Source organism: Adiantum capillus-veneris, chromosome 23, assembly GCF_014529385.1.
Source record: "Adiantum capillus-veneris isolate H3 chromosome 23, ASM1452938v2, whole genome shotgun sequence".
In the NCBI taxonomy this organism is placed as follows: Eukaryota; Viridiplantae; Streptophyta; class Polypodiopsida; order Polypodiales; family Pteridaceae; genus Adiantum; species Adiantum capillus-veneris.
In genome coordinates, this window is record NC_140953.1 from 2,623,800 (window position 1) to 2,695,888 (window position 72,089).

The window sequence follows — 72,089 nt, forward strand, 5'->3', positions numbered from 1 at the left end:
AAGCAACTTTAGCTTGTCAAAGTTCACACCACAGGAAATCCTGCCGATCTACTTAGAAAAGGACTTCCCTCAGAGAGCTTTGCGCATTTTCGCAAGCAGTTAGGTGTAGGGTAGTACATCACTTCTCTACATCTCTTGTATATTAGCTTGTATAGTAGCTTCTCTCACACTTAAAGTAACACATTGGACTTTAAGTGGGAGGTTGTTGGGGTATAAAGCCCAATGTGGTCGCCCAGGTAAGTGGGCGGGCCGCCAGGTATGTACACATATTCTTTTGTAAAAACCTAATAAGAACTCACTATGCTCTACACATTACAGTAGAGCGATTTCACCATATCGTCGTGCTCTTCTTCTCGCACTCTCTCTCTCGTCGCACTTCCGCTCGTACTCCTTCAGTGAATTGGGACAGGTTTAAGAGATTCTTTTTGAACCGGTTTAAGAAGGTGATTCCTCACCAAGATGCATGGAAACAGGTCACTAGTTTGTTTATGCAAGAGCACGAGTTTGTTGCAGATTTTTGGTCAAGACATAATGATGCTTGGAGAGTTTAAAACGATGATCTATTGCATGTGGAAGTCATGTCTAAAGAGGAATTCTATTCTGCATTTACAAATAGCCAAAGAATGCAGGTATTGACAAGTCTATTGCGGCTGGTCCTTAAGATGAACTTGCAAGAGAAAGAGCCCAATTCCATGCATGAAACATTGAAGTTAGTGCTAACAAAGGAGAGAAAGTTGTGCGTTGCTACAAAAATGAAGTTCCCTTTGTTAATACATGGTGGTGACGAAGGAAATTTGGAATGGCGGCTTCTACACCAAAACAAACTCCATTGCGCCACAAGGGAAATGAGATGAGGGCACCACCTAGTCTTGGAAGCGTGGACTAGGACCGCTACACAAAGAGAGAGAGAGAGAGAGAGAGAGAGAGAGAGAGAGAGAGAGAGAGAGAGAGAGAGAGAGAGAGATCACTATGAATGAAGCATTAACCGTAGTGTGTGTACAAGGAAGGGATGACTTCAAACACTCCCAACACAAATAGCATATAGATTACCAAACAATCACTCAAGGATTAGCCAAGATCACATCAAGCACTCTCACACACATATAAAACATTTCTCTTAATTAACATAAGTAAGAGGAGGAGAGGTTTACTAGCATGAAAACAATTTGCACTCTAGGATGTGCAAGAATAGAGTGAATGAATGAGCTTATGGCTCATGGTGAGTGATACAAAGGCTCAATGGGGCTGAGGGAGGCTTGAAATTACAAAGGGGAAGGCCTCTTTATATAGGAAAGGGAGTGATTAGGAGTGAGGTTAAGATCCAAGTGTAATTTGTACAAATGAAGCTTGATTAGGGACATTCAACCAATGAAGAAGCTCCTTCCAAGTGATTTGTTGACCAATTAGCTCCATCATCACTTGTGTTGTCTTCACTCCTTCCTCCATAGCTTGAGTCCAAGAGCTTCCTTATTTTAAAATGTAAAGAATCTACATAAAATCAATACATATCTAGTAATAATAGGAAGGGGTTGAATGAGAACTTATGAATTACAACAAGATTAAGCATGACTTGAGAGGTGATTAGAAGAGGAACTTTGATGGGTTTTTGAGCTTGAGAGAGAGGAGGAAGGAGAGGAGGGTGAGAAGACTAATGGCTGATTTTAGAGAAGGTCTCAATGTGGAAAAGGAAGGGTGTGTGTGTGTAAAGGTAGGGGGGGTGGTCTCCACCACAGTTGAAAAAACTGGCATCCACCATTTTGGCCATATCTCCTAGACCGTAGATGCAAAAATTATAAAAAAAATATGGCCAGAATCTCCAGCTCATCAGCTACAACTTTGATGAAGACAACTTTTCTTGGATCGGAGTGGAAGTATTTTTTAAAAATTCAGCAAAATCATGTGTATGGTTTCTTCCTTTACCAAGTCTTCCACTTGGGTCCCATTTGTTTGAATCATCATATGGCTCCAAAGCCATAATGATATGAGCCACTCATGACCCTTGAATCATGGGTGCATGGCTCCACAACCACATCATATCTTTTCTTTTCACATTTACATATTTTCCCTTCCCTTTACCACTAGGTTCTCCCTCTACCTTTCACCTCCGGTGAACTAGTCAAGAAAAAATCAAATTTTTTTTAATTTTTCCAAGAGGTTGGTCTCACTCTTTCTTTTATTGTAAACCTCTAGAAGCAAGGAAAACCAACAAAATATGATAAACAAAAATTTGTGATAGGCTCGGATCATAGCCCCCCCAAACCTGGCTAGGGGTATTTATGCCTCTAGCCTACTTTCTTTGATCTTGAGCTGACGTTATCCTGATGTGATAAGGCTTCTTTAGAATAGTGGTTGATGGCTTCTTCACGATCCAATTGCAGCCTCTCTAGATCCATGATCCTTTGATGTACTTTCTCCTTTTGAGAGCCTACCTGGCTACCCAATATTCGAAGACTTGTTAACTTCACTTCAATGGGCAAAAGCGCCTCCTTTCCATAAACCAAATGAAAGGGTGTGTACCCTAATGTGGTTTTGAAGGAGGTTCTATAGGCCCATAGAGCTCCATTCAGGTGTTTGTCCCAATCTTGGCGCCTGGCATGTACCTGTTTGGTGAGAATTTTGCAAATGATTCCATTTACTTTTTGCACCAAACCATTGCACTGAGGGTAGTAAGGAGTAGAGTGTTGATGCTGAATATTTAGCTTCTTCATGAGTTCTACCAAGTCTGCTCTAAACCCTGGTCCTCTATCAGATAGTATCTCAAGAGGGGTGCCAAACCGGCAACAGATGTGGTCAAAGATGAACTGACTCACATCCTTAGCAGTAATTCTATTGGTCGGCATAGCCTCAGCCCATCTAGTCATGTAGTCTACTCCCATGATGATGTACTCTTTACCTGACTGAGTGCGTGGTAGAGGCCCTATGGCATCAATTCCCCACTTCTCAAAGGGCCCATATACCTTTATTGGGTTCTGAGGTTCAGCTATGAGCCGTCGTGGTCCTGCTTTCTGACATTCATCACATGTTTGACACCAGTATTTGACATCACGATGAAGACTTGGCCAAGTAAACCCAGCTTGTAGAACCTTTCTACTAGTGACGTCGTGTGCAAAGTGTCCTCCGCACATATCATCGTGACAAGCTTTTAAAATCTCTTCAATTTCACTCTTCAAAGGAACTCTCCTAAGTACACCATCCTTACCAAGACAATACAAGTCATCATTTACTATGCGATACCTGGTAGCCTTCCTAGCTAACCATCGCCTTTCCCCTGCATTCAAGTGTTTAGGAGCCTCTCCTTGCTCCAGAATGTGCATAATATCTTCCAAGTCCTCCTTGCCTTGCTGAAGTGGAAGTTTGATGGCCACTGCTCCCACTATTGACTCATTTAACTTTGATGATGCTAGGTGGTCTGCATCCTTGTTCTGGTCTCTTGGCACATGATGTACTTGTGCCTCCCTAAATCTCCTCATAAGAGCTTTTGCTTCTCTCATTTTAGTAGAGAGAGGGGCATTTTTGCAAGCCCATGTACCTTGCATTTGCCTTACCAAAAGCATGGAGTCACCAAAAGCGTTTAATCTCTTAATTGAATTATCGAGGCACCAACAAAGGCCATGAATTAGAGCATGATATTCTGCTTCATTGTTGGAGTGGACATCTTCTAGAGTGATCCCTTCACCATGGATCCTCTCTCCCAATGGGGATAAGACCACGATGCCTGCAGCTGCCTTATCCTTGGTTCTCTTGTATGCTCCATCAAAGTAGAGGCTATAAGCATTGACCAAAACCTCTAAAGCTGGAGGTGGTGGAAGTTCCTTTCTCTTCAAATGGAAAACTTTTTCATAGCACTTGTTTGTTAAAATGTCGGCTAAGCATGCTCGAGTTGTTCTTTCAACCTGTATTGTATAATCAAACTCTTGAAGTCGCACCACCCACTTTGCTATTTTGTCAGAGATTTCCATATGTTGTAGTGCATAGGAAACATATCCTCCATAGTGATAATTACAAACCTCTTCGGCAGCAAGTATGGCCGAAATTTGGTTACCGCAAACATGAGAGCTAACACTAGCTGTTCCATCAGGGTGTAGGCCTTCTCTGTGTTTTCCATGAGGCGGCTAGCAAAATACACAGGCCTCATAAAGGAGGTTTTTGGATCTTTTTGTAGGAGGGCAGCACCAATGGCTTCTTCTCCCACACTAGGGTTTACAAAGAATGTTTCTTCCCAACAAGGTTGGAGGATTATAGGGAGTGACCCTAACATTTTTTTAATCTCTCTAAAATGCCCTTCACTTTCTTCACTCCAAACAAGCGTCTCTTGGCGAGTCAGCTGTTGTAGAGGAAATATCACTTGGGAGAGTAAGTGTATGAATCTACTCAAATATCTTAGCTTTTGCAAGAAGGAGATTAATTGTTTGATGGAAGCTGGGGAAGGTAGATTTAGCAATGTTTCTATCTTTTCAGGATCTACCTCGATTCCATCAATGGACACTATATGCCCTAATAGTGTAACCTTGCTTTCCCCGATGTGACATTTGTCCTTGTTTAGTTTTCCACCCAGCTTAGCTAAACGAGTAAATCTTCATCAATCTTGCCGAGATGCATACTTTTGGAGCTGTAAATACAAAAGTCATCTATGAAAACCCTTATGGACTTACCAAAGTAAGGTTGGAAGACCATGTTCATGAATCGTTGAAAGGTGGCTCGAGCGTTGGTGAGACCAAAAGGCATGACTCGAAATGCAAAACATCCCCATGGTGTGATGAAAGTAGTCTTTTTCTAGTCCTCCTCTGCAATGCGTATTTGAAAGTAGCCAGAGTAGCCATCACACACTGTGTATCTCTCATGGCCTGCTACTTCATTTAGAATCTCATCTTGAAATGGGAGAGGGAAGTGGTCCCTCTTTGTTGCAGCATTTAGTGGCTTGTAATCCACGCACACTCGCCATTTACCATTCTTCTTTGGCCTCACCACTACTGGGGAGACCCATTCTGAATCTTCTACTGGGTATATGAATCCTGCTTCTAAGAGTCTCTTCACCTCAGACAACAGTGCATTTTGTTGCACAACTCCTAATCTTCTTAGTTTTTGTACTACTGGCTTGCTCCCTTCTTTTAGATGGATATGATGCTTCACTGCAGTGACACCTGTAATGTGAGTGTAATCAGAAATAAACAATGATGCATGCTTCTTGAGAACATTTACATAACCCTCCTTTTCTTCTTCCTTTATATCCTTGGATAACATCTCCTCTAGGCTGGCATCCCACACATTCTCCATTTGGATCCTTGGGTTGTCTTCTGATGAGGTAGTTTCCTTTATGGTGACGCCCATGACTTCGAGAGTGCTATCACTCTCTTCACTTGAACTCTCTTCCTCGTCCATGGATGAGGAGCATCCACTTGAGCTCCACTCATCAGCTGACGTCTCTAGTTCAAGGTTCTCTTGTCGCCCATTCTTTAGGTTATAAACCACCTTCCGCCGACTATGGCCACCCATGCGAGGCCTCAACTCCAAGTCTCCTGTTGCCCAATCTTGCCTAGCTCCTATACCCATGAGCCAAGGTCGTCCTAAAATAAGGGGGTATCCTTCTCCCTTTACTGGCATCACATAAGCATCAACCTCTGTAGTGATTCCAAAAACAGAAACTCTCAAAGCTTTCACTACACCCACACAAGTGACAGAGACATTATTGGCCATTTTTGCCCTAAAGTTTGATGATTCCATTACCTCTAAACCCAATTGATGCATTAGCTTTTCTGTCATGACACAAACCTCTGCTCCACTGTCAATGTAAGTTTTTGGAATCCGTTGTCCCTTGATTTCAGCCTCCACCAAAGGCACTATATCCTTGAGACCATATGCTTTGATTACACTTACTAGCTTACTTCGCTTTGCCCTCGTGCTCACCATTTTTGACCATTGTCGTCGAAGCTTTGGAGAGATATGAAGTAGTTGTGGCCAAGTAATCTTTGGTCCTTGAGAACTCACATCAGCTGTCAAGTCATAAGGTTGTGTCCGAGATCCCATAGGGAAATCAGAGATGTCAATTTGAGACCTAATACGGGTCTTTCTCTTCTTGGCTTCATCTTTAGTTTCCCGAGATGTACTTGCTTCATTGCTTGCATCCTTGCTTGTTTCTTTACCTACTTCATCTTGGACACGCACACGTTTGATAGGCATTGTAGCCACTTCATCTATCTTCATCTTCCCTTTAGCTATTTCTTCCTGGTTGCTTCTGCCCTTGAGAACCTCCTTCATCCTTATGATGCTCACATTTGGTTGAGTAGCAGGGGCTTGAGCTTGAGCACGAGGTGGCTGCAAAATTTGAGGTTGCGGTTGCTCTTGTGCTTGAGCTCTAGCACGGGGTGGACCTACTTGTTGTCGAGGACCTCTGACAGGGTAGTCATATCTTCTGGGATGAGGCAATTATACATGCCGTGGCCAATTTCCCCACAATTGTAACACAACATTTCCCTTGCTTGACGTCGCATTGGTGGCCGATTCCCACCATTTCCCTCAATATACCTTCTTGCACCCTGCACAAGATTTACTCTCAACCCCTCTAGCTGGTTTGTGAGATTGTTTATTTGTTGGAGCATATCTTCTTGTTGACCTCTATTGAGGTCTGGTGCATTAGGCACATTTGGAGGTATGTGAGAAGCTTCCATAGTTGTGATATTTCCTCCCAAAGCTAGCTGACCAGCTTGGGCTTGATAGAGAATCTTTCTATTCTTTTCCCTAGCAATTCTTAAGGCATCTTCAAAAGCATTTGGAAATTTTCTCTTTACCTTCTCCCTTAGCAAGGGGTACAAACCTGAGATAAATCGATCCTTTTGGAGGCAATTGGGAGCTCGCTCACCAGGGTTTAGTGAGTCTGACCATTGGCCCCAAAGTTTCAAAAAACCTTCCTCATAGGTTGCATACCCATGAGGGTCAACTTGATGAAGGGACAGAAGCCGTTGCCATAGTTCTTCTGCCGAATTGGCTCGTTGAAATCTTCGTAGGAAAGCCACCTTCAATCCCTCCCAATCAATTCTTTGGGTTGGATCTAGAGCCTGGAACCATATCCTAGCTTCTTCTTTGAGCACCAAAGGAAAAGCTCTCAATTTCAATGCTTCGTCATCCCTCCCGGAGACAAGGAAAGCCATCTCCAAGTTATCCAAAAAATCCACAGCATTTTCCCCACTACGCCCAAAAATTTTGGGAAAGCCATCATAAAAGTGGGTTGCCTTCCTCTCAATACAGCACAAAGATGAAAACGTCTAGGCCCAAATCATATCTTATTAAGGGTAGAATAAATGGATTGATAGATGCATTAATCTCAGCTAGACGACGAGGGCTTAGTAAGTCCCTTATGATGTTTTGGAACCTAAGCTTTGTGCTAGCTATTATATGCACAGTTTGACTAGCAAGAGGTTGGAAAGATCCATATAAATCCCTATGATTCATGGAGTATGCTTAAAGCAAGATGAAGATGTGAACATCAAAAGATACATTATACTCCAAAATAGGAAATATTATAGGGTCAGGGGAGAACAATATCTCTCTCAACCTCTCATCTCCAAAATAGAAGACCAATCTTTGTTGGAAAAAAATCTTTCTATCAATGTGCACATTCACCCTAATATTCTGAACTGATTGAAAGTTGTAGAAAATGGGATTATTCATTGGTGCATTAATTACAAACTTCCATGAAGCACTTCATTGAAGTTGAGCTCTCTTGGATCCCACCATTTGAGAGATGCGAAGAATTTGCTCACCAGTGATTAGCCTAGCTTTGGTGTGACCATCTTCAGCTTTGTAGAGTTCATAGGGCTCGATGGCTACCCTCTCAACCACCTTGAGCCTTCTTGCTAGTAGTAGTTGGAGTGCATCACCATATGTAGCCTCTTGCCAATACCGCACCCCATTGATGTGTAGCTCCCCCTCCAAAAACTTGTTAATACCCGAGTTTGAGAGTGCTTTCACCACCTGAAGTCGAGGCTTCAAAGGAAGTGTCTTCACACTAGCCACAAAGCACTCAACACAATTTTTTGACCTAGGGACTTGATGACTACAAGATTTTCCTTGAAGCAAAGAAGGGTGTGTGTAGTTAACTCTCTTTACCCGCATACGTGCCATTTGTCGATAAAGACGCTTCTTTTCTCGAGCTTCTTGGGGAGACCATAGTGGAAGTCTTGGAGAATTTGATGGATCTTCCTTCATAGGATTGATAGAGCGCTGCTTGAGAACTCCTCAGTGGGGGCACCAATTTATGACGAAGGAAATTTGGAATGGCGGCCTCTACACCAAAACAAACTCCATTGCGCCACAAGGGAAATGAGATGAGGGCACCACCTAGTCTTGGAAGCGTGGACTAGGACCGCTACACAAGAGAGAGAGAGAGAGAGAGAGAGAGAGAGAGAGAGAGAGAGAGAGAGAGAGAGAGATCACTATGAATGAAGCATTAACCGTAGTGTGTGTACAAGGAAGGGATGACTTCAAACACTCCCAACACAAATAGCATATAGATTACCAAACAATCACTCAAGGATTAGCCAAGATCACATCAAGCACTCTCACACACATATAAAACATTTCTCTTAATTAACATAAGTAAGAGGAGGAGAGGTTACTAGCATGAAACAATTTGCACTCTAGGATGTGCAAGAATAGAGTGAATGAATGAGCTTATGGGCTCATGGTGAGTGATACAAAGGCTCAATGGGGCTGAGGGAGGCTTGAAATTACAAAGGGGAAGGCCTCTTTATATAGGAAAGGGAGTGATTAGGAGTGAGGTTAAGATCCAAGTGTAATTTGTACAAATGAAGCTTGATTAGGGACATTCAACCAATGAAGAAGCTCCTTCCAAGTGATTTGTTGACCAATTAGCTCCATCATCACTTGTGTTGTCTTCACTCCTTCCTCCATAGCTTGAGTCCAAGAGCTTCCTTATTTTAAAATGTAAAGAATCTACATAAAATCAATACATATCTAGTAATAATAGGAAGGGGTTGAATGAGAACTTATGAATTACAACAAGATTAAGCATGACTTGAGAGGTGATTAGAAGAGGAACTTTGATGGGTTTTTGAGCTTGAGAGAGAGGAGGAAGGAGAGGAGGGTGAGAAGACTAATGGCTGATTTTAGAGAAGGTCTCAATGTGGAAAAGGAAGGGTGTGTGTGTGTAAAGGTAGGGGGGTGGTCTCCACCACAGTTGAAAAAACTGGCATCCACCATTTTGGCCATATCTCCTAGACCGTAGATGCAAAAATTATAAAAAAAATATGGCCAGAATCTCCAGCTCATCAGCTACAACTTTGATGAAGACAACTTTTCTTGGATCGGAGTGGAAGTATTTTTTAAAAATTCAGCAAAATCATGTGTATGGTTTCTTCCTTTACCAAGTCTTCCACTTGGGTCCCATTTGTTTGAATCATCATATGGCTCCAAAGCCATAATGATATGAGCCACTCATGACCCTTGAATCATGGGTGCATGGCTCCACAACCACATCATATCTTTTCTTTTCACATTTACATATTTTCCCTTCCCTTTACCACTAGGTTCTCCCTCTACCTTTCACCTCCGGTGAACTAGTCAAGAAAAAATCAAATTTTTTTTAATTTTTCCAAGAGGTTGGTCTCACTCTTTCTTTTATTGTAAACCTCTAGAAGCAAGGAAAACCAACAAAATATGATAAACAAAAATTTGTGATAGGCTCGGATCATAGCCCCCCCAAACCTGGCTAGGGGTATTTATGCCTCTAGCCTACTTTCTTTGATCTTGAGCTGACGTTATCCTGATGTGATAAGGCTTCTTTAGAATAGTGGTTGATGGCTTCTTCACGATCCAATTGCAGCCTCTCTAGATCCATGATCCTTTGATGTACTTTCTCCTTTTGAGAGCCTACCTGGCTACCCAATATTCGAAGACTTGTTAACTTCACTTCAATGGGCAAAAGCGCCTCCTTTCCATAAACCAAATGAAAGGGTGTGTACCCTAATGTGGTTTTGAAGGAGGTTCTATAGGCCCATAGAGCTCCATTCAGGTGTTTGTCCCAATCTTGGCGCCTGGCATGTACCTGTTTAGTGAGAATTTTGCAAATGATTCCATTTACTTTTTGCACCAAACCATTGCACTGAGGGTAGTAAGGAGTAGAGTGTTGATGCTGAATATTTAGCTTCTTCATGAGTTCTACCAAGTCTGCTCTAAACCCTGGTCCTCTATCAGATAGTATCTCAAGAGGGGTGCCAAACCGGCAACAGATGTGGTCAAAGATGAACTGACTCACATCCTTAGCAGTAATTCTATTGGTCGGCATAGCCTCAGCCCATCTAGTCATGTAGTCTACTCCCATGATGATGTACTCTTTACCTGACTGAGTGCGTGGTAGAGGCCCTATGGCATCAATTCCCCACTTCTCAAAGGGCCCATATACCTTTATTGGGTTCTGAGGTTCAGCTATGAGACGTCGTGGTCCTGCTTTCTGACATTCATCACATGTTTGACACCAGTATTTGACATCACGATGAAGACTTGGCCAAGTAAACCCAGCTTGTAGAACCTTTCTACTAGTGACGTCGTGTGCAAAGTGTCCTCCGCACATATCATCGTGACAAGCTTTTAAAATCTCTTCAATTTCACTCTTCAAAGGAACTCTCCTAAGTACACCATCCTTACCAAGACAATACAAGTCATCATTTACTATGCGATACCTGGTAGCCTTCCTAGCTAACCATCGCCTTTCCCCTGCATTCAAGTGTTTAGGAGCCTCTCCTTGCTCCAGAATGTGCATAATATCTTCCAAGTCCTCCTTGCCTTGCTGAAGTGGAAGTTTGATGGCCACTGCTCCCACTATTGACTCATTTAACTTTGATGATGCTAGGTGGTCTGCATCCTTGTTCTGGTCTCTTGGCACATGATGTACTTGTGCCTCCCTAAATCTCCTCATAAGAGCTTTTGCTTCTCTCATTTTAGTAGAGAGAGGGGCATTTTTGCAAGCCCATGTACCTTGCATTTGCCTTACCAAAAGCATGGAGTCACCAAAAGCGTTTAATCTCTTAATTGAATTATCGAGGCACCAACAAAGGCCATGAATTAGAGCATGATATTCTGCTTCATTGTTGGAGTGGACATCTTCTAGAGTGATCCCTTCACCATGGATCCTCTCTCCCAATGGGGATAAGACCACGATGCCTGCAGCTGCCTTATCCTTGGTTCTCTTGTATGCTCCATCAAAGTAGAGGCTATAAGCATTGACCAAAACCTCTAAAGCTGGAGGTGGTGGAAGTTCCTTTCTCTTCAAATGGAAAACTTTTTCATAGCACTTGTTTGTTAAAATGTCGGCTAAGCATGCTCGAGTTGTTCTTTCAACCTGTATTGTATAATCAAACTCTTGAAGTCGCACCACCCACTTTGCTATTTTGTCAGAGATTTCCATATGTTGTAGTGCATAGGGAAACATATCCTCCATAGTGATAATTACAAACCTCTTCGGCAGCAAGTATGGCCGAAATTTGGTTACCGCAAACATGAGAGCTAACACTAGCTGTTCCATCAGGGTGTAGGCCTTCTCTGTGTTTTCCATGAGGCGGCTAGCAAAATACACAGGCCTCATAAAGGAGGTTTTTGGATCTTTTTGTAGGAGGGCAGCACCAATGGCTTCTTCTCCCACACTAGGGTTTACAAAGAATGTTTCTTCCCAACAAGGTTGGAGGATTATAGGGAGTGACCCTAACATTTTTTTAATCTCTCTAAAATGCCCTTCACTTTCTTCACTCCAAACAAGCGTCTCTTGGCGAGTCAGCTGTTGTAGAGGAAATATCACTTGGGAGAGTAAGTGTATGAATCTACTCAAATATCTTAGCTTTTGCAAGAAGGAGATTAATTGTTTGATGGAAGCTGGGGAAGGTAGATTTAGCAATGTTTCTATCTTTTCAGGATCTACCTCGATTCCATCAATGGACACTATATGCCCTAATAGTGTAACCTTGCTTTCCCCGATGTGACATTTGTCCTTGTTTAGTTTTCCACCCAGCTTAGCTAAACGAGTAAATCTTCATCAATCTTGCCGAGATGCATACTTTTGGAGCTGTAAATACAAAAGTCATCTATGAAAACCCTTATGGACTTACCAAAGTAAGGTTGGAAGACCATGTTCATGAATCGTTGAAAGGTGGCTCGAGCGTTGGTGAGACCAAAAGGCATGACTCGAAATGCAAAACATCCCCATGGTGTGATGAAAGTAGTCTTTTTCTAGTCCTCCTCTGCAATGCGTATTTGAAAGTAGCCAGAGTAGCCATCACACACTGTGTATCTCTCATGGCCTGCTACTTCATTTAGAATCTCATCTTGAAATGGGAGAGGGAAGTGGTCCCTCTTTGTTGCAGCATTTAGTGGCTTGTAATCCACGCACACTCGCCATTTACCATTCTTCTTTGGCCTCACCACTACTGGGGAGACCCATTCTGAATCTTCTACTGGGTATATGAATCCTGCTTCTAAGAGTCTCTTCACCTCAGACAACAGTGCATTTTGTTGCACAACTCCTAATCTTCTTAGTTTTTGTACTACTGGCTTGCTCCCTTCTTTTAGATGGATATGATGCTTCACTGCAGTGACACCTGTAATGTGAGTGTAATCAGAAATAAACAATGATGCATGCTTCTTGAGAACATTTACATAACCCTCCTTTTCTTCTTCCTTTATATCCTTGGATAACATCTCCTCTAGGCTGGCATCCCACACATTCTCCATTTGGATCCTTGGGTTGTCTTCTGATGAGGTAGTTTCCTTTATGGTGACGCCCATGACTTCGAGAGTGCTATCACTCTCTTCACTTGAACTCTCTTCCTCGTCCATGGATGAGGAGCATCCACTTGAGCTCCACTCATCAGCTGACGTCTCTAGTTCAAGGTTCTCTTGTCGCCCATTCTTTAGGTTATAAACCACCTTCCGCCGACTATGGCCACCCATGCGAGGCCTCAACTCCAAGTCTCCTGTTGCCCAATCTTGCCTAGCTCCTATACCCATGAGCCAAGGTCGTCCTAAAATAAGGGGGTATCCTTCTCCCTTTACTGGCATCACATAAGCATCAACCTCTGTAGTGATTCCAAAAACAGAAACTCTCAAAGCTTTCACTACACCCACACAAGTGACAGAGACATTATTGGCCATTTTTGCCCTAAAGTTTGATGATTCCATTACCTCTAAACCCAATTGATGCATTAGCTTTTCTGTCATGACACAAACCTCTGCTCCACTGTCAATGTAAGTTTTTGGAATCCGTTGTCCCTTGATTTCAGCCTCCACCAAAGGCACTATATCCTTGAGACCATATGCTTTGATTACACTTACTAGCTTACTTCGCTTTGCCCTCGTGCTCACCATTTTTGACCATTGTCGTCGAAGCTTTGGAGAGATATGAAGTAGTTGTGGCCAAGTAATCTTTGGTCCTTGAGAACTCACATCAGCTGTCAAGTCATAAGGTTGTGTCCGAGATCCCATAGGGAAATCAGAGATGTCAATTTGAGACCTAATACGGGTCTTTCTCTTCTTGGCTTCATCTTTAGTTTCCCGAGATGTACTTGCTTCATTGCTTGCATCCTTGCTTGTTTCTTTACCTACTTCATCTTGGACACGCACACGTTTGATAGGCATTGTAGCCACTTCATCTATCTTCATCTTCCCTTTAGCTATTTCTTCCTGGTTGCTTCTGCCCTTGAGAACCTCCTTCATCCTTATGATGCTCACATTTGGTTGAGTAGCAGGGGCTTGAGCTTGAGCACGAGGTGGCTGCAAAATTTGAGGTTGCGGTTGCTCTTGTGCTTGAGCTCTAGCACGGGGTGGACCTACTTGTTGTCGAGGACCTCTGACAGGGTAGTCATATCTTCTGGGATGAGGGCAATTATACATGCCGTGGCCAATTTCCCCACAATTGTAACACAACATTTCCCTTGCTTGACGTCGCATTGGTGGCCGATTCCCACCATTTCCCTCAATATACCTTCTTGCACCCTGCACAAGATTTACTCTCAACCCCTCTAGCGGGTTTGTGAGATTGTTTATTTGTTGGAGCATATCTTCTTGTTGACCTCTATTGAGGTCTGGTGCATTAGGCACATTTGGAGGTATGTGAGAAGCTTCCATAGTTGTGATATTTCCTCCCAAAGCTAGCTGACCAGCTTGGGCTTGATAGAGAATCTTTCTATTCTTTTCCCTAGCAATTCTTAAGGCATCTTCAAAAGCATTTGGAAATTTTCTCTTTACCTTCTCCCTTAGCAAGGGGTACAAACCTGAGATAAATCGATCCTTTTGGAGGCAATTGGGAGCTCGCTCACCAGGGTTTAGTGAGTCTGACCATTGGCCCCAAAGTTTCAAAAAACCTTCCTCATAGGTTGCATACCCATGAGGGTCAACTTGATGAAGGGACAGAAGCCGTTGCCATAGTTCTTCTGCCGAATTGGCTCGTTGAAATCTTCGTAGGAAAGCCACCTTCAATCCCTCCCAATCAATTCTTTGGGTTGGATCTAGAGCCTGGAACCATATCCTAGCTTCTTCTTTGAGCACCAAAGGAAAAGCTCTCAATTTCAATGCTTCGTCATCCCTCCCGGAGACAAGGAAAGCCATCTCCAAGTTATCCAAAAAATCCACAGCATTTTCCCCACTACGCCCAAAAAATTTTGGGAAAGCCATCATAAAAGTGGGTTGCCTTCCTCTCAATACAGCACAAAGATGAAAACGTCTAGGCCCAAATCATATCTTATTAAGGGTAGAATAAATGGATTGATAGATGCATTAATCTCAGCTAGACGACGAGGGCTTAGTAAGTCCCTTATGATGTTTTGGAACCTAAGCTTTGTGCTAGCTATTATATGCACAGTTTGACTAGCAAGAGGTTGGAAAGATCCATATAAATCCCTATGATTCATGGAGTATGCTTAAAGCAAGATGAAGATGTGAACATCAAAAGATACATTATACTCCAAAATAGGAAATATTATAGGGTCAGGGGAGAACAATATCTCTCTCAACCTCTCATCTCCAAAATAGAAGACCAATCTTTGTTGGAAAAAAATCTTTCTATCAATGTGCACATTCACCCTAATATTCTGAACTGATTGAAAGTTGTAGAAAATGGGATTATTCATTGGTGCATTAATTACAAACTTCCATGAAGCACTTCATTGAAGTTGAGCTCTCTTGGATCCCACCATTTGAGAGATGCGAAGAATTTGCTCACCAGTGATTAGCCTAGCTTTGGTGTGACCATCTTCAGCTTTGTAGAGTTCATAGGGCTCGATGGCTACCCTCTCAACCACCTTGAGCCTTCTTGCTAGTAGTAGTTGGAGTGCATCACCATATGTAGCCTCTTGCCAATACCGCACCCCATTGATGTGTAGCTCCCCCTCCAAAAACTTGTTAATACCCGAGTTTGAGAGTGCTTTCACCACCTGAAGTCGAGGCTTCAAAGGAAGTGTCTTCACACTAGCCACAAAGCACTCAACACAATTTTTTGACCTAGGGACTTGATGACTACAAGATTTTCCTTGAAGCAAAGAAGGGTGTGTGTAGTTAACTCTCTTTACCCGCATACGTGCCATTTGTCGATAAAGACGCTTCTTTTCTCGAGCTTCTTGGGGAGACCATAGTGGAAGTCTTGGAGAATTTGATGGATCTTCCTTCATAGGATTGATAGAGCGCTGCTTGAGAACTCCTCAGTGGGGGCACCAATTTATGACGAAGGAAATTTGGAATGGCGGCCTCTACACCAAAACAAACTCCATTGCGCCACAAGGGAAATGAGATGAGGGCACCACCTAGTCTTGGAAGCGTGGACTAGGACCGCTACACAAAGAGAGAGAGAGAGAGAGAGAGAGAGAGAGAGAGAGAGAGAGAGAGAGAGAGAGAGATCACTATGAATGAAGCATTAACCGTAGTGTGTGTACAAGGAAGGGATGACTTCAAACACTCCCAACACAAATAGCATATAGATTACCAAACAATCACTCAAGGATTAGCCAAGATCACATCAAGCACTCTCACACACATATAAAACATTTCTCTTAATTAACATAAGTAAGAGGAGGAGAGGTTACTAGCATGAAACAATTTGCACTCTAGGATGTGCAAGAATAGAGTGAATGAATGAGCTTATGGGCTCATGGTGAGTGATACAAAGGCTCAATGGGGCTGAGGGAGGCTTGAAATTACAAAGGGGAAGGCCTCTTTATATAGGAAAGGGAGTGATTAGGAGTGAGGTTAAGATCCAAGTGTAATTTGTACAAATGAAGCTTGATTAGGGACATTCAACCAATGAAGAAGCTCCTTCCAAGTGATTTGTTGACCAATTAGCTCCATCATCACTTGTGTTGTCTTCACTCCTTCCTCCATAGCTTGAGTCCAAGAGCTTCCTTATTTTAAAATGTAAAGAATCTACATAAAATCAATACATATCTAGTAATAATAGGAAGGGGTTGAATGAGAACTTATGAATTACAACAAGATTAAGCATGACTTGAGAGGTGATTAGAAGAGGAACTTTGATGGGTTTTTGAGCTTGAGAGAGAGGAGGAAGGAGAGGAGGGTGAGAAGACTAATGGCTGATTTTAGAGAAGGTCTCAATGTGGAAAAGGAAGGGTGTGTGTGTGTAAAGGTAGGGGGGGTGGTCTCCACCACAGTTGAAAAAACTGGCATCCACCATTTTGGCCATATCTCCTAGACCGTAGATGCAAAAATTATAAAAAAAATATGGCCAGAATCTCCAGCTCATCAGCTACAACTTTGATGAAGACAACTTTTCTTGGATCGGAGTGGAAGTATTTTTTAAAAATTCAGCAAAATCATGTGTATGGTTTCTTCCTTTACCAAGTCTTCCACTTGGGTCCCATTTGTTTGAATCATCATATGGCTCCAAAGCCATAATGATATGAGCCACTCATGACCCTTGAATCATGGGTGCATGGCTCCACAACCACATCATATCTTTTCTTTTCACATTTACATATTTTCCCTTCCCTTTACCACTAGGTTCTCCCTCTACCTTTCACCTCCGGTGAACTAGTCAAGAAAAAATCAAATTTTTTTTAATTTTTCCAAGAGGTTGGTCTCACTCTTTCTTTTATTGTAAACCTCTAGAAGCAAGGAAAACCAACAAAATATGATAAACAAAAATTTGTGATAGGCTCGGATCATAGCCCCCCCAAACCTGGCTAGGGGTATTTATGCCTCTAGCCTACTTTCTTTGATCTTGAGCTGACGTTATCCTGATGTGATAAGGCTTCTTTAGAATAGTGGTTGATGGCTTCTTCACGATCCAATTGCAGCCTCTCTAGATCCATGATCCTTTGATGTACTTTCTCCTTTTGAGAGCCTACCTGGCTACCCAATATTCGAAGACTTGTTAACTTCACTTCAATGGGCAAAAGCGCCTCCTTTCCATAAACCAAATGAAAGGGTGTGTACCCTAATGTGGTTTTGAAGGAGGTTCTATAGGCCCATAGAGCTCCATTCAGGTGTTTGTCCCAATCTTGGCGCCTGGCATGTACCTGTTTAGTGAGAATTTTGCAAATGATTCCATTTACTTTTTGCACCAAACCATTGCACTGAGGGTAGTAAGGAGTAGAGTGTTGATGCTGAATATTTAGCTTCTTCATGAGTTCTACCAAGTCTGCTCTAAACCCTGGTCCTCTATCAGATAGTATCTCAAGAGGGGTGCCAAACCGGCAACAGATGTGGTCAAAGATGAACTGACTCACATCCTTAGCAGTAATTCTATTGGTCGGCATAGCCTCAGCCCATCTAGTCATGTAGTCTACTCCCATGATGATGTACTCTTTACCTGACTGAGTGCGTGGTAGAGGCCCTATGGCATCAATTCCCCACTTCTCAAAGGGCCCATATACCTTTATTGGGTTCTGAGGTTCAGCTATGAGACGTCGTGGTCCTGCTTTCTGACATTCATCACATGTTTGACACCAGTATTTGACATCACGATGAAGACTTGGCCAAGTAAACCCAGCTTGTAGAACCTTTCTACTAGTGACGTCGTGTGCAAAGTGTCCTCCGCACATATCATCGTGACAAGCTTTTAAAATCTCTTCAATTTCACTCTTCAAAGGAACTCTCCTAAGTACACCATCCTTACCAAGACAATACAAGTCATCATTTACTATGCGATACCTGGTAGCCTTCCTAGCTAACCATCGCCTTTCCCCTGCATTCAAGTGTTTAGGAGCCTCTCCTTGCTCCAGAATGTGCATAATATCTTCCAAGTCCTCCTTGCCTTGCTGAAGTGGAAGTTTGATGGCCACTGCTCCCACTATTGACTCATTTAACTTTGATGATGCTAGGTGGTCTGCATCCTTGTTCTGGTCTCTTGGCACATGATGTACTTGTGCCTCCCTAAATCTCCTCATAAGAGCTTTTGCTTCTCTCATTTTAGTAGAGAGAGGGGCATTTTTGCAAGCCCATGTACCTTGCATTTGCCTTACCAAAAGCATGGAGTCACCAAAAGCGTTTAATCTCTTAATTGAATTATCGAGGCACCAACAAAGGCCATGAATTAGAGCATGATATTCTGCTTCATTGTTGGAGTGGACATCTTCTAGAGTGATCCCTTCACCATGGATCCTCTCTCCCAATGGGGATAAGACCACGATGCCTGCAGCTGCCTTATCCTTGGTTCTCTTGTATGCTCCATCAAAGTAGAGGCTATAAGCATTGACCAAAACCTCTAAAGCTGGAGGTGGTGGAAGTTCCTTTCTCTTCAAATGGAAAACTTTTTCATAGCACTTGTTTGTTAAAATGTCGGCTAAGCATGCTCGAGTTGTTCTTTCAACCTGTATTGTATAATCAAACTCTTGAAGTCGCACCACCCACTTTGCTATTTTGTCAGAGATTTCCATATGTTGTAGTGCATAGGGAAACATATCCTCCATAGTGATAATTACAAACCTCTTCGGCAGCAAGTATGGCCGAAATTTGGTTACCGCAAACATGAGAGCTAACACTAGCTGTTCCATCAGGGTGTAGGCCTTCTCTGTGTTTTCCATGAGGCGGCTAGCAAAATACACAGGCCTCATAAAGGAGGTTTTTGGATCTTTTTGTAGGAGGGCAGCACCAATGGCTTCTTCTCCCACACTAGGGTTTACAAAGAATGTTTCTTCCCAACAAGGTTGGAGGATTATAGGGAGTGACCCTAACATTTTTTTAATCTCTCTAAAATGCCCTTCACTTTCTTCACTCCAAACAAGCGTCTCTTGGCGAGTCAGCTGTTGTAGAGGAAATATCACTTGGGAGAGTAAGTGTATGAATCTACTCAAATATCTTAGCTTTTGCAAGAAGGAGATTAATTGTTTGATGGAAGCTGGGGAAGGTAGATTTAGCAATGTTTCTATCTTTTCAGGATCTACCTCGATTCCATCAATGGACACTATATGCCCTAATAGTGTAACCTTGCTTTCCCCGATGTGACATTTGTCCTTGTTTAGTTTTCCACCCAGCTTAGCTAAACGAGTAAATCTTCATCAATCTTGCCGAGATGCATACTTTTGGAGCTGTAAATACAAAAGTCATCTATGAAAACCCTTATGGACTTACCAAAGTAAGGTTGGAAGACCATGTTCATGAATCGTTGAAAGGTGGCTCGAGCGTTGGTGAGACCAAAAGGCATGACTCGAAATGCAAAACATCCCCATGGTGTGATGAAAGTAGTCTTTTTCTAGTCCTCCTCTGCAATGCGTATTTGAAAGTAGCCAGAGTAGCCATCACACACTGTGTATCTCTCATGGCCTGCTACTTCATTTAGAATCTCATCTTGAAATGGGAGAGGGAAGTGGTCCCTCTTTGTTGCAGCATTTAGTGGCTTGTAATCCACGCACACTCGCCATTTACCATTCTTCTTTGGCCTCACCACTACTGGGGAGACCCATTCTGAATCTTCTACTGGGTATATGAATCCTGCTTCTAAGAGTCTCTTCACCTCAGACAACAGTGCATTTTGTTGCACAACTCCTAATCTTCTTAGTTTTTGTACTACTGGCTTGCTCCCTTCTTTTAGATGGATATGATGCTTCACTGCAGTGACACCTGTAATGTGAGTGTAATCAGAAATAAACAATGATGCATGCTTCTTGAGAACATTTACATAACCCTCCTTTTCTTCTTCCTTTATATCCTTGGATAACATCTCCTCTAGGCTGGCATCCCACACATTCTCCATTTGGATCCTTGGGTTGTCTTCTGATGAGGTAGTTTCCTTTATGGTGACGCCCATGACTTCGAGAGTGCTATCACTCTCTTCACTTGAACTCTCTTCCTCGTCCATGGATGAGGAGCATCCACTTGAGCTCCACTCATCAGCTGACGTCTCTAGTTCAAGGTTCTCTTGTCGCCCATTCTTTAGGTTATAAACCACCTTCCGCCGACTATGGCCACCCATGCGAGGCCTCAACTCCAAGTCTCCTGTTGCCCAATCTTGCCTAGCTCCTATACCCATGAGCCAAGGTCGTCCTAAAATAAGGGGGTATCCTTCTCCCTTTACTGGCATCACATAAGCATCAACCTCTGTAGTGATTCCAAAAACAGAAACTCTCAAAGCTTTCACTACACCCACACAAGTGACAGAGACATTATTGGCCATTTTTGCCCTAAAGTTTGATGATTCCATTACCTCTAAACCCAATTGATGCATTAGCTTTTCTGTCATGACACAAACCTCTGCTCCACTGTCAATGTAAGTTTTTGGAATCCGTTGTCCCTTGATTTCAGCCTCCACCAAAGGCACTATATCCTTGAGACCATATGCTTTGATTACACTTACTAGCTTACTTCGCTTTGCCCTCGTGCTCACCATTTTTGACCATTGTCGTCGAAGCTTTGGAGAGATATGAAGTAGTTGTGGCCAAGTAATCTTTGGTCCTTGAGAACTCACATCAGCTGTCAAGTCATAAGGTTGTGTCCGAGATCCCATAGGGAAATCAGAGATGTCAATTTGAGACCTAATACGGGTCTTTCTCTTCTTGGCTTCATCTTTAGTTTCCCGAGATGTACTTGCTTCATTGCTTGCATCCTTGCTTGTTTCTTTACCTACTTCATCTTGGACACGCACACGTTTGATAGGCATTGTAGCCACTTCATCTATCTTCATCTTCCCTTTAGCTATTTCTTCCTGGTTGCTTCTGCCCTTGAGAACCTCCTTCATCCTTATGATGCTCACATTTGGTTGAGTAGCAGGGGCTTGAGCTTGAGCACGAGGTGGCTGCAAAATTTGAGGTTGCGGTTGCTCTTGTGCTTGAGCTCTAGCACGGGGTGGACCTACTTGTTGTCGAGGACCTCTGACAGGGTAGTCATATCTTCTGGGATGAGGGCAATTATACATGCCGTGGCCAATTTCCCCACAATTGTAACACAACATTTCCCTTGCTTGACGTCGCATTGGTGGCCGATTCCCACCATTTCCCTCAATATACCTTCTTGCACCCTGCACAAGATTTACTCTCAACCCCTCTAGCGGGTTTGTGAGATTGTTTATTTGTTGGAGCATATCTTCTTGTTGACCTCTATTGAGGTCTGGTGCATTAGGCACATTTGGAGGTATGTGAGAAGCTTCCATAGTTGTGATATTTCCTCCCAAAGCTAGCTGACCAGCTTGGGCTTGATAGAGAATCTTTCTATTCTTTTCCCTAGCAATTCTTAAGGCATCTTCAAAAGCATTTGGAAATTTTCTCTTTACCTTCTCCCTTAGCAAGGGGTACAAACCTGAGATAAATCGATCCTTTTGGAGGCAATTGGGAGCTCGCTCACCAGGGTTTAGTGAGTCTGACCATTGGCCCCAAAGTTTCAAAAAACCTTCCTCATAGGTTGCATACCCATGAGGGTCAACTTGATGAAGGGACAGAAGCCGTTGCCATAGTTCTTCTGCCGAATTGGCTCGTTGAAATCTTCGTAGGAAAGCCACCTTCAATCCCTCCCAATCAATTCTTTGGGTTGGATCTAGAGCCTGGAACCATATCCTAGCTTCTTCTTTGAGCACCAAAGGAAAAGCTCTCAATTTCAATGCTTCGTCATCCCTCCCGGAGACAAGGAAAGCCATCTCCAAGTTATCCAAAAAATCCACAGCATTTTCCCCACTACGCCCAAAAAATTTTGGGAAAGCCATCATAAAAGTGGGTTGCCTTCCTCTCAATACAGCACAAAGATGAAAACGTCTAGGCCCAAATCATATCTTATTAAGGGTAGAATAAATGGATTGATAGATGCATTAATCTCAGCTAGACGACGAGGGCTTAGTAAGTCCCTTATGATGTTTTGGAACCTAAGCTTTGTGCTAGCTATTATATGCACAGTTTGACTAGCAAGAGGTTGGAAAGATCCATATAAATCCCTATGATTCATGGAGTATGCTTAAAGCAAGATGAAGATGTGAACATCAAAAGATACATTATACTCCAAAATAGGAAATATTATAGGGTCAGGGGAGAACAATATCTCTCTCAACCTCTCATCTCCAAAATAGAAGACCAATCTTTGTTGGAAAAAAATCTTTCTATCAATGTGCACATTCACCCTAATATTCTGAACTGATTGAAAGTTGTAGAAAATGGGATTATTCATTGGTGCATTAATTACAAACTTCCATGAAGCACTTCATTGAAGTTGAGCTCTCTTGGATCCCACCATTTGAGAGATGCGAAGAATTTGCTCACCAGTGATTAGCCTAGCTTTGGTGTGACCATCTTCAGCTTTGTAGAGTTCATAGGGCTCGATGGCTACCCTCTCAACCACCTTGAGCCTTCTTGCTAGTAGTAGTTGGAGTGCATCACCATATGTAGCCTCTTGCCAATACCGCACCCCATTGATGTGTAGCTCCCCCTCCAAAAACTTGTTAATACCCGAGTTTGAGAGTGCTTTCACCACCTGAAGTCGAGGCTTCAAAGGAAGTGTCTTCACACTAGCCACAAAGCACTCAACACAATTTTTTGACCTAGGGACTTGATGACTACAAGATTTTCCTTGAAGCAAAGAAGGGTGTGTGTAGTTAACTCTCTTTACCCGCATACGTGCCATTTGTCGATAAAGACGCTTCTTTTCTCGAGCTTCTTGGGGAGACCATAGTGGAAGTCTTGGAGAATTTGATGGATCTTCCTTCATAGGATTGATAGAGCGCTGCTTGAGAACTCCTCAGTGGGGGCACCAATTTATGACGAAGGAAATTTGGAATGGCGGCCTCTACACCAAAACAAACTCCATTGCGCCACAAGGGAAATGAGATGAGGGCACCACCTAGTCTTGGAAGCGTGGACTAGGACCGCTACACAAAGAGAGAGAGAGAGAGAGAGAGAGAGAGAGAGAGAGAGAGAGAGAGAGAGAGAGATCACTATGAATGAAGCATTAACCGTAGTGTGTGTACAAGGAAGGGATGACTTCAAACACTCCCAACACAAATAGCATATAGATTACCAAACAATCACTCAAGGATTAGCCAAGATCACATCAAGCACTCTCACACACATATAAAACATTTCTCTTAATTAACATAAGTAAGAGGAGGAGAGGTTACTAGCATGAAACAATTTGCACTCTAGGATGTGCAAGAATAGAGTGAATGAATGAGCTTATGGGCTCATGGTGAGTGATACAAAGGCTCAATGGGGCTGAGGGAGGCTTGAAATTACAAAGGGGAAGGCCTCTTTATATAGGAAAGGGAGTGATTAGGAGTGAGGTTAAGATCCAAGTGTAATTTGTACAAATGAAGCTTGATTAGGGACATTCAACCAATGAAGAAGCTCCTTCCAAGTGATTTGTTGACCAATTAGCTCCATCATCACTTGTGTTGTCTTCACTCCTTCCTCCATAGCTTGAGTCCAAGAGCTTCCTTATTTTAAAATGTAAAGAATCTACATAAAATCAATACATATCTAGTAATAATAGGAAGGGGTTGAATGAGAACTTATGAATTACAACAAGATTAAGCATGACTTGAGAGGTGATTAGAAGAGGAACTTTGATGGGTTTTTGAGCTTGAGAGAGAGGAGGAAGGAGAGGAGGGTGAGAAGACTAATGGCTGATTTTAGAGAAGGTCTCAATGTGGAAAAGGAAGGGTGTGTGTGTGTAAAGGTAGGGGGGGTGGTCTCCACCACAGTTGAAAAAACTGGCATCCACCATTTTGGCCATATCTCCTAGACCGTAGATGCAAAAATTATAAAAAAAATATGGCCAGAATCTCCAGCTCATCAGCTACAACTTTGATGAAGACAACTTTTCTTGGATCAGAGTGGAAGTATTTTTTAAAAATTCAGCAAAATCATGTGTATGGTTTCTTCCTTTACCAAGTCTTCCACTTGGGTCCCATTTGTTTGAATCATCATATGGCTCCAAAGCCATAATGATATGAGCCACTCATGACCCTTGAATCATGGGTGCATGGCTCCACAACCACATCATATCTTTTCTTTTCACATTTACATATTTTCCCTTCCCTTTACCACTAGGTTCTCCCTCTACCTTTCACCTCCGGTGAACTAGTCAAGAAAAAATCAATTTTTTTTAAATTTTTCCAAGAGGTTGTTCTCACTCTTTTTTTTATTGTAAACCTCTAGAAGCAAGGAAAACCAACAAAATATGATAAACAAAAATTTGTGATAGGCTCGGATCAGTGGTATGGATAGTGTGGATGACCTTAATGTGCATAAAGTCATGATTGTAGATGCTCATGCTGGCAAGGATGCCCATACTCTCAAAGCCAATGCAAATGAAGTATGTGAAGCAAATTTGGAGACCATACACATGCCTGTGGTGCAAAATGGCAAGGACATAGTAGATGAATGTAAAATTTTGAGCATTAGCAACATAGAAAGTGGAGATGAGGAGAGTGAAATATATGAGGATGAGGTAGCCTATGATGGTGACACATCTGATGCTGAAAAGGTTTGGTGCGATGATGTATGCGATAATGACATAGAGTCACTAGATCCATTGAAGGGTATGGTAGCCTTGCACAAAGAGAAATATATCTTCTGGGCAGGGGGTTTGGAGTAAAACAGGGCATGGATTCTTGCTTTGATGATGAGATGATGGGCTACGATCATGGAGTTTCCACATTAAGTGAGGATGACATGGAAAAGAATGATGCTATGCTGTCTAATTTGACCTTGGGTACATGTGTTTTACCAGAGCTAGGGTTTGGGCAACCTTCTAGTGTTCATGATGAAGAGGTGTTGGGTCATGAAGGTGATAGGAATGAGTTTTATGTGTGCAAGGATTTGATGCTAGCTGGATGTCCGTGATGACACGTGCCATGTGGTTTTTCAGTACAAACATCTTGAGGATGGGGTAGACAAGGAGGTTAAAGTGACCTTTTGCTTGCGCGATTATTTGATGGATGCATTTCACATGCTTCATGTTTGAGCCATACCCTCTTATCTGTGAAGATCCTGATTGGCAGTTAGCAAGTCTTGGGGCTAGTTGGCATGATGAAGACTGGGTAATGATGTCTTGTGTGGCTTTGTATGCATGTATTTGGATTTTCAAGTGGCAAACACCGTATGTGGAGGAAGAAGATACTGGTGATAGTGTTTTAGAAGAGCGTTTTCAATTTTGGAATGGAGTTGCTAAGTTGTTAATGTTTGGAGTGATAATCTCTTGGGCATGGGGAATGAAGAGCAGTCAATGCATCAAGGAGATGATGTGAGATTTATGATTATCAATGGGATGAGCTTGAGTCATGAGATGCATTTTGAGGTATGTATGGTTTTGAGTGATTGTGAAATCTTATGGTGTGCGATGGCATGTAGCAACCTTCGAGGTGATTTTGGGATCCAAGTGGACGGTGTCATTTGGGTAAGAAGATAGATGCTTTCCTGTTTGGTGTGAGTGAAATGCTTGGATACATGAGTGGTGTTATGCAAGTGGATGAGTTTACATATGATCCAAGAGGAACTTTTGGGTCACTTCTGCAGGTTTATGACACTGTTTATGCAAGTGTTGAGCATAAATGCTCAACTTGGGGTTGGGCAATGATGATAAACCACTTTTGGTATGTACAAATTAGTGCATATATGCATGGTAATATGTACAAAAGGATGTAAATACATGCATTTGGGAGCTTTGCAAAGTGGTTTCAAGTTTTAAAAAAGATGCAACGTGTACACACTGTGAATAGTTAGGTTCACGTGTTAGAAGTCGGGCACATGTACATGCCTAGTGTGCGCGTCAGTCGCAAGTGTCAATGCAAGGAACTTGCCGATATAGTGTGTGCGAGCCACAAATGGCTCCAAGCACGCAACTAGCCTAAACTAGTAAGCTCAAAGATGAGGATGGTGTGTCACTCACCGCTCTATGCTTGTTGTCGTGGAGGATTCCTCGCCGCGAAGAAGGAGCCGCCGCTGCATCGCGCTCAATTTCTTCGCCGCCGCTGTGCCGTCGTCGCAATGCTCGATCGCACACACACTCTCTCTCTCACGTGCACACACACACACACACACACACACACACACACACACACACACACACACACACACACATAAGGAGATGATGAAGAAGAAGATGGAGATGTAGCAAGAGCACTCTTCAATTGCACAAATGAGAGAATGAGTGAATTTTAGGTTTAGTTGACTTTCATATAAGCTCTCCCCATTCACACTTGGGTACCCATGCTTAGCCAACTAATCCCTTGAATGTTTCAATTAGAGTGCGCCTCTCATCAACGATCACTCTTACCCTTTTCCTATTGGACCGACAAGCCTGGTACCTGACTCTACCAAATAAATAATATGGCATCCGTTGTAGGTGATAGGAATGTGCGTGAGGGTTAACATGCCCCCCTTCCTAATGTAGATTCCGTCCTCGAAATCTATTGGTTTGAAACTCGTTCATCGAGGTGGAAGAGCATTTGAGATGAATGTCCTTAGCCTTCTTTAGTCATTGCAAAATCAAACAACATTGGCACAATAATTGCATTCTCATATACAATTAAAAAGCATATGCAGTTGTAGACAGACAAATTGATTGGTAACAAAAATTTAAACCGTTTGTCAGCAATAAACATTAAATTGTAATATAATCAAACACATAAATAGTTGGGAAGGTAAAAAACTAAACAAGTTCGGGGTCGCTTATTTAACGATCGAAAGGCACTAAAGATCGACTATTAATTCCATGGGTAAGCTTCTCAATTTTCTCTGGTCAATTAAGTTGTTTAATCGCGAGAGCCAGGTATTTCATGTCCGAGGGCTGACTAGAGGCTATACCTAGAAGACCTTGTAGTTAAGCTACGATAAAAGGAATTTCTCATGAAATCATCGCCTGACTGATTTACTTTTCTTTGCCCCCCAAAGTCTTTTCACAGTGATTCAATTTTGATGTGCATGCTTATTTTGTATGCCTTGGGTTTTTTGCTTTTCAAGGAAAAGTACCCACACTGGGAACCTCTAGGTCTCTAGTACCATAGGCGATACATGTGAGTGAGTACCAAATCAAGCTGAGATTTCTCTTCCAGCTTAAGATTTTACATTGTGGCACTTTGAATTTTTTTTTGTTTTTGTTTGTTCGGTTTTGTTTGTTACCCTCCCCAGGCTCATCACACTTGTAAACTCCCTTTGTAATACTTAAGCTACAGGTCAATAGGGACTAAGCCCACTAGAAAGCCCTAGTACATTTCACACAATGCTACCTAAATTGGATTAAGAACCTAAGTAACCATTGATTATTAGGAAGGAATTCCCCATGGTATTAAGAGAAAATCTCTAATGCCTAGCTTGGTCAAACTAGCTTAGTCGGACTGCTTGATTTTTAAACCTAGACAAGTGCTTATGACAAAAAATTACATTGAATTTGATGTTTGATACTAAGAAAATGCGCTAAATATTATGCTACCAATCACAATTAACGCAGAAAAACATGGATGCAAAAAGATAAGGGGCAATGTTAATGGACAAGAAACACCTGTTTGTGTTGATGGTCGCGCTTGATTTGAAGTGTGAACAAGAGAAAGATTCCATGAAGGTCCAAATCCTAACAACAACAAACATTCCTGTACACACTAGGAAACACAAAGAATACCTCTAGGAGGCACATCAGTGGGAAAAGGTACCAACACTTATTGAACACAATTAAAAAACTTAAGGAAACCTAACCTAATTATTTACACTCCCCCTAGAGAGTCAAGGGAATAGGATATTGTAGAGATTGGGGAGAAACCCTAAGGCTAAATCCCTATCCTCCTCGTCCAGAAAAACAAAGTCATCATCCATGAGACCATATGTGCCATCCGTGTAGTCATATAAATCTTCTTCTTCATCAGAGGCACCCATGTTTACTAAGAAGGTCACTAGACGCCTATAGTCATCTTGGTCACAAGGGTAGGCTTGTGCAATGGGAGCTACACTCTCTACTAAGTATGGATCAGTCCTGGTCAAGAGACATATCAGCCATTTGAACTCCTCAAAATTCCTCTCACATGCTAGCATACCTACCAAATCCCATTCACATGCAAGCATCGGAAAGACCGTGCGAAACATTTGTGAAAAGTAACGAGGGTATCTCTCACCCAAGTCAAGAGTGGATGACTCTATCGTACTAGCCATATCTGTACACGGAAATAGATGATGGTTAGAGTGAAAATATTACAAGGGTCGTGTTCTTGTGCATAATGTGTTTTTATGATTTTGTGTTATGGCTCTTGCTCTTTTACTTTTTTATCTTGTTTTTGTGAGTATAAGGCTTTATATATACATTCCCTAAGATTGGAGATTGAGAGGTCAGGGAGGAAGGTTGAGAGGGAAGCAAGTGAATGATGGATGTCAGCAAACACTCCCCCCTTCCTTGGGTAGATCATTCCTTTTGGAATGGTGTCGTCACCTTTTGAAACCAATTATTCCAAGTTATTATGGCTGAAGGCTTTAACCAATAGTTTTCAACCGCCCTATGTGTTTCATCTAGTTGCAAGGGTGGTAAGGTACTCTCCCATGATTTTATTTGCAACATTGTTGTAGGTGGTGAACTTACAACGGGAGGTGCAAACTCTTTCTTGCTTGTTTGGATATGTACAATGGTTGGTGGAGGTTGTGTTGAAGCTTCTATTTTCGTATAGGAACTACACAAAGAGAAAGAAGCTTCATTTGATTTCCCTGTTCCTGAGCTAGGTGGAACAAATCGTTCTTTCTTCGGTACCCAAACTAGCTCTGGAGCGGGTGTGTAGCATTTCGTGATTTTTTCCTTTCCACGATCTTCAATTTCCTTTGGATCCACAGAATTGAGCTCACATGGGCCCGATGACAAGTAAGAGCACAATTGACGTTTTGGCACTCAGGTTTGATCGATTCCTTTATAGTAGCCTTGGGCTTTCAATAGTTTTTTAGGAATCCAACGCAATGTTTCTTCACATTTTTTGGGGCGAATGGGACGTCTCTTACTAGGCTCCTGTCTTTTAGCACTGGCTATGGTCGCTAAAGAAGCTCTATGGACCCACTTGTATGTTTTCTTTGTTATATTGGGATGGGTCTTGTGTGTCTCAAGCTTTATTTCAACTACATCAGTTGAAGCTCTAGAGAGTTGGGCTACAGGGACATATGGTTCAACCTCTTGGACATGCAATGTTTTGGGTTTTATTTCCTTAAGAGGCAATATCTCAGGGACTATGGCTTGAGTGGCAGGGCTAAGAGTTAGTTTTTGTGTTGTGACACCTCCTGTCCCCCAATCAATAGTGCATTTGGTGGCTATCATCCACGTGCATCCTATGTTTATATTACCCTCCATAGTTCAATAGGCATGACCAAAAATTCTTGAGCTACAACCCCATTATCAGAACTGACAGAAGTGTGTCAGATTCCAAAAACCGCAGTTTTTTTCTTGTTGACACCCTTGACTTGGATAATACTTTCACATAGAGGTGGCTTCCCTAACTGACACCACACCCCATATGATAGCAGATTATATTTAGCACCTGTTTCCAATAAGGCATTATATAGCACTTTTCCATATGTGCTGTTTAGCTCAATAGGGTATCGTAGATGTGTGTTAGAGTCCAACCAATCCTCGTCGATTTCAACATGGAATGCATGTGTAACTCCAAGGTTAGCCTCTCGTTGGCGTCTAATGCATTGTTGTCGCTCCTTAGCCTCAGATTGAGCTTGTATCTTCTTCAATTCTGTTTGTGCCTTGGTTGCCTTTTTTTTATGGATGGCACATGGCTCCTCTTGGCTTAAAGGATCATAATATCTTTTAAATTTTTTCCCATTGAGGAATCCAATGTTTTCAACTCCATCAAGAGTCTCCACATGAATGGTTCCTTGTGGGGTGATCTCACATACTCTATATGGTCCTTCTCCCGCATAGTTTAACTTTTTCTTTTCGTTACGCACTCCATACATAAGTACTTTATCACCGACGTTGATAACTTTGTTCTTTAGATGACGCTCAAACCATTTCTTTCTCCTATCTTTCTCCACAAGTGCATTTTGCACAGCTAATTGCCCCTCTTCATCTAGCGTTTCAAGGATATATAATTGCTCAACTAAGGGGTTACCATCCCAAGCTTCTTGAGAAGCTACTCGAAGACTAGGAACGACAAAATCCCATGGCATAACCACTTCTTGGCCATACACTATCTTAAACGGTGTGCAGTTAATGGAAACTTTGTATGCAATATGATAAGCCCATAGAGCTGATGTAAACTTTAAATCCCAATCTGTGCGATGAGCTTCCATAGTTTTGGTCAAGATAGAGATTAAGGTCTTGTTGGTGCTCTCAGCTTGGCCATTTGCTTGTGGATAATAAAGTGTGGACTTATGGTGAGCTATCATAAAGTTGGTAGTGAGTTCTTTTATTACTCCATTTATAAAATGAGTACCATTGTCACCCACAATCTCAAAGGGACAACCAAATATTGTAATAATGTTCTCAAAGAGAAACTTGGCAGTTGACCTCGCATCGGCCTCACGTGTCGCCCTGGCTTCCGCCCACTTTGTCACATAATCAGTGGCAATGATAATATATCAAGATTGAGTGCTACAACTTGCCAGACTAATTGGGCCTACAAAGTCCAAACCCCATTTTTCAAATGGTTGAGTCACTTTAACAGGATGTAAGGGCATCTTATCCTTTCATTGTGTGATCTTGTAACGTTGGCATTCATCACATCCTTTTACAAAAAGTGATGCATCCTTAAATAAGGTTGGCCACCAATAGCCTGATTGCAACACCTTTCTAGTTGTTAGTTCCCCTGAGAAATGTCCTCCGGATATACCCATGTGGGCTTGTTGTAGTATGTATAAATACTCATCCTCACGGGCACAACGTCTAAGAATATCATCCTTCCCTAGCCTGTAGAGAGTTCCTGAAATGAGAGAGTAAGGTTAACATTCTTTTAACAGTTTTCGAGCTATGTCTTTACGAAGCTCTTTGGGTGGAAAACCATTAACTAGAAAGTTCACAATCTTCTCACTCCATTCAGGTATGGTTTCGACTAGGAATAGAGAAGTATCGAGAAACTCATCATCGACTCCACTAGGGGCTTCACCATTGGGTATGCGAGACAAATGATCCGCCATGACATGTCTTCTAACAGGTCTCACCACAACGGTAAAATCAAACTCAAGGAGAATTAACAACCATCGTGTAATTCTTCCCGTGGAACAAGGTTTATTTACTAGATACAACAATGCTTGATGATCAACATAGAAAACAAACTTGTTGGCCAAAAGGTAGTAGCGAAATTTCTTCACTGCATAAATCATACCTAATCCTTCTCGCTCTGTAGTGGTTTCTCTCGGCATAAATCATACCTAAACCTTCTTGCTCTGTAGTGGTGTAGTTTCTCTCGGCATCATTCAATTGACGACTTGCAAAGCTAATGGGGTAGTCCAGTTTATGTTCTCCTGGTTGAGATAGAACACACCCAATAGAAAATTTTGATGCATCAATATGCATATGGAAAATTACATTCCAATCGGGCACTCGTAGAATAGGAGCGCTAGTCAAGGTCTTTTTCGATGATTCATAAGCATGGTCACACTCCGCAGTCCATTGGAACTCAAGAAGAAGATTGTACAAAGGACGAGCTATCTCGGCAAAGTTTAAAATAAACCGTTGGTAATAACCAACATGGCCCATGAACCTTTGAACTCCTTTATAGTTTGTAGGTGGTGGCAATTCAGCAATGGCTTTAATTTTGATCTCATTTGTGGAAATCCCATTTTTGGACACTATATGCCCTAGAATGACTCCATGTTTAACCCAAAATTGGCATTTTGAAAGGGTGTAAGGAGATGCGATACAATCTACACTTCTGAAACACTTTTCATAAGCATGATAGATGTTCTTTCCAAGAGGAATAAACACAAAGGTCATCTAAGAAAGCTTCACAAAACTCTCTCAAATATTCTCTAAAAGCAGTGTTTATTAATCTTTGAAAGGTAGCAGGGGCATTGGTTAAGCCAAAAGCCATTACACAAAATGCGAACACTCCAAATTCGGTTATAAAGGCTGTTTTAGCTTGGTCCTCCAGCACAATTGTGATTTGATTGTAGCCAGAGTACCAATCTAAAAAGCTATAAGCTTCCTTCCCTGCAACTCTTTCAAGCACATATTCTGAATATGTCAAGGTATAATGGTCCCTCCTAGTGGCGGCATTGACCTTCTTGAGATCCATGCACACTCTGAGTTTCCCATTCTTTTTTGGCACAATCACTATTGGAGACACCCATTCTGAGTGCTCAATAGGGTATATGAATCCGCATTTCACAAGATTTTCAATATCTTCTTGAACAATTTTTGCATATTTAGGATTCATTGGGTAGGGTCATTGCTGAACTAGTTTAGCCATGCTATTCATGGGGATTGTGTGTTGCACCACGGAAGGTGGAACACCTTTCATATCATGATATGTCCAAAGAAATATATCCCTGGATTCCTTGAGAAGTTCTTTAAGTACACACTCCTTAGTCTCTGTGAGATCTTGGGCAATCAAAACAGGTTTGGACTCTTTTCTTGGGTCTGCTTACTCTATTTCCTTAACTATCACTGGACCATCATAGACTCCATTGCTCCCATCGATAGGTTTTCTTTGAACCTTTGTATGCGCAACCTTACGTTCTTCTGTGGTATAGGATTTGAAATGTTTAGGTGCAGGGTGTAAGTTTGTGGAGTCCTGTTGTTAGGCACACATTGCCATAACAAATAACCAATGCAATAAACATACAATTCATATCAAACAGAAAGCAGGAAACTGCATACTTCAAACACCATACTGCAAAGAAGACAGGTATGTAACATCATAGATAGAGGGAAAATAGTGTGCCATTCATCATCATTATTCAGTAATACAACAGAAAACACAGAACCAATGCAGGAGAGAACCAACAACATCAACAGGCATAGACATAACTGCTTCTCGTCCTGAGAATTCACGAGACACACAACTAACTTCCCCAAAAATATAAAATACCCATGTTCACTTATCCCTAAGGTTCAAAGATAAAGGTTTTAATTACAGTTCAAAAATAATAGCCTGACTGCCCTGAAAGCCCTGATAAATCAGGCACTAACACCTGGCACACCTGGTGGGAAAGGTTTCTCAAACCTTGTGAGAACCCACAATATCCCTTGATCAAAAAATTCATCCACCAGCTGATCCTTGAATTCAGTTTGTTGTGAAACTGCTGCTGTAGTTGGAGTTTCCTTGTCAAATTCTTCAACCTCTGCATCCACCTGAACTATAACTGCCTCCTTAGTACTTTCAGTCTCCTGACAGAGTTTCTCATCCACAATCATTTGCACTGGATCATCTAAGTTGTGAATTCCTGCTGCAGCTTTTGTGTCCTCCTTTGCAGCATCTTTAGCCTGTCTTGCAACTGCACTTGTCCCTGCTGCTTCAGTCATATGCTCTTGAACTCCTGCTAGCACATCAGTTCTTGCAAACACTTCAGAAATTTTTTTAACAAACACCTGCTCAGATTGTTGGCCTCCTTGTTGCTGCAACTGCATCTTCAGGTCCTCAAACTGCTCTTTCAGACCAGTATACTGTTGCTTCAGTTCAACATTCTGCTTCTCCATAAACAAGTTTTCCTCCTTCATCTCCTCCTCTGCAAACATCTGATATGGTTTACTCACCACATCATACACCATTACTTTCATTTTCTCCCAAACTCTCTTCATGTACTCCATCACTTCAGTCTTCATTTTCTCCACATGTGTTGAATTGAGATACCTTCTACAAAGTAGAAAAATCTCCTCTTCTTCAAGTGATTTCAGGTCTTTAGGCCCATTTTCATATTCAAGTGAATATCCAAATTCAGTAGTAGGGTTAGGTTTAGGTTCAGGTTTCCCTTCAAGAAGAATGAAGAAAGATTCAAGGTAGGATGCAAACTTTGCAACCATTAGACACTGTCTCTTGAACACATCCAATATCTCTGCATGTAGATACAACACTCGAAGACCTGATTTAGACTCCACATGCCAAAACAATTGATTTCCTTGAAAATCTTGATTCAAGAAAAACCAAAATTGATCTGCTTCTTCATCAAACTGATTTGATTCAAGGCTTAAAAATAACAAAGTGAACTCTTCTTTACACATAGAAAACACCACCAAGATGGCTTGTTCACATTTCTCCTTGAAAATAGAAAGAAATCCACTATGTACCTGCAAAACTGTCCAATCAGTGATATCTCCCTGAAACTGAAAACTTTTGACTTCTGCTCCTTGAAAAACTTCCCTTATTTTATCAAGCATGAAGATATAAAACCAATGAGATATAAGAATATCAACATCATCTCCTTCATCAACAACATCACATAGAAATATAGAACAATCTCCAAGAAAATCCACTTCACCATCATCAAGAACTTCCAAAATACTTGCATAATCATCAGTCAAAATCATCTCCTCAGCATCAACAAAACCATTGACATCAGAAATTTGGTATAAATCATCAAGAACATCATCAATAAACTGAACTTCACTGGAAAAAGACGGACTTCCAATATCCATGACTGAATTTGTAAAAGCACCAACATAATAAAGATCATTGATAACAACATCATCATTCAAGAAACCTTCTGTAACATCAAGATTTGAAGAGAACTCCACATTCTTGATTTGAGTAAGTTGAAGCTTCAAGTCCTCAATTTGATTATCCTTGTTCAAAACAACTTGCTTAAGAGCGTCATGAACTTCATAACAGTAAGAAATATGCAAGTCAACTTCAGTTTGAACCTGAGAAATCTCCGCCATCAATGATGTCTTCTCTTCTTGAAGTTGATTGATTTTGGAAAGCGCTTCATTTGCCGCAACCATACTTGAATGCCTCTCATTTTCTAACTCGAATGAGAGATTATTGATCATCTTCACTTGAGAAAGAAAAAGACTTTGAAATTCAGCAAGTTCAGGTACATAACTTCTTTGCAAATCAAGAATCTGCGGATCAGGAACCTGAATTCTAAAACTTTGCAAATCAGGGACCTTTGGTATCAAAACTGGTAATCCAGGGATCTGAAATTGAAGATCCTTGTCTTCACAACCTGAATAATTCATATCCACTCTCGGAAATTGGATTTCACTCTTCAAAACTCCAAAAAACTCTTCTCCATCAACACAAACACCTTCCAAATTGTCAGCTGTTGAATACTCCTCATCAAGATTCATCAAAAACTGATTCATCACATCATCCTCATCAGTAGCACACATTATGTCTTTATCTATCTTCAGCTCTTCCATTGCATTACGCTGAAATCTGATGTCTCCCTGAATTTCAACATCTTCAAGATTGATGTCAAATGTTGGTATATGGGTTTGTATGGGATATTGGTGGCTTCTCTCGCTCACTCCCACTTGTATTCCCTTCTTCTCAATCAGTAATTCTTCTTTTGGAAAAATTTCCTTCTCTTCTTGCAAAGAGGTGAGTCTCTTCGATGTGAGGTTTGGGGATAGCTGGCAATCCTCTTGGCTCCTTTGGCTCATGAGTCGCTCCTGGCTTCCTCTTTCTTCCTTCATCATCTTTTGGACTATATCTCCCTTGCATTGAACAAACTCTCCTTCCTGAATTAACTTCTTCTCTTCAATAATCTGAGTATCTACAACTTTGATCCCATATTCAAGAACATCAAAATCAGGTTGAAAAACTTTAGGTGCTGAAAATTCAAATTTAGGCTTTGAAACTTCAGTTTTTGAAACTGCAGGTGCCTGAAAAATTGTTGGTACTTCAACATTGTGCAAACCCTTGAGTTTATTTGGAGTGTGGTTTTGGGATACTAAGTGCTCCTTTTGGCTTCTTTGGCTCTCAAGATGCTCCTTTTCTTGTGCCCTTTCCAACATCACCTTCTTGACTTCTTCACGTTGGCTTTGTGCTTGAGCTTCTTTCATTGATTTGAGACTTGCAACAAGTGCATTTGGAGAAGTTAAACATGATTGTACCTGATTGTTCCCAACCAAGGGGAACATTGGTGTTGTAAATCCCCAGTCATCATCACTTTCATCTTCCTCCTGAAACTGATCTTCATACTTCTCTGTCAAGCCTTCAATTGCTTCTTGTAACACCTGTATCCTACGCATACTAGAGCACGACTTTCTTCTTTTTCCTTCACGACCTTCATGCCAGTCTTCTGCCTTGTCAAGAAGATTAGAAAAATCATCCAAATCCTCTTGTGCATCACATAGTTCCTCATGATCTGATGCATCTTGAAAAGATCTGACAATTCGATACAACTTCTTGCACAGTTTATGCATACAGTATTTGACACATACATCTTCCTTTTGACATGGCTTGCACACGTAAGGACATTGCTTTGCACAGTGCCCATCTTTTTGACAAATAGCACACTTTTTCTTCTTCTTCTTTGCCATTAATCACCCATCAAAAGAATAGAGCGCATTTGTACCTCTTTAAACCCTGAAACTGCTTAAACTGCATTGCAAACTGAAATACCTGAAACTGTAGTCTGTAAACTGAAAAATTGAAACTGCATTCTACAAACTGAAAAATTGAAACTGCATTCTGCAACAAACTGCACATAATTTGCACAGAAACTGTACAGAGACTTCAAAACTGTTTGGGCTAACAATACATTGACCAATGGTCCCAAAAGTGGGTCTGATGTGGGATAAGTTGTTTGTTGGCCTTCTTGGTTTGCAGGTAGGGTTTCCTGCAGCCTGTTTTTAGGTTCATGCAGTTCAGTCCCCTCCCCAACAATTTTTGCCCCTGTAGCAAGTTCTCCTACTGGTTCTTGTTGATCATCACCATCTAACTGATCTCCTTGTCTTCCTCTTGCAGAGAACTCCCTTCTTAATATAAGCCTTGTTCCATAATGTTGTGGTACATTGGACCCCTGCCCTGATTCACTCATGCATTGCTGCTTCTCCCTTGTCTAGAATACTATACTAGCATTCTTTGATTATGCACATTGTAGTTTGAAGGTAAATTACAGGCTCCAAAGGGTAACAGTTTTGTAACTACCTTTGCGAGAATGAGAATTCTGACTTCGCTGGGTAGTTGTGGGTAGAATTCTTTCAAGAATTGTGATGCATACTCCTCAGACTCTTCCCCCGGTGTTTTCCAGTTCGCAAAATCGAGCAAATGGTCACTATCAGGGAATAGATCGCCGCTGTGATTCATTCCTTAGCACCCATATGGTTTTAGGCGAAATTCGAACCAATAGCAGGATCGCCAAATGTTAGGCACACATTGCCATAACAAATAACCAATGCAGTAAACATACAATTCATATCAAACAGGAAGCAGGAAACTGCATACTTCAAACACCATACTGCAAAGAAGACAGGTATGTAACATCATAGATAGAGGGAAAATAGTGTGCCATTCATCATCATTATTCAGTAATACAACAGAAAACACAGAACCAATGCAGGAGAGAGCCAACAACATCAACAGGCATAGACATAACTGCTTCTCGTCCTGAGAATTCACGAGACACACAACTAACTTCCCCAAAAATATAAAATACCCATGTTCACTTATCCCTAAGGTTCAAAGATAAAGGTTTTAATTACAGTTCAAAAATAATAGCCTGACTGCCCTGAAAGCCTTGATAAATCAGGCACTAACACCTGTTGTTCAGTGGACTGTGATTTCACTTCCGATTCCTTTTGTTGTTGAGCTAAATCTCAATTTTGTCGTCTCCTTACGGTACGGCTCAACTTTGGCTTCTTTGTAGCCTCTAGTTGTGCAATGTCAATGGGTTGTGGACTACACCGCATAACGCTTTGAAGGTATTCACCCCATTTATCTACCAACTTCCGATGAGCATCACATGCCCTTATATAATTAAGCCATTCTATGATAGATTTCTTTTCATTTATTCTATCACGCACATTTGCTCGATATCGTCGCCTCTTATATCTCTTACTCTTCTTGTCTAATTTTTGATTACAACTGATCTCTAGTGAAGAGTCACTAGATGAATCGCTCCTTGTGTCTTCTGCTCCCTTGGATAGATTGTCATATGGGGTACCACTGGGCCCTGAATGGTTTGTCCCCACATTTGTACTAAGATTTAACTCAGATTCTTCATCCTCAGAGTCAATTTCAATTGATGATTTTGACCCCAAATCGTGTGGGCTATAGTCTTGTGAGGCGCTACTGGTTCCAATGCCAGTCAAACCTTCATCTTCTAGGTCATCAGAAGCTATATGCATTGCTTCTAACATATTTAGGGGTACGAGTGGTGGCATTTCATCCCCCTCAAGTGTTACCCAGGTCGTCCCCCTATTTCCTCCAGTATCTATGGTTGCTGCTAGGTGGACCCAATCCACATTGTTCGACTCAATCATCCCAGGTAGTACATCCATATAAGGAGAATCTTCCCCAACATTAGTGTCCGCTTTACACGTGTAACAATACTGCAATGGGGCCGAGTGAACTGTGGTGTCAGATCTATGATCAATTATGAACTTGTTTCCTAGGGGATGTGCTTGACCAGTAACAAGATCCACTCGAATGATAGAATCTTGGAACTGCAAGTAGACATGGTTTTTAGACCAGTCATGCACCATTTTTGCTTCCCTCATGAAAGGACGTCCTAAGATCATCTCCGATGCCATAGTGTGCTTGGAGAAATCCATAACAATGAAGGTAATTCTATTTTATGTCCAAAGACCTTGATCTTGAGATCTTCTAGCATCCCAATAGGTTTAACAATAGACCCATTGGCCATCTTCACTACTATGGTTGTGGTCGCAAGGTGAGGTCTTCCCATAGTTTCCCAGCAATTTTTAGTCACAATGCTAACCCCAACGCCACCATCAAGGATTCCCTTCACAGTTAATCCCTTAGCAGTGATTGGTATGGTTGCATTGGATTCATCACCCTCAAAGTATTGTCCCAACTTGTTAATAGGTATTTCTATAACAAGGTTCTCATCTAGGTTGGGTAGCCCAAACTTTAGTTCTCCATTGAGGAAGGCTTGAAGAGCTGAGACTAACTCAGGGTCTTTATATAGTTTGGACATGATGGTGGTTCTAACTTTTGAAGACACGAAATCCATCAATTTGGCAATGTTTAACTGCACCTTTTGGGCTTCAGTACCTTAACGTGGGGAAGATGGGATCTCCATTTCTTCGATAGGATCAGGTAGTCCCTCTGTAAACATTCTTTCCATCAAGAAGTGAGTATGCCCACTTTCCCATGACTTTAAGTCACTTTCTTCTTGGATGACACTAGGTATGGCTAAGGGTCTATGGACTTGGTGAGGTTGTTGTTGCACAGGGAACACGGTGTTTGTAATCTGAATCTGCCTAGGTGCTGGCTCTAGATCCCTTTGGGTATCTTCTACCAAACTCCTTAATTGCTTGACTCCCTCGATCTCCTCTGTAGGGTTTGGATAAGTTCCTACCTTCTTCTTGGATCCCTGCTATTGTGGCTCATGAAGATCTTCCTTGTTGGTTTCTATCTTAGTGGTTGTTTTGGTTTCCATGGTTTCACATGAATCAGAATCCTCTTCAGCGTCGTTCATATATACGGGGTTGTCACCAATCCCGATGTTGGTCTTTGAACTGGGGTTTGACTTCGCTGCTTCTTGCGATCTCTTCCTTTGTGTTTTCTTCTTTTTCTGAAATTGGGCAATTGATACCGTGTCTCTTCCCTCAAGAATATCATTTTTTTTTGGAGCATCGATCGTGTGAGTAGGTTTACTGGTACCACATGTGTACTTTGGAATGGCTCCTCGGTAACCTCAATCAAGTTTAATGGCGTGATCTTCGGTGCATTTGGATTATTTGGACATTGGGCAATCAAATGGTCTATGCCACATCGAGTACACATGAGTATTGGCATTGTAGATGTGCTCGCTTGATTGGTTTGCATTAGTGTGGCGTTCTTTTGTAGCCTAATAGGACACTCGGCCACTCGATGCATAACTCCACACTCATAGCATTGAAGAGGTGGTCTCTTAGCAGTGTAATTGATATTTTGGCCTCTTGCAGCAAGAGCAACTACTTGATAAACAGGTTTGACTTGTCCTCAATAGTCCTCCATGTAGTATTGTGTACTTTCTTCAATCACATCCATCCCATAGGCAATATTAGGATCTATATCTTCCGCACAGCCTTGCAAACAAGCAATAGATGACTCACAACCCACTTGATTCACATAAGTGATTCTTGGATGTGGTGGTTGCGGTCCTAGCACTGGAGGTGGTAAGGGTGTTGTTTGAACAACATTTTGGGCCCTAGAGACCATGTGTTGTGACGTTTGTTTAAGAGGTGGGGCCAGCATCAATGCAGGCACTTGAGGTGTGTCTGTCCATGCTAAGGTTGGTCTATTGGCCATCGCGCACTTAAATACTATGCAATCCTTAGTTGATGACCATACCTCCCACAGGCATTGCAATTCCCATTGAATTTTACTCTAAAAGTAGGGCATTCACTAGTACTATGCGGTCCATAGCATACTGAGCACCATTGTTGCTCCCTTCTTGGATACACATGATTGTTTTGCGGAGCACGATTGTCTCTAAGACTCTTTTGAATAGCCGTGGTGAGATCTGCTAAAATCATCTCAGATATCTTTGACTCCTTAGCAATAGGCTTTAGGGTCATTAGCTGATGCCCTGATGCTTGCAAGCTAATAGATTTAGGCTCAACAGACACTCTTTCTCCTTGAATCATTAAATTATCCTCCAATTGGATCGCATTGGTGGTGACTGCTTCCCAAGTGGTGATACCTCTAATGACTAGGCCATTGTAGATGCATGTCGTAATCCCTAATGAATCTATCAAGCAATTGGTTATTGTTGAAGTGTTCATATGGATTACAACGAGAATTCAAATGCTTTAAGGGACTAATAAAGTCTCTCACCGACTCTCCTTCCTCTCGTTGGGATTTCTGGAGCTGAGAGGCTACACCCCTAAGTACTCCCTCTCGTATGTATTCTTTCAAGAACAATCTCCTAAGAGTAGGGTAAATTGTTTTTTCTTTCATTAGGGTTCTATACCAATCCCCTGCCTTCCTACTTAAGGTTAGGCTTAAAGCATTACTCTTATGCAGGTCATTGTGTTCTCCTAGAGAATTGCATATTTGTTCAAACACTTTGATATGCTTTCTCACATCCCCGTCTCCACTAAATTTTTGTGTGAGCTTGGATATTTGTACTGCCTTACTTCTAGGTTCTCTATCAGGCGTGTTACGCATATTCTCAGCAATAGATCGACCGGTAGTTTGAGAAAATGTTTCCAAGTCATCTAAGTGAGCAGGCACCGTGGGTGGAGATGCTCCAGAGACTACATGTGGAGTAGGTATTGGCATTGGGCTTGGTACATAGGAAGCCCTTGGGTTCCACGTTTGGTACGGTGTTGTGCCATGTTGCAGCCCAAAGTTCATATGTGTGGCCCTAGGCATAGTCGGATGTGACATGCTAATGCTAGCCGATATGGTCCCATGGAAATAAGAGCTTGGGTGTTGTGGTTGTGAAGCATAGGTAGTTGAAACAATAGGAGGGGTAGGAACTACATGAGTATGAGGATCCATGGGTGTATACGATTGGTACACACTTGTAGATACTATTGCATGCATTGAGCTACCATGTAGTGGTGCTTTACTAATGAATGAGGTCCATGGCGTGTTTCTTGGCATGCCCATCATTGGGGTAGGCATGGTAGCCGTGGTGTCATCAAGGGAAAGACGAGCTAGACTTGGAAAGGTAAAGCTATTACTTGTGGGCTCAGATTGCACTGAGACCCCTGGTGAAACAACAAATAGAGGATCCATCAGACTTACCGAGGGAGTCTCCATTTGCGATAAGGTTGGTTGTTTAGCCTTCCCTGTATCCAAGAATCGCATGAGACCCGTTGTTTGAAGGCATGTGGATCCCCTTTGTTCTGTCTCTCTAACTCAATGACCCTATGGATGACCTCACAAACTCTTTGTTGTTGATCTTCCACACTAGCAGCACCCATTGTGGATCGAAGGGCACCTAACCAACCCACGTGATAGGTGTGACCTGTGTATAGATCGGTTAGAGTTTTCGTTTGTAGTTCGTACTCCCAGTTCTCATTTAAGAACGCTCCATCTAGGATTGAGGTGCTAGGGGTGTCCTTTGAACTAGATGCAATGTGGCTCTCTATGGGTTAACCCTTAGTGGTCGCTAATTCTGGAGCACTTGATTGCTCTCCTAGCAAAGATATTGATAGAGCAGCTTTCGCTTTTAACTCTCTTCGTTGCTCCGCCTTGCGTAAGCTCTCGATTTTCTTTTCCCTAGATGCAATGATATATTGCTCCACCTCTTGCACTTCGGCAAGGCTTCTACGATCGGGTAATTGTTAAAGAATATGATGTTAAAGAATATGTCCATTGTGCTATGGGCGGCTGGACACTGACTATACTATGTTGTAAATATACTTTGGATAATAGTTCAAAAGAGAAGAGCAGCTCGTTGAATGGCTGCTGCAGGGTAACGATTGTGTGTGTGTGTCTCGATGTGTGTTGGTGTGTATGTGTAGTCTTCTTTCCTACCTTCTCCATCACCTGCGCACTCTACAAAGTGGTATCAGAGCTCAGTTTGAGGAGCTACAGTCAATACACAGGTTTCCGCAGCTCTGGAAAACAGCAAAAAAGAGAGGTTTTTTGATCATAACTCCCTCACCCGAACTCCGAATAGAGTGATCCAGGAGTCTATCTTTATGTTTTTGGGCGTTCCGGACGCATTGGCATACTCAGATTTGCCAAAATCTACAATTTTCTGCAGCAAACAGCCAACTCACACAAGCATAGGAGATGTCCAATTTTGCACTCGGCAATAGATTTACAGGTTACAGGTGAAGAATTCAGCATTTACACAGGTTTTGGAGAGCGACATAGAGCTTTTGCATCATGATATTGTGTTATCGAAGATTATGTTTGGTTGTTGTGGGTCCGTTATGGACATCCGCCTATGTAAGAAAGGTTGTGGGAAGAAGTTGAGGCGGTTATATTGTCAGATTGAGTACTTTGTGGTTATGTATGGATATGCGGTCAATGTATTTTGGAAAACTGCAGCCTTTGTGAGGGTCGAGTGCGGTTTTTTGAAGCCTTGCCTTGGGAGCTTTGGTACTAATGGCGGGAAAAAGAGCAGTGCAATCGGGTGGCCTCTGTACTCGTGCACACTCCACAAACCACGCCTCATGCAAACAAGCAAAGAACAAAACAAAGGGGGCACCACCCTAAATTAAGAGGTTTAGGGACCTCACACATAGTGTACATAGGCAAGTGAGACTTCTGGCATTATAATGGCATCAAAACATATGGCAAAACACATAGAAACGAAGCTTAGGGACCTTATGTAGCATATATATACACAAGACATCAGCTTAACAATACAACGGCATCTGATCATACATAACAAGGGTATAGAGAAGCAAGCCAAGGATGGCATAATCCCTTGTCAAAAACAATCAACCAAGCAAGTAGGTATGATCCTACTAGCAACACATCAATACCTTAGAGAATGATGGCGAGGATGGTGGCCATGGAGCATGAGAGAAGACTCCTTATTTAGGTTTTAGGGCTAGTAATGTAGCATACTAGAGGGAGAGAGAGAGAGGGAGAGAGAGAGTAGAGCTCCATCCATAGCTCCTCGTTGTGAGCAATGTCGTCATAGCTTCATTGCTTGGTGAAGGGGGTGAAGTGTTGTTGTTTTGAGGGAGAGAAGGCCTCCTTATATAGGTTTCTGAGAGGGTTTAGGATTAGGGATAAACATGCTTAAATCCGCTGATTGGGGTTACTTTTTGCTTAGGGTGGTCAACAGATTGAGGTCACCTGATATGTCACCACCAAGATATTCTCTAGAGTGATGTGAGAGGGGAGGGTAAATGCTGATTTTTCTGATTGTGACACATGGGGATAAGGCCTTGACCAGCATTTAAGAGCAAGTAGGTGGCTGTTGAAACTGGAGGTTCTGCACATGTCAGGGGGGGGACCTGCTGGGTCCTCCTGAATATCAAATTCTCCAAAAATCCTCAACCATGGCTTCTTTTGACATGTGTTCTTTGAAAAAATCAGCATGTCTCTTTTCAACTCAAAAGTCTTTATCCCTGTTGACTCACCTTTACCATAAGATTTTCCCCTTTTCTCCTCCTGTAACTGCATTGTTGATGCCCAATCACTGCTTCTAGTAACAGTGAACTGTTACCTACCAAATACTTATGGTGCAGTAAAGAATATTTACCATGGGTAAAAAAATTTATTGTAGGTAAAAAGTGATTTGTATTTACCGTGTAGGTGAAAAATATTTACTCTAGGTAAAAAATATTTACTGTGGTAAAAAATATTTATTGTCGGAAAAAAAGTGAAAACGGAGTATGCTGTGCTGTGAGTCCACACGAACATCCACGTGTAAATTTCACTAGAAATTGACACCTAGAATGGGCTATTCTGTAAGATATAGGTTGTAGGCATGCATAAGAGCTCGTTCCCACGTATCTTCTGTCCATGGCACTTTTTACTCTTTGGTGCTTGTGAAGTAGATTTTTCTTCTCTTTTGAAATCCCTTGGACTAGAGTATCCTCATCTCCCCAACAACTGACTGTGCCTTTATTGCATCTTCAGAAGGGGTCCTAAAAACCATGCATCATATAGCCCTCTCCCTTAAGCTAGAGGTATTTGATGCCTCTAGCTGTAGGTTGTGCTACAATTGGGTTCTCTTGAATACTTACCCACCTGGTACCAATTGAATTTGCCATGTTACTGCTTTCTTGGCTGATGCACCCTGTTTAGTCCTTTCTGATGAATAATTGTATCCATCCATGACTAACAACTGGTCTCCTAGACCCTTGAAAGCCATACTCCATCCATTGTCAATATCCGCTTTCACTGGTAGCATTCTCTTTTTTTTTTTTTTTTGCCCAACCCCTCGTTGAGCATTCGTGCTCAACCATAGTATTATTTAGGTAAAAGATGACTGTATAGAGAGAATTATATAACATAGAGCTATAGACTGCATAAGAAAAATGATAGTATAATGGCTATATAGATAGGATAGAGATAGAGAAAAAGCATCTGCTACTGCATCACCCTCCAGGGTCAAATGGAAAGCTCAAAGCTCCCCCACGCATGGTGTAGAATCCACCTGGATCAAAAGTAAAGCATTGCTCATTGCCATCAACCTGTAAAACATGTATATCCAAGCCTTCCTTTGCACTTGTAGGCCAATAGACAGGCCACCCTTCTAGCTCTTTATAGCACGGAGCTTCGTCACCCTGCATCCATAATCCTTCGTGTCCACTATAAGCATACTTGCCATCACTTGAGAAACCTGAATCATAAGCAGCTATCCTACCATCTGCTACAGAAACCTCCATGGTATAGCCCACTTCAAAAAAACCTCGCCATTGACACAAAAATATATGTAAAGCAACCTCCAATAACACATGTATCCATAGCATCACATAACATAGCAAGACCCTGCCATTTGCCACCACTAGCTGCATAGGCAAGCAAACCTGATCACTTTTCAAACCTGTATCCAAACCCTCTGTAAACATCTCCACAACCATCTCTTTATACTCAGAAACATGACCTACTAGAGCTTCAACCTGTGCAAATACCTCATCACCAACAAGGTTGACGGCACCTTCCTTTAATTGGATATGGTGTTGGGTTACCGTCACTCCTTTAATGTGCTCGTAATCAGTTATAAAGAGGCCAGCATGCTTCTTTAGTACCTGCAAATAGGGTTCTCTCTCTTCTTCTAGTAGGTCCTTAGCTAGCATCTCCTCTAAGCCTGTGGCTTCTTCCTTGTTTAGAGAGTCTTGACCACCTTCTCCTTCTGGGTTTCACAGTATTATACCCATGACTTCCAAAGAGCTAGCATCCTCCTCAGATGACTCATCCTCAGATGAAGAGCAGCTGCTTGTGCTCCATTCATCCATAGAAGTCTCCATCTCTAGGTCTTGTTGTCTACCCTGCTTCATGTCATACACAATTTTTTGTTGCTTGCCACCTACCTTATGATTTGGTCGCAACTCAAGGGAACCTGTCGCCCAATCTTGCCTAGCTTTCATAGCCATAAGCCAAGGTTTTCCAAGGATTAGCGGATAGCCCTCCCCCTTAGTTGGGATCACATAGGCATCGATTGAGATTGCCACACCAAAAGCTGAAACCTTCACTCCATTAACCTTTCCCACACAAGACACCCTTACATTATTTGCCATCTTAGCTTGTAAGGAAGTTTGCTCGTTTACTTCCAAACCCAACCTGTGCATTAATTTCTCTGTCATAACACAAATCTCGGCTTCACCATCTACGTACACATTGGAGACTCGCTGACTCTTAATCTCTGCATCAATGACTGTCACGATATCCTTCATGCCTCTTGCACTAATAGACCCAACTGACTTTGCCTTAGCCCTCCTGGTGCTGAACATCTTAGACCAGGTTCTACGCATCTTTGGGGAAAGGTGGAGGAGTTGCTGCCATGAAATCTTTGGTCCTTGCTTACTCACATCTGCTACCAGGTCGTAATGTATGGAACCTACCCCACGTGGAAAGTCTTCTACTCCTATGTACCTCCTTGACCTACTCTTCCTTTTCTTGTCTCCTATCACTTGGGAGGAACCCTCATTCCCTTTATCCGGCTCTGAAGCTTCCATTTCATCAGTTCTTTGTCTCCTAACTCTCTTTATTGGCATGGCAACAGCTTCCTCCATTTTTTCTTTCCCTTTATCCTTACCATTGTCAAGACTTATGACAGAGACAGCCCTGTCCTCCCCTCCCGATGGTAGTGGAGGGATCTCTACTGGTGCTTGTGGTGGTGGAGGAGGGGGTCTCAATATTTGGATTGGTGGAGCCACGTGTGCATTTTGTCCATTTAGTGGCCTAGCTCGAGGAGGAGTGACTTGCTGGCGAGGAGGCCGTCTTTGATTACCATTTCCTTGATAGCGTCGTGGATGGGGGCAATAATACATGCCGTGACCTACCTCTCCACAGTTGTAGCAAATGTACTCACGTGCTTGCCTTTGTCCTTCTTGTCTATTTCGTTCATTTCCTGGCTGGGGAGCCCTTACACCTTGAACCAGATTGATGGACAGGCTCTCTAGTTGATTGGTGATTTGTTGAAGTAATTCTTGTTGAGAGGACTCTTGGTCTGTTGCTACTGTCCCTGCTACTACCCTTGCCGTAGGTTGAGCTAGCGGTGGAGGCTCCATTCCCCCTTGTAGTTGAGCTTGGAATTTTAACTTCCTATCCTTCTCCCTTGCATAAGTCATAGATTTATCAAAGGTATCTGGGAATTTACCTTTTACCTTTTCTCGAAGGATGGGGTAAAGCCCTGCCAGGAAACAGTCCTTCTTTAGGCATTCTGGCGCCCTTTCTCCTTCACCTAGTGATGCACACCATTTCTCCCACAAGTTGGAAAACTTTCCTTCATAGCTTCTATAGTCATTGCGTGATGTTTGGCGTAGCTCTAAGAGCTGTCTCCATATCTCCTCTGGAGGCTCATGGCGGCGAAATTCTTCGATGAAGGCCATCTTTAAGGACTCCCAGTCTCTTCTTTCTTCAGATGCCAAAGTTTGATACCATAATTTTGCACCTTCCCTCAAGACCAAAGGAAAGGCCCTTAAATTAGTAGCTTCGTCATCCCTTCCCGATACCAGAAAGGCCATTTCCAAATTATCCAAAAAGTCTGGAGCAACCTCCCTAGGCTTACCATAAAAATTAGGGAAGGCCATAAGTGAGAGAGTAAACAATTACACAAATAGCTCCAATGTATTTTAAAATAGAGAATGGTAATTACAATTTGGAGCTTTAGCACAACTTAGCTCAAAATAGGATGAAGATCGACACATCAAAGGAATGGTAATAGTCTAGTAAGGGTAGAATGACAGGATGAGGAGAGCGCAAGATTTCCCCAAGTCTCTCAGCTCCAAACAACAGGGCTATTCTTTGCTGATAAAAGATTTTTCTATCAATACAAATATTCACACGGATATGACGCACAAAATGGAAAGGAAACATGCGGGGATCATCATTCTCATTATTGGCATCCATACTTACACACAAGAGCCTAGCTTAGTTGCACCACCTTGGGACCAATGAGCCTGATCAGCCACAGAAGGTCAACACCTCAGATCACTTCGACTCTTTCTGATGCATCTATGAAGACGTAAGGCGTGATGGCAACACTTTGTACAATGCTGAGCCTTTTAGAAAGAAACAATTGGATGCTATTACCATAATCAGCATGACGAATGAAAGTGACACCATTAATGTGCAACACATCATCAACTAAGATAGTTTCCTTAGATTGAGATAACTTCTTGAAAATTAGCAGCAAAGGTAGGACAGGGAGGCTTTTCACCCGGTCTCCAAAGCACTTTGGACAATATCCAAAGTGATCTTCACGCGGACAGGAGGTTGGCTTGGGATTGGTGGTGTCTGGATTCACAAAGTGCACTGGGAGCACTCGCAGACGGGCGGCAATCTTGTAGGCAAGCCTTTGCCTCTTTGCTTCAGGAGGATTTAGGGGTGAGAGTCGTGGTTGCAAGTTGGAGGTTGAAGTTGGTTGCTCACTAGCCTTTTTCTTGCCTGTAGTGGTCATGTAATCCCTTATTAATGAGATTAAGCCAAATGTTACCTTACGCTTGCGCACGCGCTGCGGCCTTGGGCCACTTAGGTGTAGAGGTGATCTTCCTCCTCTTAGTCGGCTCCTCAGGAAAGAGAGGTCTGGTGATCCTTTCTCTTCCCTTAATGTGTGTCACAGTACCTTCGTGTATGTTGATGTAGAATATTTCAAGCTCGTGTGCGTTGGAGGTTTCTGGAGCACTCATAGGTTGAGAGGAGAGGTATATCAAGCTCTTCTTCTCACTCTCCTTCGTTGGCGACGATCATGAACAAGGCATGTAGAAGAACTTACTACTTGAATTTCAATGACACTGCAACCTGGTAACAAGACCTCGATGAAAGCTTTTAAGGCCTCTAAAGCCTCCTCCTCTTCTGTTCTCCAATTTGCAAACTCCTCACGCCATTCGTCCATGTTGTAGATTGCACATCTTCATTGCTTGTGGACTGAAGGTCTGTGTAGCCCTCCTCCGTGCGGGCATCAAAATGATGGCGGGAAAAAGAGCAGTGCAATCGGGTGGCCTCTGTACTCGTGCACACTCCACAAACCACGCCTCATGCAAACAAGCAAAGAACAAAACAAAGGGGGCACCACCCTAAATTAAGAGGTTTAGGGACCTCACACATAGTGCACATAGGCAAGTGAGACTTCTGGCATTATGATGGCATCAAAACATATGGCAAAACACATAGAAACGAAGCTTAGGGACCTTATGTAGCATATATATACACAAGACATCAGCTTAACAATACAACGGCATCTGATCATACATAACAAGGGTATAGAGAAGCAAGCCAAGGATGGCATAATCCCTTGTCAAAAACAATCAACCAAGCAAGTAGGTATGATCCTACTAGCAACACATCAATACCTTAGAGAATGATGGCGAGGATGGTGGCCATGGAGCATGAGAGAAGACTCCTTATTTAGGTTTTAGGGCTAGTAATGTAGCATACTAGAGGGAGAGAGAGAGAGGGAGAGAGAGAGTAGAGCTCCATCCATAGCTCCTCGTTGTGAGCAATGTCGTCATAGCTTCATTGCTTGGTGAAGGGGGTGAAGTGTTGTTGTTTTGAGGGAGAGAAGGCCTCCTTATATAGGTTTCTGAGAGGGTTTAGGATTAGGGATAAACATGCTTAAATCCGCTGATTGGGGTTACTTTTTGCTTAGGGTGGTCAACAGATTGAGGTCACCTGATATGTCACCATCAAGATATTCTCTAGAGTGATGTGAGAGGGGAGGGTAAATGCTGATTTTTCTGATTGTGACACATGGGGATAAGGCCTTGACCAGCATTTAAGAGCAGGTAGGTGGCTGTTGAAACTGGAGGTTTTGCACATGTCAGGGGGGGGACCTGCTGGGTCCTCCTGAATATCAAATTCTCAAAAAATCCTCAACCATGGCTTCTTTTGACATGTGTTCTTTGAAAAAATCAGCATGTCTCTTTTCAACTCAAAAGTCTTTATCCCTGTTGACTCACCTTTACCATAAGATTTTCCCCTTTTCTCCTCCTGTAACTGCATTGTTGATGCCCAATCACTGCTTCTAGTAACAGTGAACTGTTACCTACCAAATACTTATGGTGCAGTAAAGAATATTTACCATGGGTAAAAAAATTTACTGTAGGTAAAAAGTGATTTGTATTTACCATGTAGGTGAAAAATATTTACTGTAGGTAAAAAATATTTACTGTGGTAAAAAATATTTACTGTCGGAAAAAAAGTGAAAACGGAGTATGCTGTGCTGTGAGTCCACACGAACATCCTCGTGTAAATTTCACTAGAAATTGACACCTAGAATGGGCTATTCTGTAAGATATAGGTTGTAGGCATGCATAAGAGCTCGTTCCCACGTATCTTCTGTCCATGGCACTTTTTACTCTTTGGTGCTTGTGAAGTAGATTTTTCTTCTCTTTTGAGATCCCTTGGACTAGAGTATCCTCATCTCCCCAACAACTGACTGTGCCTTTATTGCATCTTCAAAAGGGGTCCTAAAAACCATGCATCAGGTACCTTGGCAAGGTGGATTAGATACTGGAGTGAACCCCCGACTAGCCCCACGGAAGACCTCATATGTCGTTTACGACTATGGGAAGAAGGTGGATGTATGGATATGTGGTACATGACATCGTATGGATTGCATTTTCATACAGGTCCATGTGGACATTGTTTTAGAGTATTTATGCATAGTACTGAGTCAGTCTGTGGGAAAGTGAGTCAGTGGATTTTCCCTTGGCAGTGAGAGATTTTTTGTTAGTGTTTATGAGCACATTGGTTGAAATTGTCACTTGAGATATTGTCCAAATACAAACGAAACTTTGCCGAAATTTTATCAAAATCCTTTGGAAGAAATTGAGAGAGTGAAGATGGCAGAAAGTTCAACTCAAGTCACACAGATTGTTGGAGAGAAGCTGACCAGAGAGAACTACAGCATATGGTCTTACAGGATGGAGAACTTTATCATGGGCAAAGGTTTATGGGATTATATTACAGGTGAACAAGAGTGTCCCGAGGTTGGTTTGGAACCAAATAGAGAGAATGTTGAAGCACATAAAACATGGCAAGCAGGAGTAGAAGCTTACAAGAGGTGGATTGAGAATTCAAGGAAAGTGATGCATTGGATTTCACTATGCATTAGTGACTTCTTTATACCACATGTGAAGAAGGCTCAATCTCCAAAGGAAGCATGGGAGATACTAGCAAGAATGAACAGCTCCAATGTTGGAAGAGGTCAATGGCAAAACCAACAAAGTCAAAGTTACAATGATTATAGCCAAAGAGGCAGGGGGAGAGCCCGAACTCGTGGACGTGGAGGTGGACGATTTGTACATCCTCAAAGAGATGGATATTGTAACAGATGTGGCATTTATGGTCACTTTGAAAGAGAATGTTACACAAGGCTAAATCAAAATCGTGATCGTGGTGGAAGAGGCCGAGGTTATGGCAGACATGGAGGAAACTTTGTTGGATACAATCCTCATGATCAAAATATATATGACAATAGGTCGAGTGGACATTTATTTCCTATGGAGCATGTTTTTGGAAGCATGGTGGAGCCACATCATACAGATGATTGGTATTTAGATAGTGGTGCCACAAATCATATGACATATCATGGTGAATCGTTTGACAGAAAAGAGAAGTTAGAAGAGGATGAGTTTGTCGCTACAGGTGATGATACTATGCATCGGATTACACATGTTGGTTCAGTTCCATTGCTAGAAAAAGACGGGACATACAACACATTGGGAGATGTTCTATATGTGCCTTCAATCACAAAGAATTTAGCATCAGTTGGACAGATGACAGATCAAGGGTTGCAAGTCCGTTTTAATCGTTATGGTTGCTTCATAGAGGAGTTTCACAAAGGCAGACCAGGCAAGATATTGGCACGTGGAAGAAAGAAAGGTCGTTTGTTCTCATTGGAAGCTGGAGATCCATGTTTACACAGTGGTATGTATGCAAACAAATCAGCCACTCAAGATGATTGGGCAAATTTATGGCATAAGAGGATTGGTCATGTCAATTTTAGAAGATTAAAGCATATGCAATCAAATCAAATTGTATGTGGATTACCAAAGTTTGGCAGATTGAATTTTGATCATGTTTGTGAAGCTTGTCAATTTGGAAAGCAATCTCGTTTACCATTTCCAAAGAGGGGGAGAATTAGCCAAAGTCCTTTGGAAATTGTTCATTCAGATATTTGGGGACCTTGTGATCATGCTACACCAAATGGTTGTCGATATTTTATCACATTTATGGATGATTACAGCAGAATGACATGGGTTTACTTTCTAAAGGCAAAGTCAGAGGCATTTGAAGTATTTTTGGAGTTCAAAGTTATGGTTGAGAAAGAGAATGGTTGTCAAATTAAATGCCTACGTACAGATGGAGGGGGAGAGTACATGTCACACAGTTTTGATGATTACTTACGTGAACAAGGCATAAGAAGACAGATTACTTGCAGATACACACCACAACAAAATGGAGTTGCTGAGAGAAAGAATAGAGTCATAGCAGAGATTGCAAGAGCCATGATGAATGAGATGGATATGCCATTAACATATTGGGCTAAAGCAGTTCATACAATAGTACACATTATGAATCGAACACCAACAGCTGCCATTCATGAAATTTCACCTTATGAGAGACTTTATGGGATCAAGCCAACAGTTTCCTACATGAAAGTTTTTGGATGTGTTTGCTATGTTCATGTGCCAAATGAAGCAAGAAAGAAGATGGAGCCAAAGGCAGTGAAGTGTATATTCTTGGGCTACCCAGTTGAAAAGAAAGGTTACAAGTGCTATGATCCTACGACAAGACAAGTTTATGTCAGTAGAGATGTCAGATTTTGTGAGCATGAACCATGGTATAAACCAAAGCCAGTGATGATAGAAGATGAGTATGAAGAGAAAGAGAATGTGCGTCATGTTGTTGATAAGCCAGGACCATTAACAAGAACTATTTCAGGACCACATATGGAAGAGGAGAGTACACGAAGTGTCAACCCGTGGAGTGGTCGTTTGCGAGATAAGAAGCAAGATGAGAAAGGCAAGAAGAAAGTGGTTGAAGAGAGTTCTGGAGATGAAAGCCTCGATGAAGAGCATGGTTTACCACATTTGAGGACACCTGGCAGTAAGCATATTGAGAAATATGTACCCCCATATGCAAGAGTTGAAGAGAAGAGTGCACCACAGTTGAGAAGATCAGAGAGGGTGCGTTATCCAGTTGATAGATTGACATACAACGGTTACATGCGTACACATTATGCATACATGGTTTCACGTGTGAAACATAAAGAGCCTACATGTTTTCAAGAGGCAATTGGAAAATTAGAATGGGAGTCAGCTATGGACGATGAGATGGATGCCCTTGTGAAGAATGACACTTGGGATTTGGTTCGCTTGCCAAGTGGAAAGAAAGCAATTGGTTCAAAATGGGTATACAAAGTCAAGTGCAAGTCAGATGGTAGTGTGGAAATATACAAAGCGAGGCTTGTTGCTAAAGGTTATGCACAAACAAAAGGTCTTGATTATGATGAGACATTTAGTCCAGTTGCAAAGATGACAACAGTCAGATTGGTGATAGCAATGGCAAGTATGTTCGGTTGGAAGTTACGGCAAATGGATGTGGATAATGCATTCTTGAATGGTGACTTGGAAGAAGAAGTTTATATGATACAGCCAGAGGGTTATCAACATCCAGAGTTTCCATATTATGTGTGTAAGTTGAAGAAAGCATTGTATGGTTTGAAGCAAGCATCTAGAGCTTGGTGTGAAAAGATAACCAGATTCTTAAAGAAGATTGGATTTAAACAATCTACTGATGATCACTCATTATTTTTGAAGCATGTTGATGGAGAGATCGTCGTTATTGTTATCTATGTTGATGACTTGATTCTCACTGGAAGTCATGCTGAGCAAATTTTGCATGTCAAGAAGAGTTTGTTGAGAGAATTCAACATGAAGGACCTTGGTGAGTTGAGATATTTCTTGGGAATTGAAATTGTCAATACTTTATCAGGAATTTGGATGATACAAAGACAATACGCATTGGATATGCTTGAGAAGTATGGAATGACAGCATGCAAACCGGTTGATACACCTCTTGATCAAAATGTGAAGTTGTTTGATGATGGACATTACATTGAGGATGTCACTATGTATCGCAAGATGGTTGGAAGCCTTATTTACTTGACAATAACAAGGCCAGATTTGAGTTATGCAGTGGGTGTTGTGAGTCAATTCATGCAAAATCCATGTAAAAGTCATCTTGATGCAGTGAGACGGATTATGAGATATGTGAAAGCCATTGTCAGTTATGGAATGTTTTATGAAAAGAATGGGAAGCTTTGTCTTTATGGTTACACAGATGCAGATTGGGCAGGAGATTTTATGGATAGAAGATCTACAAGTGGTTATGCATTTTCCATTGGCAATGGCATGATAAGTTGGAGTAGCAAGAAGCAATCAACTGTAGCATTATCAAGTACAGAAGATGAATATCGTGGAGCAGCTTTGGCAGCATGTGAAGAGTCATGGTTGAGAGTGCTTATGGTAGAATTTGGTTTTGACTATCTTGACAGTGTCATTATATATTGTGACAATATTAGCAGCATCATGTTGGCAAAGAATCCAGTCTACCATGCTCGCACTAAACACATTGAGGTACATTATCACTTCATTAGAGAAAAAGTTTTGGCAAATGAGATTGATTTGGTGTATGTGAAGACAAATGATCAAGTTGCGGATATATTCACAAAAGCTCTTGGAAAGGAGAAGTTTTCCTACTTTCGTGAAGCATTGGGAATCCATCATATGCAAGCTCACTCTGAGCTTGAGGGGGAGTGTTAAAGAATATGATGTTAAAGAATATGTCCATTGTGCTATGGACGGCTGGACACTGACTATACTATGTTGTAAATATACTTTGGATAATAGTTCAAAAGAGAAGAAGAGAAGAGCAGCTCGTTGAATGGCTGCTGCAGGGTAACGATTGTGTGTGTGTGTGTCTCGATGTGTGTTGGTGTGTGTGTGTAGTCTTCTTTCCTACCTTCTCCATCACCTGCGCACTCTACAGTAATATGACCTCGGAGGGGAATAGCTCTGAAGAGTAAGGGGGTGCAGTGAATGAAGTATTCATGTGCATATTATCTAAGGACATAGGATCTACGTTGGTCATGAATGGCGAATTTACTTCCCCACCCCCCTCATTTACATCATTAGCTCCATGTTCGGAGCGAGTGGCTCTACTAAAGGTTTCCTTCAAGCGGCTAAGCACGCTCGGCCCGGACCGTGGGCCCATGGCATGCATGTCTTGGCTTGAGCTATCAGGATTAGGCATTGGGAATCCTCCATGATGTCGTAGTCCGAGGAAGAGTCACTAGCCGCTATGTTTGGGTCTTGGTTTGTACATCCTTGGGTCCCCGCCAAGGGCCCGGAACCTAAGGTAGGTGGATAATGAGAACTCGCGTAAGTCAAAATTCTCTCTAGTTGCTCCATATCTAGCACATGACCAGAGCGCAGATGCATGTGCCTTTGGCACCCTATAAGCGTCGGAGAATAACCTTGAAGGTTAACCGCTTACTTTTTTAGGCGTCCGTTTTCACTCGTTTTTTTAATATTTTTTAATCTTTTTAAATGATCGGTTTTGTGATTAAAGTGTGTGATAGCTCAAAACAAGCGTATCACTGAGAGGGTCATGGTGTGCTTTACAACACAATGTTGTGTTACCCGAAGTTCCGTTGTTCATCAAAAAAGTTGATTTTTAGCTACGTGTGAAGCTAAAATACATAATTTTAAAGGGTGATTGAGGCCTGAGCCTGAGCGTGAGCTTGGGCTTGGGTGTGGGAGATCTTCCCGATCTCGGTACTCCCTTTAATTTTTTAATTTTTTTTACATTTTTGATTTCTTTTTGGGATAAGGTCGTCGCGGACGCGCTGTGCGCACGAGTGCACACACACTCTACCTACCTACTTACAACTAATACACCTACTGTTACACACTAACACACTTCATTAGCTCTAACAAATATACTTCCTACTTACTGTACTTTACACAGAACTAAAATTATGGATCTACAACCTTAATACTAACACCTTATCACAGAGAAAACAAAGTACCTTTCAAAACGTCATTAATAAAGAAATACACAGCAGCAAAACAAACTCCTTCTTCTCAACACACACACCTTCCTTCCCTACCTTTCCTACAAATTAAATTGCACCACAAAGAAGCACAGAGTGCCATTCAAGCTTAGTGTATGGCATTCCCTAGCAGCGGCGCCAAAAATGTGTGCATCTATTGTACGTGTCAATGCAAGGAACTTGCCGATACACTATGTGCGAGCCACAAATGGCTCCAAGCACACAACTAGCCTAAACTAGTAAGATCAAAGATGGCGATGGTGTGTCACTCACCGCTCTATGCTTGCTGTCGTAGAGGATTCCTCTCCATGAAGAATCCTCGCTTGCTATCGTGGAGGATTCCTCGCCGCCGCGAAGAAGGAGCCGCCGCTGCACCGTGCTCAACCGCTTCGCCGCCGCCGTGCCATCATTGCAATGCTCGATCACACACTCTCTCTCTCTCATGCACACACACACACACACAAGGAGATGAAGATGGAGCAAGAGCACTCTTCAATTGCACAAATGAGAGAGTAAGTGAATTTTAGGTTTAGTTGACTTTTATATAAGCTCGCCCCATTCACACTTGGGTGCCCATGCTTAGCCAACTAATCCCTTGAATATTCTAGTTAGAGTGCGTCTCTCATCGGCGATCACTCTTACCCTTTTCCTATTGGATCGACAAGCCCGGTACCTGACTCTACCAAATAAATAATACGGCATCCGTTGTAGGTGATAGGAATGTGCGTGAGGGTTAACACCTGGATAGGGTATCAGGGCCTTGGATATGATTCTTGGTGGCCTCTTTTAGTTCTAGGGAGTGTGTTTGAGCTTTCTAGAATGTAAATAATTCAAGTGGGAGGTATGGACACCCTTGACCCACCCGAGAAGTTTGGGACATGCAGTAACTATCTATTTACGGTGCCTGATCTGCGGTAATGCATGCACTGCCCTAGAAGTGGTCAAAAATGGGATGTGGGGATGTGGCAAAGGAATTTGGGTATCAAGGATCAAGAGTACAAAATTTGGTGAATTTTGGAGTCTGTTTGGGGTTTTTCCCGCGAAAAAATGCCCGTTAGGGGTCAAAATTGGCCCAACCTGGGCCCAGAAAGGTAAAAAAATGACCAAAAATGGTGTGAAAAGGCTTCAATTTGACACATCACTCACGGTGCCATGCGTGTTGAGGCTGAGTGAGGACTTTTGAAGTGGAATATCAGCAACTTCACCTCTGTGTGTGTGGGAGGAAGTAGGGTTTCTACAGGTGGTCTAGTGCAGTCCCGTCGCGTTCGTGTCCTGTTTTTGAGTGTGTGGAGGAGGGAATGAGAGCTTTCTCTCTTCATTTTTTCACTTGGGAGAGTCTATGGAAGTTCTGAGGTTTCCATGGATGTGTGTGTGCGAGGAATTGAGCGAAGAAGGGGCGGATTTCTGCAAGACTATGTGACCCTGTTTCGGTGCCATTAAGGTTGGCGCTACTCCAAAGAGTCCAACAGAATGGAGTTTGGTGAAGGCTTTGCAATGGTTTGAGAGTGGCCAGAGTTTTTGAATTTTTGATGGTTTTTCTTGTATATTTTGGTCACCATCAAGTGTGATTTCAAGTGTTGATCAACTCGACTCACCTTGTAGTGTCTGCGGGTAGGCAAGGGCTTGTAGGTGGAGGCGTTTGGAGTTTGAATCGAGCTTGTGGGGTAGTATTATTATTGAGCTCGAGTAGTGGTGGGTGTGGGTTGGAATCTAAGTAAATTCCTTGTGTGGTGTTGAGTTGTCTGGGTGTGTGAGTGTGCGCACGGCGTCTTTTGCTCCATCAACGTCTTGCACTCAACGACTTATCAACTTTCTACTTCAAGCATCCCAAATGTGCTTATTCTTAATATGTTGAGCAATACTACACTAGAAAGGTACAAGTCCATGGTGGAGAGAAATCATAAGAGTAGGACTATGCATAATATCTAAAGATGTTTTAGGTGATATGATCTGACATCATGCTAAACTACAACCTTTTGATCTCATGTCTCAAGTGGAGAATGAGAACAATTTCTTAGTTTTGAAAATGATGGCTAAACCATTACAACGCCACATGTATATCACATTTGATATGCACAAGTTCAGCTCCATACAGCTTTGCAATGATAATTTTCCTACCAACCATGTAGCTTCATTCATTTACAATGGCTTGCCTAGTTGCAACTTGGCCTTCAAAGACATCACAATAGAATCCACAATTTTGCCTTTCTTATTCCCGTTTGGACATGACCAATACAATTTCCACAACTGATTTAGTTACTATATCAGAATGAGAATACATACATTATTTTGTTTGTATATGCTACATAAGCCATACCTCCTCTTGATGTTCCAATGAAGCAAGCAAATAGTATAGCAAAAATCGCTCTACAACAAGTTGTTGACAAGATATAAAAGGACATGCAACAATGCAAATGACAAGGAGGGCATCCATTACATACTTTTCTTTAGTCTTCTTGCAACAATTGTTGGCAGTCCATCTTGGCATAGACGATGTCTAAAGGATTTGAGTAGCATGCTGGATGCATGGGGTGTGCCAAACATATTCATTACATTCATAGCAGATGAAGTAACCTCCAACAAGTGGACTGAGGTCCGCATAATCAAAGATATGATATAGCTTGAAATATGAACCCTCAATTTTCTTGGAATTATTGCCTAGTCAAATGCATGCTACACATCCACAAACATTTGAGACAATTCATACAACAATACATCTTTTGTGAGAGAATTTTTTTGGGATGTGTTTGAGATTCAAAAAAAAAGATTTGTCCATGCCCATGTTATCTTATGGGTCGATGAAGAAGATATCAAGAAAACTGTATCAGATATTACTGCTGATATCCCCATAGCGACTACCGGTGATATGCATGCAAAGACACTATGTGAACTTGTGTCAGGCCTAGGGTAAGATTGGCCAGGCCAAAGTTAGGACACACATGCGGTATAGGTGCTCGTCCCCTATCTCTCATATTGGTATCAGAGCTCAGGGTAATCGTGGAGGAGGGGGAGAAGTATGGAGGATCCACGAGATCATCATTGCCTTCTGGATCTCTCTCTCTCTCTCTCTCTCTCTCTCTCACACACACACACACACACACACACACACACACACACACACACACACACACACACACACACACACACACACACACACACACACACACACACACACACACACACACACACACACACACACACACACACACACACACACACACACACACACACACACACACACACACACATGCCTGCAAGAAGGAGAAAGGAGGAAGGAAATTAAGGGAAGCGATTGCATGTTAGGGAAGGCAAGAAGGAGAAATGGGGAAGGAAATTAAGGGAAGCAATTGCATGCTAGGGAAGGCATGAAGCATGCAAGGCAAGTATTGCAATTGAGGAGCAAGATAGTTTATTGGGGGCTTCGAGGCACAACCACATGAAGCTTCCCCTGCAGACTCAATACTCAAAAAGTGTATCCATGGGAAAGCTCCCTCAAATGCTGATAGCCGGTTTTCAAAAATTAGGAAAAAAGAGAGAAACGTTTCTTTTTTTTTCTCTGCCCGAAGTACGGCGACACTGCCGGAGGGCTCAACAATGCCTTGGTCGACCTCACGCCCTTGTAGCCCTGGCTTTTACTGGCATGGCCTCATCACATGGCCCCCTCACTTGGCCAGCCTTATCAACCTCATGGCCTGGCTCGTCAACCCCATTTTGCAAAAGCTTCACACACACACACCCCGCCAACTCACCCTCGCCCTATCTCTCATCACCCGCTCTCTCAGCATCTCTCTCTCCCACTCACTCTCACTCCCTCCCTCTCTCGTTCTCTTTCCGGCCGAGCCGATAGGGCATAAGGGAGTATCTCTCTCTCTCTCTCTCTCTCTCTCTTAGCACACACACTCTCAGCCTCTCTCTCCCTCTCTCTCTCTCTCTCTGGTCCAAAACCTCTCTCTGTCATCTCTTATTCAGCCCCCCAACCCCACCTTCTCCCTCTCTCATTCTCAGCACACACTCTCTCTCCCTCATCCACTCCCTCTCTCTCTCATCTCTTGTTAACAACTCGCTCTCTCTCTCTCCAGCTCTTGTCGGCGGTCCACATGGCGCAGGGCTTAGCCGTTCTCTCTCTCTCTCTCTCTCTCTCTCTCTCTCTCTCTCTCTCTCTCTCTCTCTCTCTCTCTCTCTCTCTCTCTCTCTCTCTCTCTCTCTCTCTCTCTCTCTCTCTCTCTCTCTCTCTCTCTCTCTCTCTCTCTCTCTCTCCCTCGTTGCCTTCACACACCCACCTACACTCACCCTACACACACACACACACACACACACACACACACACACACACACACACACACACACACACACACACACACACACACACACACACACACACACACACACACACACACACCCACCTCTAGCTCTCCCCCTGGACCGCTACTCCCTCTCCCTCTCCCCCACCCCATTGACTCTCTCCCCTCCTCTCGTTTCTTGAGACGCCAGGCAGCGAGCAGTGCAAGAGTAATCTCTCTTTCTCTCATTCACAACCACACACACACACACACACCCATACCTCTCACCCACACACCCCTCACCCCTTCAGTCTCTCCCTGGCCCGCTGCAGCTCACACCCCCTCTCCCATATCTCTCACTCCCGCCCTCTCTCTCTCTTCCCCCTGTTCAGCCCGTAGGGTGCAACAATGGCTCATCTCCCGCACTCTTAGCACACACACACACACACACACCCACACACTCACCCCTCAGCCTCTCGCCATCTCTCTCTCTCTCTCTCTCTCTCTCTCTCTCTCTCTCTCTCTCCTCGTTCAAGCCGGATGAGCTGCATAAAATTATATAAATGTATAATAATTATATTTCTCTCCCTCTCGTTCCTACTCACACATTCTCGCATGCACTCTCACTCACGCCTATCTCACCCATCTCCCGCACTCTTGCCAACCACACACTCACACCTACACACACACACACACACACGCACGCACACACACACACACACACAACCCCATATATATGCGCGTACACATATACACATACACACACAATACATACACGATACACACACGCATATACACACCCACAAATAATTAAAAAGCAAAGGAACTCGACGTTGATGCCCAACACAAAGAAGAAAGACAGGCAAATCACGCGGTAGAAACATAAAATCAAGAAGAGATGTCGAAGGCATGCCCCGACCAACCCCGAAACGAGGCGAATGCACTACACCGACGCACCAGCGAGACCCACCATTCGCCGATATCTTGTCCACGATGCATCTATGCAGTAACATCTGTAGGGTATTATTATTTTCCAGTTTCAAACAAAAATTTTCTATAAAATACCCTTGTAAATTGCCACCTCTCTCTAGGTGATGGTCACAAAGGCCCACCTAGGAGATATCATTTTAAAACTTCTCCTAAGACAAAGCAAGGGTCAACCATCTGGGACCCAAATCCTTGCTTTGTCTCTCTTGACTAGGGCCCTAACCTAATCAGATTATCCTAACCTAATGCAGCCTGCACCTATAAAAGGGCACTAAGAGGTCACTATCAAAGAACTGGCAACACTTGCATCAAGAGAGAGGGGATTTTAGGGCAGCATTTTGGAAAGTTAGCACTATGAGAAGGAAGCCATGTCCACACACTGACTCCACATATGCAAGAGTAGAATCTCTGTGCTTATGGAATCACCTCTAGAGAACGGACTATAGGCTCTCTATCTCTCTCTATCACCATAGTCGCCATCTCACCGAAGCAAAGGTTTCTGTAAATATCGCATTGATTCAAGTTTCCCTCACGTTTTCATCACCTACATCTCTCTCTCTCTCTCTCTCTCTCTCTCTCTCTCTCTCTCTCTCTCTCTCTCTCTCGGTGTGTAGTGTTTGTGCTATTTCAAATCACCATTGTCTGCGTCCTAGCCGCTCAAAGCTAGGTGGTGCCCTCTATTCAATTCTCGTGGCCAGCTCCGGGTGCACGGTCCTTGCGTTTGAGGCCATCGGGGTGCGTGTCGCGCTTTACGCTAATCATTTGGTGCCCCCACTGAGGAGGGCTTCTCGAAAACCTTCAATTTACAAGAATGAACTGATGTGCATCGTCAACCATGGACGAATGGCTACAAGAATTCTCCAATTGGAGAACGGAGGAGGAGGAGATTGAAGAAACACTCACCGCCTTCATCAAAATACTACTGCCATGATGGAGTGTTATCAATATCCAAGAGGTAAGCTCCCCATCACGCATTGCTCATGCTAACCAAAAATCAAGAGCATCAAATGGGAGGGCTACAAACTGCCATCACTGTCGTCAACCAAAGCAATGAGTGCCGATAGAGGAGGTGAAGAAAGAACGGTGAGTTTTGCTTTTAAGAACCGCAGCACTCTCACGATGGTCAAATTTTGTGTAGCACCAAGTGTTTTCTCTCTAATGGTCTAAGAAGAGTCGTCAATTATTCAACCACAAAGTCCAAGCCACAAAGCCTAAGGCATTTGTTGGACGCAAGTGGGCCTATGCTCTTTCTAGGCCTAGAGAGTTCAAATGAAGTGCGACCACCCAAGCACAGCCGCCGCATGCAGAATGGAAAGCCGATTGAGGTAGACTCTTCTCACCCAGTCTGTTTTGAATCTAATGTGGGGATCGAGACCCCGAAACGAGGCCGCAAAAAGTGAGAAAATTATCTGTAGCCAACTCCGAGCAACTGCACCAACTGTCTGCTCCAGGCTCCGTTTGATGAGCAGCTGTGTTAGCTTAATACATTGCATAGCACCTTCTCAAACTCTATTCAGACCCTAAAAGCACAAGATGTCATGACTCCCCGAGCAGTCAAGTGGGCACAACCTGACCCTCGATAAAACTTTAAACGGCCATATCCAACAATCCGTAGCTCTGATTTGCAATCTGAAAAGACGAGTATGCTCCATCTACATGTCTATACACTGACATCCACTTGGGCCACCTGTCCCTAGCTGCCATGTCTAGCAAGGATCTGCAATGCACTGCACCTTCAAACTCAAATATCTTGGAATCCGTAGCTCTGTTTGATGAGCTATCTGCTGCTCCTCCAGCACCTCAAGCTCTACACTTCTAGGCCCAAAGAATGCACCTTGAACTCCTTCATTTGCTCCTCAAATTAGCCCCCTTTGGAGCCTTTCTTAACCTATAAACTGCATCAACCATACATATCCGTTGCTACTTGTCTGCCCATGATCTTTACAGTTGCTCTAGCCCTTTGCCATTCTTCTGCTAGCATGCACATACCTGCCCATGCCATCTTCTATGGTCGACCAACTTTGGTTGCACCATCGTCTCTAACTTCTCTTTGGGAATTCCATGAATAACAATGTTCTTGGAACGTCGTTCCCATTCCTTCAACTCCTCCATATCCACATTCTGAACATTCTTTGTTTGAACCATAGCTTGCATGAGTAAGGAATTAGGAACCACATACATCAGGCCAAGACTTGTTTGTGCACATACATTAGGTCAGGAATTGTTTGTGCATACATTTTTCATGTCATACATCCCGCATCATGGTGTCAAATTTCTCCTCTTTCAATACATGATCATGCTCTACTTTTCTCATGCGCTCCTTCAAAGAATTCAAGTCCACAAGAGCGCGTTTACATTTCTTGACTTCCTCTTCAAGTTGCATCAAACGTGTTGTTTGCATCTCAAGTGTTCTCTTGAGATTCTCATTTTCAACCACAAGTACCCTTAATGTGCCGTTATCCATTGCAAGTGTCTGTAAGTCTTCGCCTTGTTTATTTACGGTCTCTTGTAATGATACCAAGTATGCCATGATCATGGTTTCCGATGTCGTTGGTTGGGTAGTTGTGTTGCTATCTCCACACTTAGGAGATTTCGGATCATTTTCCACAATGGTTGTGGAACTTGTTGAAGAAGAAGAACCCTTGCGAGTGCTGGAAGACATTGTATGTAAAAGAAGAGATGAGAGTCAGAGAGAGAGAGAGAGAGAGAGAGAGAGAGAGAGAGAGAGAGAGAGAGAGAGAGAGAGAGAGAGAGAGAGAGAGAGAGAGAGAGAGAGAGAGAGAGAGAGAGTTGTCAATTGTGTTGTTTCTATTGTAGCCGATGACTTTGGCATCCATGGAGCTGTGCAAAATGAGCTCCCCAAGCACACATTGAAGTAGTAGGGCCTTCTATAGGCTTCTTCTTCTATCTTTGGTTATAACTGAGGTTCCTAAGGTGAGCAAGCCTTCCATGCACTTTTTGGATCACAAAGTTAGTGATTGCTTGCCTTTGGGAGGAGCACCTCCGATAGAGGGTGGGCCCCCATTTGATATTCCCTCCTAAGATCCCTCAAGTACATGGACACCACAAAGGCTAAGCAAGGTCTTGCCCTCCACCTTCTGCAGATGAGGTGATGCTTTAAATGTTGGATCCCTAAAACTCATCTAGAAAGCATCTTTACAACATGGAAATATATGCCAATTTTGTTAATCAATGTGCCATACCAAATCTCCCTTCTTGCATTGTTGCCACCATGATAGTAGGATATTCTCAGCAAGGTCAAGGCCAACATGCTATGAAGCACTAGAAAGGGTATCCTCCCAAATGATGTAACCTACATGAGCATCATTTTCGTATGTTGATGGCCTCCTAATGAACTACATTGTGTGAGCATCTTTAAAGCATGCATGGTGATTGGAGGACTCTAGAGAAAATTCATGAACATATGTTTGAGTCAGGGTGTTTTGCCATTCTTTAATCATTTTGTGTACATGGTTTTGAAGTTGGAGAATGGAGTGACAAGTCCTCATGATCTGTAGAGGATGTTTAGAAAATAAGTGGTCTATGAATTTGTTAGTAGCAAGCTAACACAGATACCATTTTTCGGAGTTCTCATTGTAAAAACACTTCTTTTTGGTAGATGTGAAAGACTGCATGCATAAATTCTCTTGGCACTTGAAGGCTTTGCATATGTTGTTGGAAAAACAAGAGCAAGGGGCACCTCTATAGCAATGTCTCCCAATAGCGCTCAAGACACAAGATCAACACCGCAAATGGTACCAAAAGAACCTCAACAAAACCACAACTTGATCTCTTGGGAATTTACTAGCACACGCCCACCCAAAACACCACCATGACAATTAGGAAGCACTTACCATGGCATGGATTTCCAGCACACGCAGACCAATGCACTTAAGAGAAAGATATTCCCTCTTCACCAAATAACTCTTCAAAAACAAAATTTTGAAGTGTACACACATCTCCAAACAAGAGAGGTTCCACAACCTACCATACACCAAATCGCCTGCAAGATGCCATATCCTGTGCGGCGCTGTGGGAAATAGAATGTATCTCCCAAACCACAACTCCAAAAGGGATGATTTCAAGACAAAAAAATTGTCTGAATTTTCTACAACAAAAGCTTTTAAGACCACAAATTTCAATTCTATGTACCTCTATGTGAAAAATCGATTCGAACAACAAGCTGCCATGGCCCGACTACACGTAGGAAGGCTAGTCGAGGGGAAAAAACTGCATGCAAAAGCATCAAGAAGCCACAACGACCCAAAATATGAAAATTTCTGATATTTGACTGAACTTTTGTAAGGTTTTACATGAGTTTTAGTTATATGCAAGTCTCCCTTCAAAATACTCACTCATGGGCAGTTATAGTAGCCCGATAGCTGTCACTAGACTAGCGACTTGCAGTACATGTACATGTGCTTGCTAAAGCAAGCTAAAAACCCCACAAAAATAAAGCCCACACATAATTTTGACATCGGGCTTCATGTCTGTATGTACAAATTTACAAAAAACGGGGTGTCAAAAATGCGCCCAACATAGTTTTCCAAACCCCCAGTCTGCTAGAGCATTCATGCTCAACAGTAGACTATGCAAAATCTTATGTACGAAGATACATCATGTACAAAGGAGTCAACACCACATACCCTTACCACGATCAAAAGGAAAAAAATTATCCCTTGCATCCATCGTGCACACATAATGGCATCCTTCAAAGTCACAAGGACAATCATTAGTCACTAGTGAGCTCCAACCATCAAGGCTCATGTCATACAAACCAAAAGGCCATGGATCAACATTCTCACCATGACATGTATCACTAACATCAGGCCAAGAAAAAATATCCATTGTATCCATGTCGTCATGTCTATGCCAACTTTCCAAGCTACAATCCTCTTCAACATCCGCACATGCATGTGAGGTTTTCATAAGCTTCTTCACCCTTGACAATGCATGGCACACATTGACTTCCATCTCCTCATCCATCTCAACTTGCGGATCATCAAAGCCCCAATCAAGACTACCATCATAATCCACATCACTCAAGCCAACCTCTTTCTTACAAAAAAAATCATAACTAGTAGGAGACTCAATGCCACCAATAGCATCATCAATATCACAAACATCATTCTCAGCATCCAAAATGGGCCCGCATACCCACAACTCATCAGGGTACCATAACAACTCATAAGATGGAGGAGAGAAAAGATCATCCATAATCTCAATATACATGTCATCTACATCACAACAAAATCATCCAAAGGCATATAACGCAAGCACATAGAGCTAGACAAGTTCTCATCTATACAATCATTCAGACATGCATTGAAATCAGCTATACCATTTCCCTCTTTGTCATACATGCACTCCAAGGCCTTTTCTTTCACAATATTGCTTGCACATAACTCCTCATCAATATCTACATCATCGAGGGAGAGAACCTCATCTTCTACATCTGACTCAACCTCATCATCATTGCTACAACCATCACCAGTGAGGACAGAGGAGGTCTTGTGTGAAATGCATGGATAAGTAGAAGATTGATTGACATCTTCCCCATCTTTTATGCTTCAAGAAATCAACAAGTCTCTTCACACCCAACAAGTCAGTGCAAGCAACCTCAATGCCCAAACATCCTGGAAGGGTACCAATGAACAAGAACTTCTCTTCCTTTTCATTTAGAATCACATCCTCAAAAACCTCTAGCTCCTACTTTAGAGAGCAAAACCTCATGTAGTGCATGTCCAAGTCTTTTAACCTGCTTTGCTCAACTGTCTCATCACATCATTCATCCTAATCAATGCATCACTAAGCTTAACCATGGCTACACTTTTATGTATGCACCATCCAAATTGAAGGTAACTCAAGCCAACAATCCAATCAAACTTGTAAACTGAAGGTCACTTGAAGCAACTCCTCGGTGGCGGGCACCAAAACACTATTGGAAAAACAAGAGCAAGGGGCACCTCTATAGCAATGTCTCCCAATAGCACTCAAGACACAAGATCAGCACCACAAACGGTACCAAAGGAACCTCAACAAAACCACAAATCAAAGACAAGTGATCTCTTGGGAATTTACCAGTACACGCCAACCCAAAAGACCACCATGAAAATTAGGAAGCACTTAGCATGGCATGGATTTACAGCACACGCCGACCAATGCACTTAAGAGAAAGAGCTTCCACCTTCACCAAATAACTCTTAAAAAACACAATTTTGAAGTGTATACACATCTCCAAACAAGAGAGGTTCCACAACCTACCATACTCCAAACTGCCTCCAAGATGCCATATCCTGTGCGCTGTGGGAAATAGACTGTATCTCCCAAACCACAACTCTAAAAGGGATTTTTTCAAGCCTAAAAAATTCTCTACATTTTCTACAACAAAAGCACTGAAGACCACAAATTTCAATTCTATGTACCTCTATGTGAAAAATCGGCGTGAATAGCAAGCTGCCATGGCCCACCGACTACACGTAGGAAGGCTAGTCAAGGGCAAAAAACTGCATCCAAAAGTATGAAGAAGCCACAACGACCCAAAACCTGAAAATTTCTGATATTTGACTGAGCTTTTCTTAGTTTGCACATGAGTTTTAGGTATATGCAAGTCTCCCTTCAAAATACTCACTCACGGGTAGTTACAATAGCCCGATAGCTGTCACTAGACTAGCGACATGCAGTACATGTACATGTGCCTGCTAAAGCAAGCTAAAAAACCCACAAAAAGAAAGCCCACACACACTTTTGACATGGGGCATCATGTCCGTATGTACAAATTTACAAAAAACAGGGTGTCAAAAATGCACCCAACAATGTCTCCAAAGATTTCCTTGCAGTACCATGTCAAAAGCTTTCTTGAAATCCACAAAGCTGTTACCATATACATGTGGTAGTGATGTGTGGACCGCCGGGGCATTTTTTCCCTCTTTAGGAGGTTTTTTCCCCCGTGCATTGTATATACGCCCATCACTCTAGGGCTATCTATCTTTCCATTGCACACTAAGTAACACACTCTCTATTGTGTGCCTTGAGCTTCCTTTGTCTTCTTCAAGCTGTGTGTGTTTCTCTGCAATTCTAATTCCAACAATTGGTATCAGAGCAGGTCACGTCCTCTTGGGCTTAGTCACCAGCTGCTCCAACACATGCCTGCTCACTTTCTCCGATTTCAGTGAGCTTTGGCAAGCGTTCACAGGTCGACAAATATTTTGGGAATGCTAGTAAAAAGGTCTACTCAAAATTTCAATTTGGGCTCATTTTGGCCTCCGTTTCCACTACAGGCAGTACTGCACAAGCTATTTCGTCATTTTGTGCAAGATTTCTATCAGTTCCGTTTTCTGCATAACAGGTGCCTTATGGTCTTCTACAGTTTGTGCTATATAGCACAGGTTGTTCCTGCTCCGTTTCTCCTATTTTCGGGCAGTTTTCACATCAGGTGCAGCATTTACCATGGCTGACAACAACAACACAGATGTGTTCAAGATCTTTACTGCTGAGGACAGGTTGGATGGGGACAACTACCCTATGTGGGCTTATATGATGCAACATGTTCTTGTGTCAAAGGGTGTCTGGAACATTGTGCAGGGCATTGATGTACGTCCTGGTTCTGAGGATGTAGGGGATGTTGCAGGTCTTGCTGCAAGGATTGCAGCTGTTAGAGTTGTTTTCCCTACAATAGAACATGCTCGTTGGGATGTAAAGGATGCGCAGGCTCATGCATTGATTGCGTTGTCTGTGAAGCGCACCATTGTTCCTCACATCCGTTCAGCAAAATCTGCAAAACAGGCTTGGGATATTCTAGCAGGTCTTTATGCAAGCCGCAATGAAGCTAAAATTGCTTTGCTGTGTAAAGAGTTGGAGTCGAAGATTAAGCATGAGGAAGATGATATGGACACTTTCCTTGCTAGTGTCAAGGATATCAATGAGCAACTTATTTTTGCAGGTGAAGTTATTTCAGACAGTTCCCTTGTGTAGACTGTTTTTGATGCCTTACCAGATTCTTACCAGACTTTTGCTAGTACTTGGAGACTTATGACCCAAGGAAATCCAGAAGTTGTCAAGTTTGATGCATTATGCACATTGCTGTTGCAAGAGTCACTTTCCAAAAAAAACAGGACTAGACAGCGTGCAGTTGAACATGCTTTTATTGCTTCTCAAAGAAAGGGTGGTAACAACAATGCAGCCACTTCTTATGGTTCTGCTACGAGTGGCAAAACTTATGTTCCTAATGCTTCTGCTAGCAGCACTTCGTCTGGCAATTCTAGTGATAAGGGAAAAAAGAAGATGCGTTGCCATTATTGTAAAGCCAATGATCACTTGATCAAGTCGTGTCCTAAGTTGAAGGCCAAAGAGGCTAAGAAGAAAAAGGGTGGTTCCACTGCAAATGCTGGTTCCACTACAAATGTAGCCATTGTTGAGTCTTCTGGGAAAGGAGACTGTGTTGCTGATGTTGATGCAGAATGGGCTTTTAGCGCAGAGTGCACTTACAATCCTGCAGTCCATGATGCATGCTTGTCAGTTTCTGCAAATTCACATGTGTGGTATTTCGACAGTGGTGCTACAAAGCACATTACCTCACATCGTGAATTGTTTACCTCTCTCGAGTCTGTCCCTCATGGGAATTCAGTCACTTGTGCCAACAACGCCTCTTATTCAGTTCAGGGAGTTGGAAAGATTGTACTCACTGCTGCTAATGGCAGTTCCTTCACACTTGTTGATGCACTTTATGTACCTGGGATCAAGAAGAATCTCTTGTCTGTATCCGCACTTGCTAGACTTGGACTTGTAGTCAAATTTGTGGATGACACTTGTACAGTTTATGATCTCAGTTTTGGTGATGAAATTGTTGCATCTGGGCTTTTGTGCCATGGGCTGTATAAGCTCACTTTGTATGACAAGTGTGGAAATTTTTTTGCAAATGCTGTTGCAGATTCAAGGGCTATTTCAGATGCAAAACTTTCGCATGCATGTTTTGGTCATCTGAATTTTGCCAGTTTGCTGCGTTTGCAGAAAGCTGACATGGTTGCTTCTTTGCCGCCTCTTGAAGCACCTGTCAAACATGTTTGTGAAGGTTGTATTTTGGGTAAGATATAGCGTTCTAAATTGTTAAAGGATGGTTCAGTTCGGGCCACATGCAAGTTGTAGCTTGTACATAGTGATGTTTGTGGGCCCATGCAAACTCCGTCCTTGGGCAATTACCTGTACTTCGTGACTTTCATTGATGATTACTCCAGGCATGCATGGGTATTTCCGCTTAAAGCAAAGTCCGAAGTTTTTATGTGCTTCAAACAATTTATGGCTATGGCTGAAAATGTCTCGAAATGTACTATGGGCACCCTCCGTTCTGATCGAGGGGGGGAGTATATGTCTCATGAATTTAATGCATTTCTGGCTAGTCGTGGCATAAAACACCAATGTACAGTGCCTTATACACCTCAGCAAAATGGTGTTGCTGAGAGGAAAAACAGGTCATTGACGGAAATGGCACGATGTATGGTCAAAAGTCAAGCTTTGCCGCATTCTTTTTGGCTTGAGGCCATCATGTGTGCCACTTATGTACTTAACACGTGTCCTACGAAAGCTTTGCAGTCTATTACTCCATATGAAGCATGGCATGATAGAAAGCCTTCTATTGAGCACATGCGTGTTTTTGGCTGTTTGGCATATGCTTTGGTGCCAGAAGTGCAGCGCAGAAAATTTGATGATAAGGCTGTCAAATGTATTTTTGTTGGTTATAGTGTTGAAAGCAAAGGTTACGGGTGTATCATTCGCAAACAAAACGTATTCTGGTTTCTCGGGATGTAGTGTTTGTGGAAGATTCTGTTCGGCCCTTGCTGTCATGTACTAGAGACAGTAATATAAGCTCATAGGACATTTATGACACTTTGTTGCCTCTTTTCAGTGGTGGAAATACGAATGTAAGTTCCAATGAGGCAAATGTACAGCCTATGGGGGTTCCTGAAAATGTTTTAGATCAGCCTATTACTGATGCAGATGTACATGATGTACTTGATGAGGAAAGGGCTGAAAATGATGAGGCTAGAGGTATGCCAAAATGGCTGGTGCACACTTTGCGTGACAGTAAATTGGATGCACCTCTCTCTAGTCGTACTCGTTCAGGCTCTCCCCATGCATCTTGTGCATCAGATTGTTATGCTTTGGCTGT